Consider the following 55,065-nt stretch of genomic DNA (forward strand, 5'->3'; position numbering starts at 1 on the left):
GTCGGAGTTTATTTGAGGGTCATGCAGAACGGGAGGGGGGGGCCAGGGCCTCTGGAGACCCTGAGGGCTCTGAGTTATCCACTCCAAGCCTTGTCAGTTTCGTGAGCCCCAGAAAGTGGTCATCGACCCCGCCTTTTCCTGCCACCACGCACCCCACCCGACTGACAATGGCACAGGTTGACATGCATGGAGGACCTACTGTGCACAGGCACCTGGAATGGCTTACACCGAGTCTCCCAGGAGCCCTAGGAGAAGAAGCTGCTTCTGTCCCCATTTTATAGACAAGGAAAGTGAGACACAGAGGAGCGAAGTCTCTGCCACAGCCAGAAGTCTGGGCCCAGCCCCTCAGGTTTACCCGTGGCCCTGGGTTGCTCTGAGCTCAGCACACACAGATTTCAAATGCTCACAGCCCGGAAGACGTTGCAGAGTCTGAGACTTGCACTGTCAGCAGCACGGGGGTTTACAGAACCCAGGTTCAAATCCTGCCTCTGACGCTCAGTACTGGCCATGGGACTCCTGGTGAGTCACTGCCCCTCTCTGGACCTCGGTTTCCTCATCTGTAAAATGGATGGAGACATTTAGAGAACCACGGCATAAGCCCAACCCTCCCTCCTGCCTATAACATCTGGATAACTACATTTCCCAGCCTCCCCTGCCGCGAGATGTGGCCATGTGACTGTTCTCGCCAGTGAGGTATAAACAGGAGGGCCCCCAGGCTTCCTGGGGAGATTTCCAGAAGATATCGAGCCTGCCCTGGCCTCTGCCTTTCCCTCTGAGAGGAGATGAAGGCTGGAGCCCTGGCAGCCATTTTGTGCCATGAAGCAACCTTCAGGACAAAAACCAGGGATGCTGTGAATGGAGAAATCAAGTCATACTGCTACTATGGCTGAGCCTAGACTTATCTTTACAGAATCCTCTTCCTGCTGCCTGATCCCAGGTCTCTGTCCCTGGTCCCTGGGTTCACACCAGGGTGGAGTCCTTCCCTGAGCCCCCTGGCCTGTGGCCCAGCATGCTGCGCATCTCATGGGTGATCCCTTCCCAGTGCCCCCTGCCAGCTGACAGTGTCCGGTGCATGCGGGATAAAGGCAGGCTGCCCTCCCAGCCTCCTCCCTTGGCCGTAGGCGCTGTAGCAGCACCCGTGGGTCTGACGGGGTCCCCAGGTTCTGGGAAGGATGAGTAGGGGGTCCGGTGGTGGGTACCCTGCTGGGGCTGAGCCCTGGGGCTGGCCTTGGAGACTTCAGCAGGACGGACAGGATCCTCTTCAAAGTGCGGTGGGGACAGTTCGTGGAGGCCACGGCGGGTGGCCCGGGCAGCTCGGACCAGAGTGTGGGTCAGTGCTGCCACCAGGACCAGAGCACCCACTCCGAGGATGGAGGCGGCGGCCGCACCTGTCTCGATCTCAAAGAGCAGCAGGGCGTAGATGGACAGTGCTGGAAAAACAAACGGCTCTCATTCACTTAGTCCACAAACGTTTGCTCCCCAAACCCTGGGAGAGCTCCCCAAACAGAGGGCAGTCACAGACACCCATACAACATGCTAGGCACACAGCTTCACCCATCTAATCCTCTCACATCGTTGTCACATCCATTTCACTATAAAATGGTAAACTTCCGTGCCTTATCATGTGTACTTGACTACAACTGAAACAACCCAGATCTCAGGCTTTCTGAATCCTGGTGATTAACTTTCAGTGAATCACAGCCCCTCTCTGGCCTCAGGTTGCTGGTCTGAACAAGGCTGTTGCTGACCTGACCTTGAGGACCGACCTGTACTAGTTTTCTGTTGGCTTGTCCAACGCCCAGTTGGCATCATTCTTTTTGATGAGGACCGTCCTGTGCATGGTAGGACACTGAGCAGCTTTCTACCCACGAGGCACAATAGCGTTCCCTCCTGCCCTGTCATGACAATCAAAGATGTCTCCAGACATCGCCAAATGTTCGCTGGGTCAGCAGAATCAGTTCCCATTGAGAACCACTGGTCTAGTGCTTACCCTCACCCTGATTGCTAACGTAGGAGCACTGACCCAACTCTCCGGCATCAGTGTTATGTATGGTACTAGGCTTGGCCAATCAGAGCATTGATTCCTCCGGTTATAGTGATTGGTGCAGGGCTAGCACATGATCCGAGCTCAGCCAATCAGAGCCTGTCCTGGGACTGCTGACTGGGATACGGGTAGGGAGGAATTTTCTTACAGCAGCAGCAGGGGACTTGGTGGTGGAGAAGCCCAGAGTGAATGGAAGACTTCTTGACACTTTGTGGGCTGTTTTTATGCTTTCTTCAGCTGTGCACTTTTGTTAAAAAAAAAAAATTGGGGGTGCCTGGGTGGCGCAGTTGGTTAAGCGTCCGACTTCAGCCAGGTCACGATCTCGCGGTCCGTGAGTTCGAGCCCCACGTCAGGCTCTGGGCTGATGGCTCGGAGCCTGGAGCCTGTTTCCGATTCTGTGTCTCCCTCTCTCTCTGCCCCTCCCCCGTTCATGCTCTGTCTCTCTCTGTCCCAAAAATAAATAAACGTTGAAAAAAAAATTAAAAATAAAAAAAAATTGTTTTTATTTCATTTTTCAGGGGGGGGCAGGGGCAGAGAGAGAGGGAGATCTGAAGCAGGCTCCAGGCTCTGAGCTGTCAGCACAGAGCCCGATGCGGGGCTCGAACTCACGGAGTGTGAGATCGTGACCTGAGCTGAAGTCGGACGCTTAACCGACGGAGCCACCCAGGCGCCCCTACACTTTTGCTTTTAAGATGCCACACTGCATCATGTTTGACATATTAAAATGAGGCCAAGGACCTTTTTTGCTCTAAACATTTTTTAAAGCGTGTGTGTTTTGCTTTGTTTTTTTAATTATTCTTTTGGCTCTGGTCAGCAACGATGGCTAATTGGATGATTGGCTGGACGTGGTCACGAATTCTTGCTGAGTGAGGTCACCTAACCTCAAAAAAGAATCTAAATGGGAGCTGAACAAATTCTTAATTTAACACTTAATGAGGCTGACATGGTTACCTTTTTTTTTTCTCTCTTTGTGAGTTTTCTTGTATATTAGAACGAGCATATCTTATTCTCCAAGTCTCCAACATTTTTTTTTTTTTTGCCAGCCTGTGAAAAGGCTCAAGGTCGTGGGCATGGTGTCAAAAGCACTTACAGACACAGGCATCTTTCTCAGGGGATAGCAGATTAACAGGTGACGCAAGAGGCATTTCTGATTACCGTGTTTGATCACCTGGATCCAGCTGCACCTGAGGCCAACCACCCGTGACCTTCACAGATACACGAGTCACCCCCTCCACTCTCCTTTTTTTTTTTTTTAATTTTTTTTAACGTTTATTTATTTTTGAGACAGAGAGAGACAGAGCATGAACGGGGGAGGGGCAGAGAGAGAGGGAGACACAGAATCGGAAGCAGGCTCCAAGCCATCAGCCCAGAGCCCCATGCGGGGCTCGAACTCACGGACCGTGAGATCGTGACCTGAGCTGAAGTCAGACGCTCAACCGACTGAGCCACCCAGGCGCCCCTCCACTCTCCTTTTTTTATTATTTTTTTATTTTTTTAGATTTTTTTTTTCAACATTTATTTATTTTTGGGACAGAGAGAGACAGAGCATGAACGGGGGATGGGCAGAGAGAGAGGGAGAGACAGAATCGGAAACAGGCTCCAGGCTCTGAGCCATCAGCCCAGAGCCTGACGCGGGGCTCGAACTCACGGACCGCAAGATCGTGACCTGGCTGAAGTCGGTCGCTTAACCGACTGCGCCACCCAGGCGCCCCCACTCTCCTTTTTTTAAAGAAAACTCACATCCGGAGCATTTTATTAAGTCAAGCAACAAAAGTTCTGCAGGGTTCCCTGCAGGTGATATACCCGTATGTACACCTGTATTCCCATAATGAACCCTGGGCTCGCATCTCACAAAGAAATATTTTAAGTATATCTTCTAAACTTCTGTTGCTCTGTCGCAGGAATGAGAGTGAGGCAATCATAGCAAATGCCTTGTTTTTCATTCAGCTGGAAATTATTTTCTTCCAGTAAAACAGGTTGCTTAGCGATCTCATGTGTGATTCAGCACCGAACCTGCAGCCCCATCAACACATTTTCCAAGATTAGAACAAAACAGAAGATGTCAGGAGTCTCTTTAAAGAGACTTGATGATTTGATTCCTTTACCCGCAAGCGTGGGTGAGAGACTGTTGAGCTAAGAAAAATTATTACAAGTCAGGGAAGGAAAGCCAGTGCGGCACATTCTTTCTTTTTGCTCTGCTTCCTGTTTTGGGATTTACAACTGCATTTCTGGTTTATAAAGCAGTTTGTTTGTTTTTTTTACTTAAGGCATTCTTGAGCTGGAGGTTCTGATATTTATGAGCAAATGGATTTTGCTAAGACCAACCTGTGAAACACTATCTCTAGAAAACCACCAAGGACATGATACTTTTGTTCAAACCAGACGTCGAAAAGCTGATGAATCCAAAAGGGTTCTGAAGGCAACTACTGCTCGTGGACCACCCTCCCCCCCACTGGAGTCAGATGCTTTCATGGGCTTTTGCGGGGATTCACCCTGAATGCCCTCAGCGATTCTCTAAGGTGGGGACGGTACACGTCCCCACTTTACCGGTGAGAAAACCGGGACGCAAGGGAGTCTGCCGAAGGTCCCAGAGCAAGAAAGTGTGTCAGACAAAGCCACCCCAGCCTGGGGCTCTACCCCCCACATCCCCTCCCCCGGCACGCACCTGCTAAGTAGACAGAGACCCCGCAGCAGAAGAGGCCAAGGGCCACGTGTCTGAGGAGGCGGCAGTCATAGAGAAACCAGTCAGACCTAGGAGGGTGGGGGGGCAGGAAGAAAAAGGGCTCAGGGGGTGGGGCTGGTGGGGGGAAGCCAGGGAGGAGAAGGAGGGGGAGCTTTGGGGGATCTGAGTTGTGTGTGAGGACCTAACCATCTATCCAGCCATCGGTCTCTCCATCTACCCGCTCATCCATCCTGCTGGGTAAAGGTCCACTACCATTTACCACCCACTAATTTCCATCGGCTGTTCAACCACACAGCCAGCCAGCCATTTAGCAAGGCCCTATTGATCCACCCATCCACTTATTTAAACAGCCACCGTCCGTCCATCCATCTATCTGCCATTCACCACCCAACTACGCACCCGTCTGTCCATCCATCCTTCACCCACCCACCTCCCGCTCACCATCAAATGGATCCGACCACCTATCCACCTGGCCGTTCATCCTTCGCTCACCACTCACCCATCCACCACCCATCTCCTGTGACCCATCCACGCACATCAGTCCATTCACACATCCAGCACTCACGGAGCAGCTATTCTGCGGGGACCCTTGTTAGACACCTGCCTTCCGTTGTTTTACAGACCACAAACTTATTTGGGACACGAAGAGACGGAGCTCAACTTGCCATCAGAGGGGACAGAAACGGGGATTCCCGAGGGCTGAGGCGGACCGAGGACTTAGTTTTGCGCCTGGCACTGGGCTGAGTGCTTCGCCGTGTGCGTTCTTCCTTCCCCACTCCTCGAGGCTTAGGAAAGCCTCTGCCATCACTCACCTCCCACCGACACAGTGGAAGTGGCCTCCTCTCTGCTCTCACCTTTTTTGCACAGTGGCTGGAGGGGGTGATTTCAAACCTAAGTCAGGTCACATGCCCCTCCTTGCTCACAACTCTCTCAGGCAGAGCAAACCCCCAAAGTCTGCACCACAGCACAGAAGCCCAGGATGGTCTATTTCCTCTGATTTCCTTACCCTTATCTCCCTCATCTCTCCCTCCAGCCACACCAATCACCTCAAGCTCATTCCTGCCCCAGGGCCTTTGCACATGCTGCCCCTCCTCCCCCTCATCACAGTCCTCCAGATCCGCTGCCTCTTTTCCTCTTTCAAGTCTCAGCGCAAGCCTCCCCGGATGGTCCCACACTTACCCTTTCCGCTTCCACCACATCACCCCATTTTCTTCCTTTCCCAGCATTCAGCCTCACTTCACATTTCTGATCTGGCTTGTCTCTATGGTCTACCCCACCAGGGCCGGTCTGGGTCCACCTGGTTCCTGCTGTGTCCTCTATTTCCAGTGCTGGGTCAGCCCCCTGCAGGTGCCCAATACATATTGGTCCACTGACTCCCTGAGCTATCGAATGAATAGGTCTACTCCAAATGGTGGACGTTCCCATCTGCTCAAATCCATGGAATCCTGGACCAATGATTCTGGCTCTCCTCCCCGGGGCATCCTGGAGGGAAACACTTGGATGTGGGGCCGCCGAGTCCTTGACTCAAGGAAGGTCCCTCACTCTACATTCACTGCCTGCCCCCCGCGCCCCCCCCCCTCCCCAGGGTTCATGTTCCGGAGCTCAGATGCCCGAGCCAGGGCACAGGCTCTGTCTCTATCAGAATCAAATTCAAATCCAGTCCGCCCACTTCCAAATCAGGCAGCCCAGAGAGCTCAGCCGACCCTGTCCCCCCTGTCGGAGCCGCAGTTACAAAGGGAGGCAGTAACGTTCAGCCGCCGCGGGGCGAAGGGGGTGGGGGGGACTTCACTGAGCTAATCCTTGGAAAGCAAGAAGCACGAAGAGTTTGGGGAGCTAGCTGACCCTGGGCCCTCTATGAGCCTCAGTTTCCACCTCTGTAAAATTAGCACCTGCGGTAAATTTTCAACTACTATAGGATGGAGGGAGGGAGAGGTGATAGAAGTTGGGGATGGAGACAGAGGGGAGGAAGGCAGGGAGGGATGGAAGAAAGGAGAAGGGGAGAGGGGATAAGGGAAGATCCACTCCCCCCCCCAATCCCCCCCCCCCGCGCAACCTGAGGCCCAGAGAGGGGCGGCGGCTCGCGGGCTCGCCCAGCCCCCAGCCGGGCGTCGGGGTGGAGGGGCTTGTCCTACCTGCCGGGACCCGGCCCCCGCGCCAGTTCCGCGCCCAGGTGGCCGCAGAGCGCGGCGAGCAGAAGGCTGGTGAGGCCCAACACCAGGGCGAGCGCAGCAAGAGCGGCGGCCAGAGGCAGCAGCGCCCCGGCCGCGTCCTCGGGCAGCCCTGGGCCGGCGTCCAGCTCCGGGCCCAGCCCGTCGGCGCGCATTCCCCGCAGCTCCGCGCGGCCCGCCTGCAGCTGGAACAGCAGCTGCGCTCCCAGCGCCGCCAGCACCGCCGCCGGGATGCCCAGCAGGGTCATCGCGGCCAGCACCCGGCCCCCGTAAGACCGGGCCATGGTAGGGGTCCCGCGGGCCTGGGTGGGGGGCGGTCGAGGAATAAAAGAGATTTTTAGCGGCAGAGAAGTTGGGCGGGAGTCCAAGGGCCCCCAGGAGTTCCGAAAGGGGGCGGGACCGCAAGGGGTGTCTGAAAATTGGGGGGCCGTAGGGGGATTGGGACGCCGATCGCAGCGGGGATGAGGAAGCTCCGCGAAAACTTGGGACAAAGTCTTTTCTCCTCCCTCTGGGGACCCTGCGGGCGCCCCCTCCCGGCCTCCAGGTCCTGGCTGGGCGGGGCCGGCGCGGGGCGGGGCCAAGAAGAAACCGAGGTGGCCCCAAGAGCTGCAAAAGCTCGTGGTCGGATCCGGGGAGCCCCACAAGTCCCTAAATTCATTAAAGCGACCCCCCACTCCGCCCACTGTCTTAAGCACCTGTTTCACTGTTAAAAAAAAAAAAAAGGAAGCTTGAACAAATTTTTAAATCATTCACTTTTTAAAATTCTTTTCTAACGTTTATTCATTTTTGAGAGACAGAGGGTGAGTGGAGGAGGGGCAGAGAGAGAGGGAGACATAGGATCCGAAGCAGGCTCCCTGCTCTGAGCTGTCAGCACAGGGCCCGGCGAGGGGGGGGGGGGCTCAAACCCACCAACCCTGAGATCATGACCTGAGCCACCCAGGCGCCCCTTAAATAATTCACCTTGATATTTGGTCTCTTACCTGCAGTTGGCTGTGATTTCCCCTCTGTTCAACCTTTTTTCAAGGCTTTGCAGAAATGTTGCCTCCTGGGCGAGGCACTTCTGCACCCCCCTTGAGTGGGCACCCCTGTATCTTGCTACAAGTCTTTGGTTATTACTTATTTTTCAGTTTTAGAAATTGAGGTGAAGTTTACATGACATAAACGATGCTGAAGCGAACAATTCAGAGGCATTTAGTACATACACAATGTTGTGCACCCATCATGTCTGTCTAGTGCCGGAATATTTTCATCATCCCTAAGGGAGACCCCTCATTCCCCACCCCCCTCCTCCAGCCCCTGGCACTGATTTGCTTTCTGTATCTGGGTTTGCCTGTTCTGGACATTTTCTATAAATGGAGCCCGACAGTATGTGACTTTTTTGTGTCCGGTTCCTTTCACTGAGCATGTTTTGGATGTTCATCTATGTTGAGAGCACGTATCAGTGTTTCATTCCTTTTTACGGCTGAATAGCATTCCACGGGGTGGACGGACCACATTTCGTTTATTCATTTCTACGTTGTGAACATGCACATTCAGCCATTTGTCTGAGTCTGTTTTCATTTCTCTTGGGCGCGTACCTACTAGTGGAATTGCTGGTAAATGTGGTAAGTATATAGTTAACTTATCGAGGAACCCCCAGACTGCTCTCCACAGCGACTGCACCATTTTCCCTTCCCACCAGCCGCGCGCCAGGGTTCCAATTTCTTCATTTCCCTGCCAACGCGGGCTATTTTCTGGTTTTTGATTATAGCCATCCTACTGGGCGTGAGATGGTATCTCCTGGTGCTCTTGATTTGCGTTTCCCTAATGGCTAATGATGTGGAGCATCTTTTCATGCGCTTGGTTGGTTATTTGTGTATCTTCTTGGGAGAAGAAACTGCCTGTTCATGCCCTTTGCTTATTTTTGAATGGGTGGCCTGTCTTCTTGTCCCCCCCCCCCCCCCCCCCCCCGCAGCACTTTGAATCTTCTGAAGCCCTGCTGTTTCCTGGAGGTCTGAGCGCCCCTTCCTGTCCCCCCTCCCCCCCCGCGCTGGGCGTGGGTCCGCTGTTTCAGGGACAGCTGGATGTCTGCCTCAAGTGTCCACTGCTGTGTCCCTGTAGGGTCTGGGAGGGCACTCTTTGGGAAGTTCAGGAGTGTGCTCTGCGCAGGGGCCTCAGAACAGCCCCCCGTCCCCGCCCTCCGCCCCGCCCTCCCCCTCGGGGTCGTTCCCTCTCCTGGGGCCGCGTTTGCCCCGAGCCGCCGGGTCCACGCGGTACTTGCAGCGGCGCAGCGGCTCGGTGAGGCTCCGGGGCGCGGGGTCGTCCAGGTCCTCCGGCTGCAGGAAGTTGCGGTCCAGCACCTCCGCCGCCTCCTGCCAGTTGGCGAAGCAGGCGGGTCCCAGGCGCCGGATCTCGTCAGTTGCGTCGCGGGTGAGCACGTCCCCTCCAGGCTTGAGCACCACGACAGCCGGCAGGCGCTCCACGGAGAACTGGCGCCCGAGATCCCTGCGGGGCGGGCGGGTCAGTCCGGTTGGAAGCCCGTACCCGCCCCTGAGCTGGGGAGCCACACAGCCCTCCTCCCGGTACTTACTGAGCACCTGCTGTGTGCACTACCCCGTGCCAGGCGCTGGGGGAGCCCAGAGACGGGGCCAGGCCAGGCCTCAGTGGCCTCTGCACTGGGTGTCCAATACCTCAGACATGCTACCGCCTCAGGGCCTTTGCACTGGCCATGCCCTCTGCCTGGAGCACTCTCCCCGGACTTCTGTGGGTTAAGACCCTGTATGCTGGGTAGCCAACCTCAAATCTCAATGCCTCGCTCTCCCCTCTGCTGCGCTGTGCCTTTTAGCATCCAACGCACTGCACCGTTTATTTGTTTTTCCTCTTTTTTTTTTTTTTTATTTATTTATTTTGAGAGTGTGAAGGAGAGTGCTAGCAGGATAGGGACAGAGAGAGATAAAAAATCTCAAGCAGGATCCACACTTGTCAGTGCAGAGCCCGATGCGGGCACGAACTCAGGAACTGTAAGATCATGACCTGAGCCGAAGTCAGATGCTTAACCTACTGAGCCCCCTAGACCCCCCTATTTTTCCCCTTTATCATTTTTTTAAATTTTTTTTCAACGTTTATTCATTTTTGGGACAGAGAGAGACAGAGCATGAACGGGGGAGGGGCAGAGAGAGAGGGAGACACAGAATCGGAAACAGGCTCCAGGCTCTGAGCCATCAGCCCAGAGCCCGACGCGGGGCTCGAACTCACTGACCGCGAGATCGTGACCTGAGCTGAAGTCGGACGCTTAACCGACTGCGCCACCCAGGCGCCCCTCCCCTTTATCATTTTTGCCCACCATAGAATGTAGCTTCACTAGGGCACAGATTTCTGTCGCCATTCACCTGGGTCCCCAGTGCCTGAAACAGTATAGGGCACAGAATTGAGGCTCAGAAACTGTGTGGGATGAATGAATGAATCAATACTGATAAATGTCATAAAGAAATACCAAGCTGGGTAAGGGATTGGTGGTCAGAGAGGGCCTCTCCAAGGAGGTGATCTTTGAGCTCAAAGCTTCAGGATGAGGAGGGCACTGGGCAGCCAGGGTCCCAGGCAGAGGACACAGCCGTGCAAAGGCCCTGAGACGAGAGGGAGATTAGAGTGCAACCTTGATCAGAGGCCCTGCAGGCTCATAGTAAGGAGTTTCCATTTTGTCCCCAGTATGAGGGGAAGCCAGTGAGGAGCCATCCACGATCCCAGGAGACCCCAGACCAAACCTCCCATCTGGACCAGAATCACGCACAGACATTCTGAAGTACAGGGGGAGACCAGACTGAGCCCCTCATCCACAGTTGTTAATTTCCATCCACTGGGTTTTTGGGTGGCCCTTTTCTGGGCCTCTGCACAGAGAATGCATGGCACTTGTAAAGTCACACAGGACTTTACAGACTTAGCAAAAAGAGCAGGTCAGTGTTTGGCGATGATGCCCTCACAGCTGGCATTTCTGCCCTGGGAAGGGAAATGTTACCAGTTTGCCAGAAAGATCCCCCTCGGCTGCAGAGTGGCCAGGGGGAGTGAGCAAGTGTCCAAATCTGATAATGTTGGATGGACAACGAAGGTCTCCGGAAACTTCCAACTTGTGGAACAAAATTAATGAAATCTGTAAAGTGTCACAAAGTCTGAGATGCCCGCTCAAATGGCTCAGTGCATGCTCCAACGTGTGCCGAGAAAGAAAATCTGGCAAAATGTTAACAATTGTATTGTTAATTGTTTCGTTGTATGCTTCTCCCAACTTAAAAAAAAATTTTTTTAATGTTTTATTTTATATTTGAGAGAGAGAGAGTGAGAGAGACAGAGCATGAGCAGAGAGATGGAGACAGAATCCGAAGCAGGCTCCGGGCTCTGAGCTGTCAGCACAGAGCCTGATGTGGGGCTCGAACCCACGAGCAGTGAGATCATGACCTGAGCTGAACTCGGATGCTCAGCTGACTGAGGTGCCACACAGGTACCTCAAAAAGAAGGAAAGTTTTACCGCAGAAAAGGGGAAGATTCTTTTTTTTTTAACGTGTATTTATTTTTGAGAGAGAGAGAGAGAGAGAGAGAGCGGGAGTGAAGGAGGGGCAGAGAGAGAGGGAGACAGAAGATCCGAAGCAGGCTTTGCTTTTAATTCAGCCTCGATGCGAGGCTCGAACTCATGAACCATGAGAACGTGACCTGAGCTGAAGTTGGACATTGAACCAACTGAGCCACCCAGGCATCCCTGGGGAAGGTTCAAAAGTAGGAGCAAACTGCAATACCATTTATTGGGCAGCTCGGTGCAAAGCTCAAATCCATGCACCTCTCTCTCAGCTCCGATGCCCTCCCTGGCTCCCAGCTACTCTGAAGACCACACTCATACTTGTAAAGATGCGTTTGTGGCGCCGCCTGAGACCTGCAGACCTCTCACGCCTGTTACTCCTTACAGGTCCCCGAATTGGCTGTTCTTTGCCTGATGGCCTCCCAGCCTTTGCCCTCTGCCTGGAAGCCCTTCCCTCGCTTCACTCTTTCCCCTCCTATCCTCCCTTGGCCTTGGGGTCTCTCTAAAGGCACTGCCTCAGGGAAACATCCCCTGACCCCAAACCTCAGCAAGGTCTGCCCGTTATGTTCCCACGTGGTATCCTCCCTTTGTCCTCGGGAACACAACTGCAGTTTGTTATTATGTGTTTGAGTCTTTGTGTCATGTCTGTCTCCCCAGGTTGTAAGCTCCTTGGGAGCTAAATGGAAATGGGCATATGCACCCCTCCCCCCTGTGCACCCCCTAGGCTGGGTACAGAGTGCCACACAGGCCGTGCTCATCAATTCCAGATGGAAGGGAGGCAAGAATGAACGAATACTTCACTTTCAGCAGAAATAGCTCCTCCTCCAGGAAGCCCTCCCTGGCCTCTTCTCCCATCTCACCTCCTCAGGTCATCCTCGAAGGGCAGGAAGAGCCACTTTTTCGGCATGTCCCTGAGGAACAGATCCTGCTCCTCCTCTGTGGGGTCCTGGGACACGTACACCAGGGCCAGCTGGGCTGCCCGCAGCACGTAGAACTCATCTGTGAGCCGCACGAAGAAGTCCCTGAGGATGGGTGCGAAGGCCTGGCACTGTGGGCATGACCCAGCGCCAAAGAACAGCAGCACCAGGCGGTTCTCCAGCCTGTGGCTGAGCTCAGCCTCCGTGTCCAGCTCGTCCTGGTCGCTGTTGTTGCGAATCAGGACACGGCCAGAGAACAGGGAGGCCATGGCAGCCCCGGCCGGGAGCTGGGGACAGGGTGGAGGCACTGTGTGTGGCCCTGGGCCTGCTGGCTGGCTTCTGGTCCAGGATTAGGTATCTTTAAGGAGGCCAGTTCAAGACCTCACTAATCTGCCTACACCGTGACCTGATTCTGTGCTGCCTCCAAGGGCAGAGACAGGCCCCTGGGGGCTCCTTCTCTGGAGACAGCTAGAAACCCAATCTATTAAGGCACAGGATTGCAAAGGAAAACGGTCATACTGACATACGGGTGTGAAAATATTTTACTACGTTGTGACATAAAAATATATGTGCTTCTTCGTGAACTGAATGCATTCAGTAATCCAGATTCATGATGGCTCTACAAAGTATTGTGATTTCTTTTTTTTTTTGTTAGTGTTTTATTTTTTATTTTTGAGAGAGAGAGAGACAGACAGACAGAGCATGAGTGGGGGAGGGACAGACAGAGAGGGAACAAACTCACGGACTGCAAGATCATGACCTGAGCTGAAGTCGACAGAGCCACCCAGGTGCCCCCAAATATTGTGAGTTCTTTTTTTTTTTTTTAATTTTTTAAAATGTTTATTTATTTTTGAGAGAGAGACAGAATGTGAGTGGGTTAGGGGCAGAGAGAGAGGGAGACACAGAATCCGAAGCAGGCTCCAGGCTCTGAGCTGTCAGCACAGAACCCGATATGGGGCTCGAACTCATGAGCTGCGAGATCATGACCTGAGCTGAAGTCTTACGCTCAACCGACTGAGCCACCCAGGCGCCCCTTGTGATTTCTAAATCAAAATGAGCATTAGTGATATTTTGAGGTGTCTGCCTGCAACGGCCAGGCTGTGATATGAAATTACCTTTGATTTCCGCGGGAGACAAAGTCACAGGGCTGGCTGATACCTGCTTTGACAGGACATAAAAAAACACAGGCTAAATTCCAGGTAGAAGTGTTAAGATGGGGACGCCTGGGTGGCTCAGTCCATTAAGCGTCTGACTCTTGATTTCGGCTCAGGTCGTGATCTCACGGTTGGTGAGATAGAGCCTCACGATGAGGCTCTTCACTGACAGTGCAGAGTCAGCTTGGGATTTTCTCTCCCTCTCTCTCTCTCTCTCTCCACCTCCCCCACTCGTGCTTTCTCTCTCTCTCAAAGTACATAAACTTAAAAATAAATAAATAAAATATTTTTTAAGTGTAAAAATTAATAATGGGAAACCACACTAAAATGGAAGCGTGAGGCCAGAAGGGGGAGCTCACACCCTACCACTCCATATCAGTTACAGGAAGCAGTGTCAATTTCAGAACATCCAACAGGGGAATCCACAGGAAAGAATGATCAATTACAGTTCTCAACAGGAAAAGAGGGACATGCCGTCTCCTACAATAAGTCAACTACGCCTGACACTCAGCCAATTAACCATCATCACCCTGAACTCCTGCTTCTCTTTGATGGACTTTCCTTCAAAACAGCCCCTCCCAACTTCCTCCTTCTCTATAAAATAATGTTCATCTCCTTTGTTGGAATAGCCTACGGTTTTTGCCATAGTTTGCTTCTCCCGAATCACAATTCCCTGTTATAGCAAATAAACCCATTTTTTTTTGCTAGTAAACTGACTTTACTTATTTATTTTACTTATTTTTTTAAATTTTTTAACCTTTCTTTATTTTTGAGACAGAGAGACAGAGCATGAGTGGGGGAGGGGCAGAGAGCGAGGGAGACACAGAATCCGAAGCAGGCTCCAGGCGCCGAGCTGTCAGCACAGAGCCCGACGCGGGGCTCGAACTCACAAACTCTGAGATCATGACCTGAGCCGAAGTTGGGCACTTAACCGACGGAGCCACCCAGGCGCCCCTGTTTATTTGTTTTAATGTTTATTCATTTTTGAGAGAGACTGAGACAAGAGTGTGAGTAGGGGGAGGGGCAGAGAGACAGAGAGAGAGGGAGACACAGAATCTGAAGCAGGCTCCAGGCTTTGAGCTGTCAGCACAGAGCGAGACGCAGGGCTCAAACTCACGGACCATGAGATCCTGCCCTGAGCCGAAGTTGGACGCTTAACAGAGTGAGCCACGCAGGCACCCCACTAACTTTATCTTCAAAGTTAAGAGAAGGTACTGAAAATAAACATGTTTGGGTTTTTTTCTCCACCTTCCTGAATTCAGTCTGGACAGCCCACCTTAAGATCCCTTGGTAAGGTTGAAGACCATGGCCACAGTATTTTGCAGCCCCTTCTCATTAGGAGGAGATGGAAACTAGTTCCCCTCTCCTTGAATCTGGACTGGCTTCGTGACTTGCTTTGACCAACAGAATGCGGCAGAAGGTGTGAGTTTGGAAGATAAGTCTTATCCTTACTTCCCACTTTGATTCTCTTGGAATGCTGCCTCCTGATGCCCCATGTAAGGAAGCTGATCTAGCCCAGGAGCTGACAAAGCTTTTCTATAAAGGACCAGGTGGTAAATGTTTTTGGCTTTGTGTGCCATAGCCACAGTTCCAATAGGACAGAAGCCGAAGTTTGAATTTCATAGGATTTTCACGTGTCAGGAAATATTAGTCTTTTGATATTCTTCAACCATTCCAAAGTGTAAAAACCATTCTCAGCCTCTGGTGAACCAGATGTGGTCTGCGAGCTGTGGTTTGCAGACCCCTGTTCTAGCCTATTGGATAAGAGGTCACATGGCGGTATTGACCTTAAAATGAAAACAATTATTGTACCAACAAAATGGGCTTGTTCAGGAATAGCAGAGAACTGCAATTCGGAACAAGCAAGCTACGCAAAAACCACAAGCATGTCCGGCAAAGGAGAGGACTGCGATTTTTTGGAGAAAGAGGAAGGTGGGAGGGGTTGTTTTGAAGGGAAGTCCATTGGAGTTCAGGGTGATGATGGTGTCTCATTGGCTGAGGCAACTGAGTTCAGCAGGGGGACTGCCCAGCCAGACAGATACAGTTGATCCCTGTTGTATGAATCCACTCCATTTCGGGGTGATCTGTTACACAGCAATAGCTAACTGGGACGCCAGGTCTAGAAGGTTTTTCCAGGTTTAGAAAAACAGAGACTCTGAAAGAAACTTCGGATTGGCTTTAAACAATAAGAAAGGAAGTCACAACATCTCCATTCCCAAGACGTAATTCATGTTGTCAAGGTTTTGTGAATGACCTCAGTCCCGATATGTCCTTGTTACATTCTGTTTTTTTTTTTCAACGTTTTTTATTTATTTTTGGGACAGAGAGAGACAGACCATGAACGGGGGAGGGGCAGAGAGAGAGAGGGAGACACAGAGTTGGAAACAGGCTCCAGGCTCTGAGCCATCAGCCCAGAGCCCGACGCGGGGCTCGAACTCACGGGCCGCGAGATCGTGACCTGGCTGAAGTCGGACGCTTAACCGACTGCGCCACCCAGGCGCCCCATGTTACATTCTGTTCAGAAATGGTTTCCCCAGATTTTCCTCACTCTCCCCAAACCCCAGGAAGTCCTGTCGTGTCACGAGTGCAAAAGATGCACCAAGAGTAAAATCTCAAGGACAGAGGACTCTTCTATAATGTTTGTGAGGTGCCAGGCTTCTGTTCTCAGAACAGAAAAGAAATAAACATTAAAAAAAAATAAACAAATAAAAATGTCTCCAGGCATTGCCAGGTGTCCCCAGGGGCAGTTGAGAACTACTGCGTATTTATTTATTTATTTATTGACAGACAGTATGAGCAGGGGAGGGGCAGAGAGAGAGGGAGACACAGAATCAGAAGCGGGCTCCAGGCTCCGAGCTATGTCAGCACAGAGCCCCATGTGGGGCTTGAACTCACCAACTGCGAAATCATGACCTGAGCCGGAGTCGGACGCTTAACCGACGGAGCCACCCAGGTGCCCCGAGAACTACTGCTCTCACCCTTTATTCTGTTGTAGTGGGTTGAGTGGTGGCCCCCAGAGAGATCTGTCCGAGTCCTAACCCCGGAACCTGTGAGTGACCGTGACCTTATTTGGAGAAAGGGTCTTCGCGGATGTAATTAAGAATCTCAAGATGAGATCATCTTGGATTATGGAGGTAGGTCTTACATCCAATGGCAAGTGTCTTTGTAAGAGACAGAAGAGGAGACACACGGGGAGAAGCCATGTGAAGACAGAGGCAGAGTGACGTGGCCACAGCCGAGGAATGCGTGGATCCTTCCCTAGAATTTCCAGAGGGAGTGTGGCTGTTGACGTTTTGATTTCGGACTTCTGGCCTCCAGAACTGTGAGAGAATAAATTCCTGTTGTTTTAAGCCACCTGGTTTAACACTTTGTGATACTTTGTTATGGCAGCCGCAAGAAACTACTACCCCTACTTGTGGTGGGCACATGAATTTGGCGGAGAGAAATTGTTCACTCCCACGCGGTGCTCATGGTCTGTTTATAATGAAACCCCCAAGCTATGATCTTTCAGTATTTTACTTGCAATGGATGCTTCATTTCTCTCCTTCTGGAAAGTTCTAAGAACTCCCTTCGCTGTGGCCTGCACCCCAGGGAGGGAGATGCACGGTTGGCTGTGCCCCTACACCCAGCATGTGCCTGGCCCATTCATTCCGCAGATGCGAAACCCCTAGTCAGCCGTGGCGCAGGGGTGATCAAGAAATATTTGATGCACGGCGTTCCAGGAGGCGGGCATTATCACCCAAGGGCAACCCAGGTACAGAGGGGAGAGGTGACCAGTCCAAGGCCACCAGCTGGAGAGGGGTAGAACCTGAGTCTGTCCCCGTCTCCAGGCCTCAGTTTCCATTTCTGTGAAATGGAGGTAAGACAGGGCTTCATCTGGAAAACCAGGCGACAGTTGTATTTCAGAACTGGGAGTTTTTGGTACCTTAAGAAGATAATTGAGGGTGAAAACTGCTGTATCTTACGTGATGCCCCTGGGGCTCTCGGGACAGCCCTTAAGCAAAGGGATACATAAGGGATAAACAGGGATACAAAGGAATAATTGACCACTGAAAGCAGTGACAGCAGACTGGGTCAGCACAGGGGGAGGTGGTCCCTCTGTAACCGGAAACTGGGTTCTCCTCCTGGTGGGTGTCCAGCTGAAAGACAACCAAGCCAAGAGTGGGAAAAGGAAGGGTTTTATTTGCAACAAGTAGGGAGACCACTGAGGATATTTCTCCCAAAGCACTGTCCCCGCCCTCCCCCAGACAACAAAATTGGGGAAGTCTGAAACTAAGGGTACATGCATATTCATGAAGGGGCTTGGCAAAGGAGAGCGCTGTAGAGAAGTGGGGCAAAAGTCATCGATGTTCGAGTGTTCCAGGGGTTTAAACCCTGCAAAGATTCAAGAGTGTGGTGGGTCCATCTTTCCCTCTGAAACAGCAGCGGGAGTTTTTTTTTACCACCAATGTATTGTCTCTGATGTGGTGAGGTTCTCCCCTGGCCTGGTAGTGGCTGTTTTTAATTCCTTTTGTTCCTTTAAAATCGTTAACTATGGAGGTCTTGTGATTTTAACAGATCCCAGGACGTTCTGCAAGAACTGTGGTTGGGCATTTCACAAAGTGGCTGGGGACCTAAAATGACTTCTCTTATGTTAAGAAAGTTACGGCTTGTCGTTCTTTTTCTTAATGTTTTTATGTATTTTTGAGACAGAGAGAGACAGAGCATGAGCAGGGGAGAGGCAGAGAGAGAGGGAGACACAGAATCTGAAGTAGGCTCCAGGCTCCAAGCTGTCAGCACAGAGCGTATGCGGGGCTTGAACTCACAGACTGTGAGATCATGACCTGAGCCAAAGTCGGACGCTCATCCGACTGAGCCACCCAGGCATCCCAAAGCCTTGTCTTTCTTTTTTCGGGAACCTCTCGCCCTATTTGCCTACACCTACATCTGGAGTTCTGGTAGTTCTGGCCTAAAGAACCAAGTTGGGTTTCCAGAGCCTTTTGGATTTGGGGATTTCAGCCTGAGGACCCATAAGAGTATCTCCAGGAGCTGTGGGCACACTTGGGAGAGATTGCTTGTCTGGGGCACTATTTAGTCAGGTCTCAGTAAACTCTGTAAGATGGAGAAGAGGAGGAACGGGGAGAGGAAGAAAGAGGAAGAGGAGGGGGAGGAGGAGGGAGGCCAGGAGGGCAGGGGAGGAGGTAAGAGGAGGGGCAGGGAGGAGAGGGATAGAACAGGAGAGAAAGGGAAGGAAGTGGGGCGGGGGAGGAGCAAAGAAGGGGGAGAGTGGAGGAAAGGGGGAGGGGAGGAAGAAACCTGAAGAGAGAGATGAAGAGGAGGTGAGAGGGAGGAAGTGGGGAAAAATGAAGGAATCTGGGTGGAAGGAAGGAGGGGGAGGAGAAGTTTGAGGAAGAAGAAAAGGGGAGGAAGAGGGAGAGGAGGAAGCGCAAGCCTCCAGCCCACGTTTGTGAATGAACGACTCCCAACTCTAGCTAGTGTGACAGCTCCAGTCCTCAGTTTCTTGGCCTGTAAAATGGGGTGATCACAATAGTGCTACCTGGCAGATAAGAGTGCAGCTGTAGTTACCGGTCACTGCTGACTGCTGATCCCTGCCCAAGGAAGTAGCAGACCAGTGGCTGGCTCTGGGCCTGTCCTCCTGATCTGCCTCCTTGCCCCCCATTCCACCCACCCTGGGCAGCCGCAGGCACCAATGGTAGCACGTGGGAGGGGTGGGAGCCTGCCCAGCCCTGTCCTCCAAATGGCGCTGGAAGCCGGCCCTGGCCGCCTCCCAAGGAGAGCGCTGGGAAGGTCGGCCAAAGCAAGGCAGAAAACAAGCAGGGGTGGGGTGGGCAGGGGGGCAGAGGAGGGGGAGCTTGGAGGGAGGGATCCAAGGCAGTGGCCTACATGGGCATAGCGCAGGCAGAGCAGGGCCCAGGAGTCTGCAGAAACAGAGGGTCTGCAGGACCCACCTTCTCGGGCTAGGTTTGGAGTTCTCTGTCTTGGCCTCATCGTCCCCGCCTGAGCTTCTGGGAACCCACGGGGAACCGGCCAAGACTGAGGGTCTGTGAGCCGCTCCAGGTCAGCCAGGGACCAGGGTGGTGGGCAGTCAGGCGGGCGCTAGCCTGTGACTGATCGGGAGGAGGGCTTTTGGGTCTCTGGGTGGGCATTTAGGACCTTGGGTACGGGAGGGTGTGGGGACCCTGGTGTGCGGATTTTGCCCTCCCGGGGCTCTTGGGGTGTTAAAGAGATTTAACTGATGAGATTTTGCGATATAGGTTTGGGATTAGTTGGGTCCTTGAAATGGATCATTAAGACAGATGGGGTTTAGAACCTTCTGAGGGTCCTAGGCTGTGAGTTTAGGACTCTTCGGGTCCCCGGAATGTGTATTTAAGACCCAAGAGGCTATGGTGCTTGGATATAGGACAAACTGGGGCAAGAATCCGGTACACACAGGCCCTGAGTGTGAACTGGGATTTTCTGGTGCCCAGGGGGAGGAATCCGTGTGCCATCTAAAGCTCAACCCGAAGCCACGCCCCTAGGCTGCGGGAGCACGTGCTTTCTAAACGCCGCGCGGGGGCGGGCGGAGGGAGGGCCGTTTGGTTGTCTTGAAGACAGCTGCGGCCGTCTCTGGGCCGTTCTAGCCCCGGGGTCTCGTTGGCCGTCGTCTCTCTGGCCCGGGGCCTCTCTCTATGGTCGTGGCCTCCGGAAAGAGGCGGGCCTTGGCTAAGCGGCTGAGGAGCTCCGGCGCTTGACAAGTCGGAAGAGGGCCTTGGGGCGGGCCTGGGCTGGCAGGTGGGGAGGGGCCTAGGGCGCTAGGTGGGCCAGTGTGGGGCCCGGAGGGTGACGATTGGGGTAAAGCTCGAGGGAGGAGCCAGTGGCCAGGGGTGGAACCTGTGCCTGGGATAGGGGGTGGGCGAAGCCCGGGGCTAGGGGAGGGGCCTAGCGTGGAATGGGCGTGGTATGCATTTGTGGGCGGGACCAGATAGTTAATTGGGGGCGGGGCCAATGGGTGGCGGAGGAAGGGTAGAAGCGGGACTTCGGAGGAAAGCTCAGGACCTGTTGGCTGGACAGGCTTGGGAACGGGGAAGATCCTGTAACTGAAGACAACGGCTAGGTCAAGGCATGGGGAAGGGCTGGTCAAGTTACGGGGAAGGGACTGGGTCCGTGGTAGGGAAGAGGTGGAGCCCATGCTTGGAGCCAGGTCGTGAGGTTGGAGCTTGGGTTCAGAGTCCAGCCTCTAGGTCAAGACGTGGGGCAGGGCTTGATAGTGACTGACGGAGGGGAAGAGCTGCGTCTGAGGGCGTGGTCTGTAATAATGATTGGCAAAGAAGCCTGAGGAGGGTTAGGAACCAGGAGGCCTGTATCCAACATGGGATGGGGGCGGGGCCCTGACCCAGGGGCGGAGCCTGTCCGGAACACGGCCAATTCTAGGCAGGAGGGCGGGGCCCAACCCGAAGGCGGTGGCCTGGGCTCCCCGAAGAGGCGGAGCCGGGGTCGGGGGGCGGAGCCCCGTTGGCTGTGGGGCGGGGCCCCAGCGGCCCGCGGCCTCAGCGCTCTCCGCCTCCCCAGGATGCGGGCTCCGGGTGCAGGTTCGGCTTCCGTGGTCTCGCTGGTGCTGCTGTGGCTGCTGGGGCTGCCGTGGACCTGGAGCGCAGCGGCGGCGCTCGGCGTGTACGTGGGCGGCGGCGGCTGGCGTTTCCTGCGTATCGTCTGCAAGACCGCGAGGCGGGACCTCTTGTGAGTGCATTCGGGGCCTGGTCCCCCGCCGGCTGCGCGTCCCGGGGGTGGTCAGAGGTGGAGGTTGCAGCGGCGGCGTGGGGGGTTCCTGAGGGCTTGGGGAGAGGGGTTTTGGATACTGGGGGCGAGGCTTAGGTGAGGGCGGGGTTAGGGGCGGGGCCGGGACCTGAAAGAGTGCCGGGTAGGGGGTCACTGAGGGGAGCTGCAGGGGACAGTTTGAGGGTCTCTGGAGGGAGATGAGTAGGTTTCAGGCTTCTAGGGGCTGCTTTGGAGACTTCAGGAGACTGGAAGGTAACTTGGAGATCTTTGGGGGAGCTGGTTGGGGTTCCAGAGAGCTGAGGCTGATTGGGAGGCCCTGGGTATTTGGGGGTCTCTGTGGGGACTTGGTGACTGTGACAGGCCTCTCGGGGCTCTTCAGGGATTCTGGTAGGTCCCTGGGGTCCCACAGTGGTGACCCAGTGGTCTCTGGGGGCTGCCAAGACACTTTGGGTTTACTTATGGCTTTCTCGGGTGTGATGGATGAAGGGGCCTTTTGGGGTACCTGTAAGGGACTTTTAGGGTTCCTGAAGGGTGTGTGTCTCCACGGGACAATTTACCGGTTTCTCGGTGGCAGGAGCGCTCTTTGAGAGTTTGGAGTCTGTGCAGGATTTTGGGGGGTTCAGGGTTTGTGGAGAGGTTGCTGTGTATTCCAAGACTTGTTTGGGGAATCCCTGGAGACTGTGATCTCACGCGAGGGGATTTTGGTGTCATAGGCAGGTATCCCTGGAAGAAGGTCTCTGGGGTGTCTCTGAGGGGCTTGCTTGAAGAAGCTGCTGGGGGGACGTCTTCCTGGGTGGGGGGGAATAGGTGTCGTGGGGGATTCCCATCCGAGCAAATCTTGGTAACAGTCCCCACATGGGAATGCCTGAGCACCTGCTGTGGCTGCGAGGCTGATCCTTTCAGGGAGGTGGGGGGACTGACCCATTAAGGGTGAAGAAACAGGCTCTGTGAGCAGCAGGGATGGTGTGCAGCTGGGGCAAGTTCCACTGCCAGTTGACTGGTTCTGAACCTTCCAGCACCCGTCCTTTCCTCTCCATGCGCTGGCCCCTGCCTCTGCCTTGGTCTTTCTGACTTGCACATCTGAGCATGCACTCTGTTCACCTACCCTCCACGACCCCCATCCTCTGCAGGAAAAAGACTCCACCTCCAGCTGGACACTGTGACCTATCCTGGGATCTGCCCACTCGCCACTCCCCACCTCTATCGTGTCATCTGGCCCTCATATCAACTTGCCTTGTCAGGCTCAGGGTGTTTCCTCTGCCTGGCACACGCTGGACCTCCTCTTGCCTGGTGATGCCTTATGATGTTGCCTCCCTCGGGACCCTTTGCAGAATTTTCCTACTCAACACCTTCCCATGGTTCCTTGTTGCCCTTAGAATCGACACCACTTGAGGTTCCTGACTGTGTCCACAACCTCTTCTCTTTTCCTTTGTCACTCTTCCAGCTACACTGGCCTTGCTGTTCCTAAACATGCTCGGCCCCAGGGCCTTTGTACTTGCTGCTCCCTCTGCCTGGATCACTCTTCCTTGCTATTCGTTGTCATCATGCCATAGCTTAAATGTCATCTTAGCCCTCTCCTGACCCTGTGTCTCTGTACACTCTCCAACCTTGTTGCTCCTTGGCAGGATGGCCAATATTTGCTGAGTGCCCGCTCCATGCCAGGCACTATGCTAAACATGACTTCTTGAAGCCCTCCCAACAACCCTATGGTGTGGGTACTCTCTTGTCCCCACCTTACGGACGAGCAAACTGAGGCACAGCAAGGTTTGGTCGCTCGCCCAGGTCGGGGGGAGTAGTGGGGACAGGATTTGAACCCAGACAGCGTGGCTCTAAAGCTTGACTTGTAACCGCTAGCGACATTCATCGTTTGTAATGATCTTGTGTGTCTGGTTTGTTGCCTTTTAATTCTTGAGTCTCTTTCCCCCCACTAGACGGCGGGCCCTGTGGGGACACAATGGAGGCTGTGTTGGTCTTAGTGTCACTGTGGCCCTGGCCTCCACATGGGGTGGCACATCGCAGGAGCACAAGATATGTTTGCTGGCCGGCACGCCTTTCTCTACCCCCTTGGGCTCGCACAGGCCCCAGCTCTGCCTCATTGAGCCAGAGTGTCTGTGCCTGGCTGTCCCCCCTGGGGATGGGGCAGGAGCTGGGTCTACTCGGAGGCAGCCTCCGAGATGGCCCAACGTCCTGGTCTTCACATTCTCCTATGATCCCCCCTGCTTTGAGAGTGGGCTGGATCTAGAGACTTGCTTCTAATGAACAGAATACAGCAAAAGAAATGGGCTGTTACATCCGAGGTTTGTAATAGGCACGACTGTGGTGCTCTCTCAGATCATTCCCGCTGGAAAAAGCTGGCTGCTGTTATGCAAGGCAGTCCTGGGGAGAGGCCCACGTGAGTGAACTTGGAAGTAGACTCTCTCCCAGTGAAACCTTGAGATGACCTCAGCGCCAGCCAATACCTTGATTGCGGCCTCATAAGACACTCGAACCACACCGCTAAGCTATTCCTGGCTTCCTGACCTTCAGAAAATGTGTGATAATCAATGTTTCCAGCTGGTAATTTTGGAGGCAATTTGTCACACAGCAGTAGCTAACTAACACAGCTTGTATGGCCCTTTCCATGGACCAGGCCTTGTGTTCTCACAGTCCTATAAAGAAGGAAGGGCGCCTGGGTGGCTCAGAAGGTTGAGTTTCCGACTCTTGGTTTCTGCCCAGGTCATGATCTCGCAGTTCGTGGGATCGAGCCCCACGTCGGGCTCTGTATTGACAACTTAGAGCCTGCTTGGTATTCTCTCTCTCCACCCCCGCTTCTGCCCCTCCTACCTTCGCACTCTCTCTTTCTCTCTCTCAAAAACAGATAATTAACTTAAAAAAGGGGGCGCCTGGGTGGCTCAGTCAGTTAAGTGTCCAACTCTTTTTTTTTTTTTTAATTTATTGATTGATTTTGAGAGGGACAGAGATAGCATGAGTCGGGGAGGGGCAGAGAGAGAGAGAGGAGAGACAGAGAATCCCCAGCAGGTTTCGCACCGTCAGCATGGAGCCCAGGGTGGTGCCCAAACCCACGAAACGGTGAGATCATGACCTGAACCCAAACCAAGAGCCAGATGTTCAACTGACTGACCACCCAGGTACCCCCTAAATGTCCGACTCTTGATCTCCGCTCAGGTCATGATCTCATGGTTCATGGGTTTGAGCCCCATGTCCGGGCTGTGTGCTGACAGTGCGGACCCTGCTGGGGAGTCTGTGTCTCTCTGCCCCTCTCCTGCTCACGTTCTCTCACTGTCTCAAAATAAAGAAATACAACCTTAAAAAAAAAAAAAAAGGAATGCCTACTAACCCCATGTACAGGCACGGAGAGACGAGGTCCCTTACCCGGGAATGCACAGGCAAGGAGGGCAGGGCACTGGAGTTCATGTTCTTAGCCCCTGTGCTCTGGTGGGGGAGCTGCCTTTAGACCCAGGGTTCAGAAAATCTGTAAGCACCCGACTCCAGTTCTCCCACCTCGTTCTGTATCCTGTGTTCGCGGCGTGAAATCTGATCACATTTATTCTTGTTGGTTTCTTTCTGCCCGGGTGTCCTGGAGCTCAGGGTGAAAACATGAGGGGGCAGAAGGAACAGAAGGATGAGAAGAAGTCTCATTCAGGAAGGGCCCAGAGGCTCACAGTGGCTTCTTTGTCCCCAGGGTGGGGGTGGCTTGGGCTGCTGCCAGGCCGGGGCAGCCCAGGCAGCCCAGGCATGTGGCTGGAGTCTCCTGTCTGCCCACGTGGGTGTACTCCGGAAAGGATGGGGGCGAGGGCAGGACGGGACAGGCGGTGAGAGCTGGGCCCATCCCGAATGCTCACGTAACCTGATCGTGACCGGCTATAGCCTCAATTCCTGTTTCTTGCAATATCAACGGTGGACGGGGTGGGGTGGGGGGGGCCCTCCTTGCAGGGGCTGCTTCCTGTGGTTCCCAGCCTTGCTGAAGGTCCTTTCCCCATGGCTATAAAAATAATACCAGCTTCTGGGGTTCTTGGGGTGCTCTGTCAAGTTCACTCACGGGAAGCTCTTAGAGGAGAGCTGGGTACCCGGTCGGTACTCAGATGCGTTGGTGCTGGTTGCTGTTGGCTGGTGGGGGGAGGGGGGGCTTGGTGGCTGTGTAAGCGGATGGTCGGGAGCTTGATGGCCAGAGCCAGGGTGGACCTCAGCTCTGCCCCTTGCTGGCCCATGGAAAGTTGCCCTCTGAGTCCCAGTTCCTTTATCTGTAAAAATAGTCCTTATGTAATGTCTCTCCCTCAAGAAGCATGACTTGAACACCTCTTGTGTGCAGCATGGGCATATGTGGCGAATGCTTTATTAATGCTTTGTTAGGCCTCAGGAGGAGCAGAGGGACCCTGGTGGGGGTCCTGGTTCTGGGCTTCTGCCCTGACTTGCTGTGTGACCTCGGGCATGTTAATGCACCTCTCTGAGCACCCGCCTCATCCCGTCATCTGTCACATGGGAACTTTAGGACTCTGCTTCAGAGGGTGGCCATAAAGTTCGCACAGCGCCCGGCACATAGTAGGTGCTCAATAAATGCCGAGGCTGCTCACCTCAGCTAGTCTACTTATTACCGAACGGGTGGGATATCAGGATCTGACCAGGGAGGGCGTCTTCTGTCTCTTTCCCAAGATATAGTTACAGAATCTGCACAGACCTTCCTGCCGTCCGTGCCCACAGGTGGCCGCACATTCTCCGTCATATTTCTTTTTTTTTTTTTTAAATTTTTTTTTCAACGTTTATTTATTTTTGGGACAGAGAGAGACAGAGCATGAACGGGGGAGGGGGAGAGAGAGAGAGGGAGACACAGAATCGGAAACAGGCTCCAGGCTCTGAGCCATCAGCCCAGAGCCTGACGCGGGGCTCGAACTCCCGGACCGCGAGATCGTGACCTGGCTGAAGTCGGACGCTTAACCGACTGCGCCACCCAGGCGCCCCATCTCCGTCATATTACTTAACTGGCACTTTCTTTCCGTTTTTACTTGTCATTTTTACTTTTATGAAAGTCATGCAAGCTTCCAGATGAAAGATTCTCAGCCCTCTACCTCATAAAGCCACTGCAAACATTGAATCAACAAATACTGAGCTATCATTCCTAGAGGAAATACTGGGTTAGGTTTCTACAAACCTCCTGTCACGACATTTTTATCAACCAATCAATACATGATCTTGTTTTATGTTTATTCTATTTAAAGACACCTCATTTTATAGAAGTTCTTTTTATTTATTTATTTTTTATTTTTTTAATATAATTTATTGGCTTCCATACAACACCCAGTGGTGATCCCAGTGAGTGCTCTCCTCAATGCCCATCTCTTTTTGTTTGCTTTGAAGTAAGCTCTGGGCCCAACATGGGGCTTGAACTCATGATCCTGAGATCAAGAGTCACATGTGCTACTGACTGAGCCAGTCAGGCACCCCTATATTCCTTTTTCAAAAATATATATTCTCAGGGCGCCCAGGTGGCTCAGTCGGTTGAGTGGCCGACTTCGGCTCAGGTCATGATCTCACAGTTTGTGGGTTCGAGCCCCGCGTCAGGCTCTGTGCTGACAGCTCCGAGCCTGGAACCTGCTTCAGATTCTGTGTGTCTGTCTCTCTCTGCCCCTCCCCCACTCATGCTCTACATCTCTCTCTCAAAAATAAATAAAACATTAAAAAAATACATATATATATACATATATACGTATATATGTATATATGTATATATATGTACATATATATACATATACGTATATGTGTATATATATGTACATATGTATACATATACACGTATATGTGTGTATATATATGTATATATATATATACATATATATATATACATATATATACATATATATATATATATACATATATATACATATATATATATTCTTGGGTCTCTTCGGTGGCTCAGTTGGTTAAGCGACCGACTTCAACTCAGGTCCCTATCTCGTGGTTCATGTGTTTGAGCCCCACATCGGGCTCTGTGCTGACAGCTTGGAGTCTGCAGCCTGCTTCAGATTCTGTGTTTCCCTCTCTCTCTGCCCCTCCGCCACTCGTACTCTGTCTCTGTCTCTCTCTCAAAAATAAACATTAAAGGGGCGCCTGGGTGGCGCAGTCGGTTGAGCGTCCGACTTCAGCCAGGTCACGATCTCGCAGTCCGGGAGTACGAGCCCCGCGTCAGGCTCTGGGCTGATGGCTCAGAGCCTGGAGCCTGTTTCCGATTCTGTGTCTCCCTCTCTCTCTGCCCCTCCCCCGTTCATGCTCTGTCTCTCTCTGTCCCAAAAATAAATAAACGTTGAAAAAAAAATTTTTTTAATTAAAAAAAAATAAAAAATAAAAAAATAAACATTAAAAAGATGTGTGTGTGTGTGTGTGTGTGTGTGTGTGTGTGTGTGTGTGTATATATATATATATATATATATATATATATATATATATTCATTCCTGATTCATTACCAGTGAACTGTTGGCCAACAGCATTATAACTCATGCCCGAGCAAAACTTATCTAAGTAAGGCACATCTCAGCCTTCTTGCACTTAGGAACACTAGATAGCACTTTAGCGTTATTCCTGGGAGCCATTTTAAGCTTCAGAATCACCAAAGAAAGGACAAAAATGCAAAAAAAAAAAAAAAATGTGGCACTAAATAGACTTCCAAAAGGATGCTTATTTACAATATGAGCTGAAACAAAAAGGCAGAGTGCTGTCTTGTTGAACTAACCTGGGAATGTGCACATTGGCAGCACATTTTGTTTTTTTTTTTGCCACTCTGTGTGTGTCCTCAAATGGTTGTGAAAGGAATATGAATATTGATTTTTGGGGATACAAATAAATTTTAGTGAGCAGGCAAATTTGCAGTTAAGAAATCTGTGAGTAATGAGGATTGACTCATAATTTGGCCAGGTAAGTAATCAATATTTACATTGTTTTGATGGTAACAGTGTTCTTAGTTGAGCCACTAGTATACTATGATCATTTTTTATTTCTTAACAACCTTTATGTGTTTTGGGGGAGGTTATTACTTGCCTTTGTATTTGTTAGTTTTCTGTGCATTCATCTATACTTCAAGACCAAATGACAGTTGTGTCTGTCTTCTCTCATGACTTTTATAGCGTAAGATGGGCTTTCAGTTTCCCCTTTTTTGGAGAAGTCTCTCTTCTAGCCTCCAATTTGTCCAGGCTGGGCTACTCACTCTTTGCACCTGGTGAATAGCCGTCATTCCAATCTTGATTCTAGCCACCTTCCTAAGGATTGGCATTACGTCTGTCTTGGGTTAGATGCACTGTTTCCTGGGTCCCTGGTGGTTTTCTTCTTTGGTTTACTCCTTTGATTTGTTGGAGCACCTTCTTGTTAGCTTTGGGAGACATGTGGTTGAGAAGTTAATTTTTTGAGACCCTTTATGTATGAAGACATTTTTATTTCCACCCTCACATTTGATTGATGGTCTCGGTTTAAACTTCTAGGTTGGAAATAATTTTCCTTCAGTATTGAAGGCATTTCTTCTCACATAATTATTGTTGAGAAGTCTGAAACCCTCCTAATTCCTGATCTTTTATAGGGATCTGTTTTTCTTTCTGGAAGTTTGTGGGATCTTTTCAAGATGGTGAGCTATTTCCATCCATTGTATGGTCTGTTGTTTAGCTTCATGGCAAGGAAGTTTTCTTAAATGGTACTGATGATTTACTCACCTTTATTTCTTTTGTTCTTCTTGGAACACCTGTTATTTAGTACCTGGAACAGCATTTGGCTTGATAATTATTTGTTGAATAAATATTATGTTGGATATTCTGGGCTGGTTCTCTAATATTCTTTTCTTTCTTTCTTTTTTTTTTTTTTTTTTAATTTGCCATCTCCATCTTTTTATCCTACTTTCTATGATAGTTCTTCAAATACACCTTCTAATCTTTCTGTTAATATTTGACTTATGCCTGCAAGTTTAAAATTTTTTATTATGATCATTATTTGTTTAAATTCATAGACTTTATTTTTAATTTTTTATAGGCTTCATTTTTTTATTATCAGTTTTAAGTTTACAGAAAAATTGATCACAGAGTACGTAGAGTTCCCATATATCCCCTTCCCATTCCCCACAGTTTCCCTATTATTAAGATCTTGTGTGGGGCGCCTGGGTGGCTCAGTCGGTTAAGCGGCCGACTTCGGCTCAGGTCATGATCTCGAGGTCCCGTGAGTTCGAGCCCCGCATCGGGCTCTGTGCTGACAGCTCAGAGCCTGGAGCCTGTTTTAGATTCTGTGTCTCCCTCTCTCTGACCCTCCCCCGTTCATGCTCTGTCTCTCTCTGTCTCAAAAATAAATAAACGTTAAGAAAAAAAAAAGATCTCATGTTAGTGTAGTATACCTGTTACAATTGATGAACCAATATTGATACATTTTTATTTTTACTTATTTATTTTTTAAAATTTAAATCCAAGTTAGTTAATATACAGTGTAATAATGGTTTCAGGAATAGAATTCAGTGATTCATCACTTACATATAACACCCAGTGTACATGTTATCAAGTGTCCTCCTTAATGCCCCTCGTCCATTTAGCCAATCCCCTCACCCACCACCCCACCAACAACCCTCAGTTTGTTCTCTTATTGTTTGTCTCCCTCTCTGTTTTTGTATTATTTTTGCTTCCATTTTCTTTTTTTTTTTTAATTTTTTTTTCAGCGTTTTTATTTATTTTTGGGACAGAGAGAGACAGAGCATGAACGGGGGAGAGGCAGAGAGAGAGGGAGACACAGAATCGGAAACAGGCTCCAGGCTCCGAGCCATCAGCCCAGAGCCCGACGCGGGGCTCGAACTCCCGGACCGCGAGATCGTGACCTGGCTGAAGTCGGACGCTTAACGGACTGCGCCACCCAGGCGCCCTGCTTCCATTTTCTGATGTTCATCTGTTTTGTATCTTAAATTCCACATATGAGTGAAATCATATGATATTTGTCTTTCTCTGGCTGACTTATTTCGCTTAGCATAATACACTCTAGTTCCATCCACGTTATTGCAAATGGCAAGATTTCATTCTTTTTGATCACCAAGTAATATTCCATATATGTGTATGTATATATATATTTACATATATATATATATATATATATATATATACATATACATATATATGTATACACACACACACACACACACACACCATCTTCTTTATCTATTCATCAGTTGATGGACATTTGGGCTCTTTCCATGATTTGGCTATTGTGAATAGTGCTGCTATAAACATTGGGGTGCATGTGCCCCTTTGAATCTGCACTCCTGTATCCTTTGGATAAATATCTAGTAGTGCAATTGCTGGGTCATAGAATAGTTCTATTTGTAATTTTTTGAGGAACCTCCATACTGTTTTCCAGAGTGGCTGCACCAGTTTGCATTCCTCTTCCTCTGCGTCCTCACCAACACCTGTTGTTGCCTGAGTTGTTAATGTGAGCCATTCTGACAGGTGTGAGGTGGTATCTCATTGTGGTTTTGATTTGTATTTCCCTGATGATGGGTGATGTTGAACATTTTTTCATGTGTCTGTTAGCCATCTGATGTCTTCTTTGGAAAAGTGTCTATTCATGTCTTTTGCCCATTTCTTCACTGGGTGATTTGCTTTTTGGGTGTTGAGTTTGATAAATTCTTTGTAGATTTTGGACACTAACCCTTTATCTGATAATGTCATTTGCAAATATCTTCTCCCATTCCGTCTGTTGCCTTTTAGTTTTGCTGATTGTTTCCTTCGCTGTGCAGAAGCCTTTTATTTTGGTCCCAGTAGTGCATTTTTGTTTTTGTTTCCCTTGCCTCTGGAGACATGTCAAGTAAGAAGTTGCTGCGGCCGAGGTCAAAGAGGTTTTTGCCTGCTTTCGCCTCTAGGATTTTGGTAGTTTCCTATCTTATGTTTAGTCTTTCATCCATTTTGAGTTTATTTTTGTGTCTGGTGTAAGAAAGTGGTCTAGGTTCATTGTTCTGCACGTTGCTGTCTTTTTCCCCAACACCATTTGCTGAAGAGACTGTCTTTTTTCCATTGGATATTCTTTCCTGCTTCGTCAAAGATTAGTTGGCTATACGTTTGCGGGTCCATTTCTGGGTTCTCTATTCTGTTCCATTGATCTAGGTGTCTGTGTTTGTGCCAGGACCATACTGTCTTGATGATTACAGCTTTGTAGTATAGCTTGAAGTCTGGGATTGTGATGCCTCCTGCTTTGGTTTTCTTTTTCAGGATTGTTTTGGCTATTCAGAGTCTTTCTGGCTCCATACAAATTTTAGGGTTGTTTACTCTAGCTCTGTGAAGAATGTTGGTGTTATTGTGATAGGGTTTGCATTGCATGTGCTTTGGATTGTATTGACATTTTAACAATATTTGTTCTTACGATCCACGAGCATGGAATGTTTTTCGGTGAATTCTTCAGTTTCTTTCGAAAGGTTTCTATAGTTTTCAGTGTATTCTCAAGAAGATACTAGCCAACCGGATCCAAAAATACATTGAAAGAATTATTCACCATGATCAAGTGGGATTTATTCCTGGGCTGCAAGGGTGGTTCAATATCTGCAAATCAATCAATGTGATACATCACATTAGTAAGAGAAGATAAGAACCATCTGATCCTCTCTATAGATGCAGAGAAAGCATTTGACAAAATACAGCATCCTTTCTTGATAAAACACCCTCAAGAAAGTAGGGATAGAAGGATCATACCTCAAGATTATTAAAGGCCATATATGAAAGACTCACAGCTAATATGCTCCATGGCAAAAAAACTGAGAGCTTTCTGCCTAAGGTCAGGAACACGACAAGGGGGTCCTCTCTCCCCAGTGTTATTCAACATAGTGTTGGAAGCCCTAGCTTCAGCAGTCAGACAACACAAAGAAATAAAATGTATCCAAATCAGCAAGGAGTACTCTATGGGGAAAACCCAAAGACTCCACCAAAACACTGCTAGAACTGACACATGAATTTGCAAAGTCGCAGGATATAAATCAGTGCACAGAAATCCGTTGCATTTCTAGACACCCATAATGAAGCAGCAGAAAGAGAAATCAAGGAACTGGTCCCCTTTACAATTGCACCAAAACCCATAAAACACCTAGGAATAAACCTGAGCAAAGAGATGAAAAATGTATACTCTGAAAACTATAGAAACCTTTTGATAACGTTTTTATTAACTAAAGCTATTTTTTTCCCTTAGGGTTTACTCTGTGTGCTCTGCATTCTGTGGTGCCCTCACACTGTAATTTTCCAGGATTTTTTTTCATTCCCTAAAGCCTTTTTTTTTAAATAATTTTTTTAACGTTTATTTATTATTGAGAGACAGAGAGACACAGAGCGTGAACAGGGGACGGGTAGAGAGAGGGGAGACACAGAATCGGAAATAGGCTCCAGGCTCTGAGCTGTCAGCACAGAGCCCAACGCGGGGCTCGAACTCACGGACCGCGAGATCATGACCTGAGCCGAAGTCGGACACTTAACCGACTGAGCCACCCAGGCGCCCCTGAAAGCTTTTTAAGTAGCATCTCATTCTTGTTTCGTGCATGCATGTTTTCTTACATCTCCGAGAATATCATTGACTTTATTAGTTTTGTTTTCTCTTTGCACAATCTCTATTTCCTCAAAACTTTTCTTTTTTACTTATTTTATTTTTTTGAAATCTTTTTAACATTTATTTATTTATTTTCGAGAGAGAGAGAGACGGAGCACAAGCAGGGGAGGGGCAGAGAGAGGAGGGAGGCACAGAATCCGAAGCCGGCTCCAGGCTCTGAGCTGTCAGCACGGAGCCCGACGTGGGGCTCGAACCCATGAACCATGAGATCGTGGCCTGAGCCAAAGTCAATCGCTCAACCAACTGAGCCACTCAGGCGCCCCTTTGTTTCCTTTAGTTTCCGTCATCCCTAGTAGAGGAAATCCCCAGGGGTCCGATAATCCTTGGTTGTAAATCTGGTTAGAAGCTCTCGGCATGGGCATATGGGGGGGGGTGTCTTTTCAACTGCGAGCTTCATGATGGGGTCACCTGGCCAAGGGTGCTTTGCGGGAAACCATGCAGAGGAGACGAAGGTTGGGGGCTCATCATGGAATACGGTACAGACACTCCCTGGCTTCCAGTGGTTTGACTTACAATTTTTTGACTTAACGATGATGCAAACGTGATGTGCATTCGGTAGAAGCTGTACTTTGAATGTGGAATTTGGATCTTTTTCCCAGACTCCTGACAGGCAGTATGAGACTCTGTCCGGATCCTGGCCACCAGCAGTGAGCCGCCGCTCCCAGTCAGCCGCACGATCACAAGGGTAAACGACCCGTACAGGCGTTCTGTACCCATTCAGCCCTTCTGTTTTTCGCTTTCAGTACGGTATTCAGTTAATTATGTGAGATATTCAACACTTTATTAAATAGGCTTTGTAGGGGCTCCTGGGTGGCTCAGTTGGGTAAGCGTCCAACTTCGGCTCAGGTCACGATCTCGCGGTTCGTGAGTTTGAGCCCCGTGTCGGGCTCTGTGCTGACAGCTCGGAGCCCGGAGCCTGCTTCGGATTCTGTGCCTCCCTCTCTCCCTCAGCCCCTCCCTCCCTCTGTGTGTCTCTCTCCTTCAAAAATAACATCAGAAAAAAATTTTTTTTGAGAAAATAGGCTTTGTGTTCGATTATTTTGCCCAACTGTGAGCTAATGTGTTTTGAGCACGTTTAAGGTAGGCCAGGCTCAGCTATAATGTTTGTTAGGTTAGATGTATTAAATGCATTTTTGACTTACGGTATTTTCAACTTACGTTGCGTTTTTTGGGGTGTAACCCCACTGTAAGTCCAGGAAGATCTGTCTTATTGACTACAGTCCCCCTGTGGTACATTACATCCCTGTGACTGATTTTATGTAGGGCTTGCTTCCCAGACAGATTTCTACCCATTTCGTGCTGGAGTCCAGGATTCGGCTTTCTCCCACCTCCAAGGACCCCCGCCTTTCCCATTTTCCTAGTCTTTGTGTTCACACTTTTAAAAAATCCCTTGACTGGGGCACCCGGTTGGCTCAGTCGGTTAGGCATCTGACTTTGGCTCAGGTCATGATCTCACGGTTTGAGTTTGAGCCCCGCTTCCCTCTCCCTCTCTCTCCCCCTGTCTCCCCCTCTCTCTACCCCTCATGGGACTCTCCCTCTCTCTCTGTCTGTCCCTCGCTCCCTTGTGCCCTCTCTCTCTCTCAAAAAATTAATGAAAAGAAAAAAATCCCTTTACTGGCTATTTTGGGGGGAAACAGGGAAATTCAGTGATCAGTCAGTGTCTGGGTGTTTGATTTGCCTGCCGCCTTTGCTTGAAATCACCCATGACTTTTCTCACCTTGTGGCTCCTTCCTCATCCACATGCGTCGGGGCCCCACAGCCTTCCGTTGTAAGGATCAGCCGTTGGGCATCGAACCCCTCCTAGACTACAGGTCGTTTGGGCTCTTTTCCGTCTTCTGCTCACTGGAAGCTACAAACGAATAACAGTATCATTTCCCCCAGGTGACTTTAACCTGCCACGATCAATCCTCTAATTAGTGGAACGATCCAGAACCATGGAGAAAGTCCTGTTGCCGTGCAATCTCCTCCCACTCTCTGCTTTGCTCACTCGTCTCTAGCCTGCTGGCCTTGTCCTTCCCACCTCCAGGCCTTTGCACTCACGGTACCCTCCACCTGGGACGCTTTCCCCCTACCGGCCGCGCTTTACCCACTGCTGGCTCCTTCCCGTTCTTTATTTTTATCATTTTTTAATGGTTTAAAGTTTATTTATTTATTTTGAAAGAGAGAGCACACAGGGGAAGGGCAGAGAGAGAGAGAATCCCAAGCAATCTTCGCGACGTCAGCGCAGAGCCTGACACGGGGCTAGAACCCACGAACCGTGAGATCATGACCTGAGCCAAAACCAAGAGCCCAACTGAGTGAGTCATCCAGGCGCCCCTCCTTCCCAACATGTAGCGCAAATGTCGCTTCCTCAAAGTGGTCTCCCCCCACCTCCCCTGCCCTTCCTGTGGATAAAGCTTTTGATCACATCATCCTGTTTCCTTTTTAGGAAACTTAGCATAAAACTATCATTGGATTGGGGCACCTGGGAGGCTCAGTTGGTTGAGTGTCCACTCTTGATTTCCACTCCGGTCATAATCTCACGGTTCGCGAGTTTGAGCCCCGCGTCGGGCTCTGGGCTGACAGCGCGAAGTCGGCTTGGGATCCTCTCTCTCTGCCCCTCCCCCCTGCTCTCTCTCAAAAATAAATAATAAAACAGTAAAAACAAACTATCATCGGTTTTCTTCGCTTTTTCCTCAGTTATGAGTTCCCTTCCCCTCCTTAGATTGTAAACCCCATTTGGACAGGGATCACGCCCACTTTAGTCACCTGGGTGTCCCTGTCCCTGTCGTGATGTCCAGCACGTGGTGGTGCTCCGTGGAGGGATGGTGCATGAGTGGATCGGCCCCTCCAGGGAGCTAAACTCTCGAAGGAGGTTTTTGGCTGCGAGTAGCGTGAATCTCAACTAGGAGTGGCATTGGCAGTAAAGAACAGTTACAACCACATGTAACATGGAGTTTTGACATGAGATGGCTTCAGGTTGGTCAGTTCCCAGTGCAGCATGTTGTCATTGACCCAGGTTCCTTCGGTCTTTATGCTGTGCCATCGTTGCTGCAAAGGCTTGGCATCTCCAGCCGGGTACCCTCATACCCTCATGCTGCCTGCTGTGGTTCCAGCCATCACATGCCAGTGACAGCTTCTCTGGGTAGAGGAAAGGGAACATGGGACTGCCATGTCCCATGGTGCAGGGATTGTGGGAAAGGGGCTGATGTGTTGCAGGGAGGTGTATGGGCTGGGCAATGTTGGAGTTCAAGGAGCCAAGGGGGTCAGCAGACAGAGCCAGATTTCCAGGGCTTTGAACACTGAGCGGAGGAGTATCCTGCGCAAAGACCCTGCAAAGACCCTTTTTCCACATGTGGTCACGTTCGCAAGTTCTGGGGGCCAGGAATTGGGTCTGTCTTTTGAGGGCCACCATTCACCCCATTATGCAGGGAGTGGGGCCTGGCCCAGAGCAGACCCAGGAAACCACGAAGAGCTGACTAGGGCACGGGTCCCGTTGTGTGCTGGGGGGGGCCAGGCCGGGCTGGTGAGATGGTCAGATTCTGGCCACTGTCATTTGTTCCATCCATCCCCAAGGACCTCCTGGGAGCCACACCCCATCTGGGCTTGGGGGGACGCCACGTTGACTGTGACCTGCTGTGAATTGCCAGGTACTTCTCCCGTCCTCTGGAGCCCACAGCCTAGCGAGGGAAAAGAGTAACCGAGAAGGAAATGATGAAACACCAGACAGTGACCAGAAGGATCAACATGTAGGGGCGAGGCGGGGATAGCGAGGGACTCCTTGAACCAGGGTGGTTAGGGCACCCTGCACAAGCGGGCAGATGAGAGGGGCCACCCTTGCCATGACCTGGGGAAAGGAAGAGCACTCAGGTAGAAGAATACTTACAAAGCCCAGAGGCGGGATCTCTCTGGGCAGAGTAACAATGGATCCCTTCTGGTTCAGCCTTCTTCTTGGTTGGGCACTTAACACACTTCACACCCAATAGGCTGAGAATTGCCGCTCTGAGCCCCACTTCCTGCTTGTAAACAAGGCAGTGGCAGGACTGGCACTTTGTTGAGCTGGATGGAGAACACCTTGGAGGTTGTTGGGTTCAGTCTCCTGATATTCCAAGTAAGGAAACTGAGGCCTGCAGTCCGCCCAGGCCCCACTGGTAGGCGGTGGAACAGGATTTGAACTAAGGCCATGAACTCCAGGCCGCTTTCTGGGCTGCGCTTCTGAGGGCTCCGGGTACCGCACGACTTGTGACCAGGTCACTCCAGTCTCTGCCTCTGTCTCCCCATGTCTCCTCCCCTGTGTTTGTGTGTTCTCTCTCTTTTTTTTTTTTTTTTAACGTTTTTATTTATTTTTGGGACAGAGAGAGACAGAGCATGAACGGGGGAGGGGCAGAGAGAGAGGGAGACACAGAATCGGAAACAGGCTCCAGCCTCTGAGCCATCAGCCCAGAGCCCGATGCGGGGCTCGAACTCACGGACCGCGAGATCGTGACCTGGCTGAAGTCGGACGCTTAACCGACTGCGCCACCCAGGCGCCCCGTGTGTTCTCTCTTAAAAAGACACCTGGGGGCGCCTGGGTGGCTCAGTCGGTTGAGCGTCCGGCTTCAGCTCAGGTCACGATCTCGGGCTCTGTGCTGATAGCTCAGAGCCTAGAGCCTGCGTGGGATCCTGTTTCTCCCTCTCCCTCGCTCTCTGCCCCTCCCCCACTCACGCTCTGTCTCTGCCTCTCTCAAAAAGTAAATGAACATTTAAAAAAAAAATTGTTTTTAGGCATTAAAAAAAAAAGACACCTGTCATTGGATTTAGGTCCCACTGGGGAGCCAGGATGACCTCATCTCATACTTCCCTTAATTACATCTGCAGACACCCTACTTCCAAAGAAGGTCACGGTCTGAGGTTTCCGGTGGACACGAATTTGGGGGGATGCTCTTCAAACAAGTACAGTTGTGCGCAGGCAAAAGAGGCGGGGCTGCATTTGAGTCCGCCCACAGGATATACCAGCATCGTCCTTACGTTCCAGGTCCTGTGCTTCGTCCCGGAACCGTATGCCTGGACACAACAGACAGACAAACTGGGTGCTCACTCTCGTAGAAACTAACAAAAAGTTCAGGAAATCGGTAAAGGAAGATGACGGGTTTAGAGTGTGATGACCGGCTCCGAAGGAGTGAAACAGGGCCTGGGAGTGTATCAGTTACCCGTCAGTTCCATGGCTGTGTAACAAATTACCCCAGAACCTAGAGGCTTAAGTCAATGATCAGTCTCCTTTCCTGTGACTTCTGTGGGTCAGGAATTCAGATGTCGCCAAGATGTCACCATCTTATCTGCTCTGCTGTGTCTGGAGCCTCAGGTGGAAGATTCAGGATCCGGGGCCAGAATTACCCAAAGCTCTGTTCACTCAGACATGTTGTTAGAACCCCTATACGTGGCCTCTCCATGTGGTCTTGGCTTCCTATCCTTGCAACTCAGCGCTGGGTTCCGAGGTCCAGTGTCCAGAAAGAGTGTGAGAACATCTGCGTGCCTGGAGCAGAGGTGCTGTCTCTGAGCCCCAGTCTCGGAAATCACACAGCATGACTATCGCCCCATTCTCTTCATTAGAAGCGAGTCCCTGAGCCTGCCCACTCCTGAGGGGTGGGGAAAAGAGGACCTGACCTGCCTTTTGAAGGGACGACTGTCAAAGAATTTGCAAGCGTGTTTTCAAACAGCCATATAGTGATCCACGCTGGGCAGGGCTGGGGAGACCTCTCCAGGCAGGGGACATTGGAGCTGAGAGGTAAAGGATGTGTAGGAACCCTGATGGGGGGGGGGGCCCTCTGGGGCAGAACGTTTCAACAGTGGGAACCGCACGGGCAAAGGTCCTGGAGAACGTTCCCATCTCCCCACAAGATGACTCCTGCCCCTTTGCCATCAGTATCCCTGGCCACCCCAGCCCCCGTCCCCTCCCTCCACCGATCGGACTTCTCACACCTGATCCCGATCAGCTTCGCCTGTGCAAAGTAGGTGCTCAGGTCTGGGGCCCTGAAGAAATCTGGGCCTCTGCACTGGTCGCCAGGGAGGGGCGGGATGCTGGGCTCCAGGGTCAGGGGCTTGAAAGCAGTCCTTCAACCTCTGTTTACTGAGCACCTACTATGTGCCAGGCTCCTGATCAGAGGCAGGTGTCGCTTCCCCTGGTTACCTCCCCTGGTGACATGGTGGCCATCCTCCTGGAGTGCCGGCCTGAGTTCGCGGGGCTGTGGCTGGGCCTGGCCAAGGCGGGCGTGGAAGCCACATTGCTCGATGTTAACCTGCGGCGGGAACAGGGGCTTCGATGAGCAGGGCTCTCCGATTAGGGGTGTTCATCTACATGGAGGCCGTCGTCACCCTGAGAGTAACAGGGCAGGCACCCAGAGGGAACCGGTTGGGGAGCAGCCTCCTCACAGCTGTCCCTATGCCTGCGCCTCTTCTCAGTGTGGCCTTGCCCTGAGACCGTGCTCACGTGTGGCGGCCTCTCCTCTCACCGAAGATCTTGCCAGGCTCAGGCTGGCTGCTCTCGTGGGCTGTGGGGTTCAGGCCCGGCCCGGGAGCTCCAGACGCCTCTCTCTCCCTCCAAGACTGTCCTGTGGGATTGCTTGTGGCAGGCTCACTGCGCTCCAGGAGAGTGGGGCGGGGCCTTGATCTGTCTCCGCTGCCGTCTCTCCAGGCCCTAGGGCAAAACAGACCGAAGTTCCTGTCACCTAGAGCAGAAAGAGATAGCCCAGGGGCAAGATGGTAGGTCTGGCATTTGACAATGTAAGTGCTGTGTTGATAAGCGCAACAAAGCAGGGACCAGAGAGGGGGAGACGGGGTGGGGGGGGTGGTCAGTAACAGACGGGTGTCATTTGAGCCACGACCTAAGGGAAGTGGGGGAGGAGCCGCGTGGATGTTGGCAGAAGAGTGGTCCAGGCAGGGGGCATAGCCCATGCAAAGGCCCTGGGGTGGGAGCATGCCAGGTGGTGTCTTCCGGGAAACAGCAAGAAGGGCCCTGTGGCTGGAGTGAGTGAGCAAGGGGTAGGAAAAGGAGAAGGAGCGGAAGGAAGATGGAGGGGGAGAAAGGTTAGGTCTGGGTTACCGCTGGGTCTGTCTCGCCCATCGTGGACCTGGCACCCAGTAGGTGCTCATCATTTGGGAGGTGAGTGGAAGAATCTGCCTCTGTGTTGGCCGCTACCTCGAGTTCCAGGTTGGGAGCCACGAACACAGTCCGGCCTCTTTGTGTATGGACCTAGTACGTACCGGGCATGCGGCCGGTGCAGATGTGACTTCCCTGGGGGAGCTCACGACCCAGGGGTGGGGGGAACAGACCCATGACCGAGTGGCTCCGCACAGGGGCTTTGGTGGGGGAGCACAGAGGATGGGGAGGTTTCCCAAGGTGAACAAGAGAGCATTCCCTGAGCCCAGCCGGTGTCTGCCCCAGCCTGGCCCCGTTTGGGGGACTGTACGCTTTGATGGGGGAGCAGTGGGCGCAGGGCAGGGGCCGAGCCCCGGAAGGCTTCCTGGAGGAGATGACGGGGACCCCAGGCTCGGGTGGGTGGAGCATGAGGAGTCCAGGCTGCAGGTGCTCGTGGGGACTGCGGGAGGCTCTGGACGTCCCAGAAGAGAGAAACAAGGACGATCTGTGGTACTTGCGCGTTGCTTGGTCAACAGCCCTCCTCACGCTCTCAGTCCCCCGAGAGACCCAGCAACCAAAGCGTCCTTATCGAAGCCTCGCCGTCCTCGGAGGTGCAGGGATCTTCCCCTCTGCTTTCTCCAGATGGAGATGCTGAGGCTTGGAGAGGTCTCCTGGAGGCCGGGCGGGGCACCCAGTGACGCCGTCTCCTCCCTTCCCCCTCCCAGCGGCCTCTCTGTGCTGATCCGCGTGCGCCTGGAGCTGCGGCGGCACCAGCGTGCCCGCCACACCATCCCACGGATCTTCCAGGTGGTGGCACAGAGGCAGCCTGACCGCCTGGCGCTGGTGGACGCGGGCAGCGGCGTGTGCTGGACCTTTGCGCAGCTGGACGCCTACTCCAATGCCGTGGCCAACCTCTTCTGCCGGCTGGGCTTCACTCCAGGTGACGTGGTGGCCATCCTCCTGGAGGGCCGGCCCGAGTTCGTGGGGCTGTGGCTGGGCCTGGCCAAGGCGGGCGTGGAAGCCGCGCTGCTCAATGTGAACCTGCGGCGGGAGCCCCTGGCCTTCTGCCTGGGCACCTCGGGTGCCAAGGCGCTCATCTTCGGAGGGGAGCTGGCAGCAGGTGAGGCCGGGCGCAGCTGGCATCCTGAGGGGGGTGGTGCCTGGGGCCTTCCGGGGGGTGGGGCGGCGAGATGGCGTGGTACATCCCAGGCCGCCCTTGACCGTGACGTCTGTTCTGGGCTACAGCGGTGGCCGAGGTGAGCGGACAGCTGGGGAAGAGTCTGCTCAAGTTCTGCTCTGGAGAACTGGGGCCTGAGGGCATCCTGCCGGACGCCCGACTCCTGGACCCGTTGCTGAAGGAGGCCTCCACCGCCCCCCTGGCACAGCCCCCTGACAAGGGAATGGATGGTGAGGCTGGCACGGGACACCCGCCTTCCTTCGGCTGCCAGTGCCCCCCGCCCCCCACCCCCTCATCCTCGGACCCCAACACATGCGTCTCCTGCAGATCGACTCTTCTACATCTACACGTCGGGGACCACGGGGCTGCCCAAGGCCGCCATTGTAGTGCACAGCAGGTGAGGGGGGCCCGTGGGCATCACCCCAGCTTTGGAGAGTGACTCCCGCTCGCCTCTACGGCCGACCCCTTCCCTCCGCTCTTGTTGGGATCTTGGGGACATTTCTGTCTTCACCCCGCGGAAGACCCACGGCCCATCTCAGGACAGTGCCGCTCCGTCCGCGGGAGGGTCTCAAATCCTAAACCAGACCGCCCCCCCCCGCCCCCCCCTCCCGTGCCGGACTTCCCTGTACCTGGCTTGGCCCTCAGAGTAAAATCCACGCCCGCGTTGCGCACCCCCTGCCAATTCTCATTTTCCTCCTCTCCACCCCTCGCTCCAGCCCTCTCAGCTCCTTACGCTTCCTCAACTCGGCCAGGGCCCTTCTGCCCTCCGGGCCTTTGCACAGGCTGCGCTCTCCACCAGGGCGCTCTTTAGCTCAGCCCCCATAGCCCTTTCTCACCAGATCTCAGCTCGTGTGTCACCTCCCCACACCTCTCTGGCTGTCAGCCCCTCTCCGTGTCCCTGCTCTCTGCTGTGTCTCTGCTGCAGGTTCGGCTCCCGCCCGCCCCCCGCTGTGAGCTGGGCTGGCTCTGCCTGGGTCCCTGCTGTGTCCCCTCCCCCGCCACAGATTCCCCCCACTCCCATACCTTGGAGGACATAAGCCCCAGCCCCTGCACTCCCGCCCCCACCCCCCGCAGGTACTACCGCATCGCAGCCTTCGGCCACTACGCCTACAGCATGCAGGTGGCAGACGTGCTCTATGACTGCCTGCCCCTGTACCACACGGCAGGTACTGTGGGCAGGCCGGGCGGGGGTGGGGCAGGGACTGGGGATCCCTCACCGAGCCCGCCCTCTGCAGGCAACATCATGGGCGTGGGACAGTGTCTCCTCTACGGGCTGACGGTGGTCCTCCGCAAGAAGTTCTCAGCCAGCCGCTTCTGGGATGACTGCGTCAAGTACAACTGCACGGTCAGGCCCCGCCCCTCCCGCGCGCTGCCCCGCCCTCCACCTGCAGGCCCTCCGCTGTGGGGCAGCCACTCCCCCGACCCCCTGTTCTCCAGGGCCCCGGAGGGGGACCGGAAGGTGGCCCGTGCTTCTTGAGCACGTGCTCCGTGTCAGCCCCAGGCTAACCTTACTTCCCATGCAAACTCCATGGACTCTTAGGACTGCTTGAGAGTGGGCAGAGGCATCGCAGAGGCCATTGTGCAGGTGGGGAAATTGAGGCCTGTAACGCATCTGGAATTGGGGCCAGGCTGCCTGAGTTGTCTAACGCGCTGCCCTGGGCCCCAGCAGCCTTCCCTGCTGGTGGCTGCAGGAAATGAGGCCTGTGGGTGCAGTCACCGCCCTGCGCTGGTTAAGGCCACAAGGTGTGAGGCTCAGGTGGGGTGAGGACATCCACAGTCCTGTAGAAAATGGGGGGGGGGCGCTAGGACCCGGTCCTTCCTCTCTTCTCCCCTCCACGTTGAGAGGAAACCAGGCTGCGGATTTCAGGGTCCCGATGAAAATAGAAATACAGGTGCAATCACCTGCCTCCAGGAAGAAGGGGTGAGGGGAGGAGAGAATGGGATGTGTCCGGGGACTGGCAAGTTGGCAGGTGCCCACCTCACCTTGGATGGGTGGGGCCCAGAGAGGTTAGGCCAGCTGCCCAGGTCACACAGCTAGGCAGGGTGGGGGGCTCTGGGTTGGCATCTTGGGGGTCTTTGGGGGGCAGTGACTGATTTGCTCTCCTTTTGAGGATTTTCCGTTTTTCCTTGCGGGCAGCCCTTGAGGAACGTTGTTAAACCAAGTCTTGAAGTGCCAGCGGGTCTGTTTGATCCACTTGATTATTGAGAGTTGTGAATACAGATCACCCCCCACCGCTTTCTGAAAGTTCGAGTGACAGTGCTTTGCTTTGGGGAAAGACCTACATCAGTACCTGATTTCACTAAGGAGGATTTTCTCTTTTGCACCTGTCACTGGCCCCAGGGGCCTTCAAACACCCCATCCTGCCCCCTCTAGCCCCACCCACATCCCTCCTTCCGCATCCTTGTGAAACAACCCCCAGAGAGCAGTGTGTTTCCTACATCGATGTTTCTGGAAAACCTCTGAAAGATGAGGACTGTTTTGCTTTTGAGGCAAAATTCGTATGAAATAAACCTTTTTTTTTATTTTTTATTTTTTAACGTTTATTCATTTTTGAGACAGGGAGAGACAGAGCATGAACAGGGGAGGGTCAGAGAAAGAGGGAGACACAGAATTTGAAACAGGCTCCAGGCTCTGAGCTGTCAGCACAGAGCCCGACGCGGGGCTCGAACTCACAGACCGCGAGATCATGGCCTGAGCCGAAGTCGGACGTCCAACCGACTGAGCCACCCAGGCGCCCCGAAATAAACCATTTTTAAAGCGGACAGTTAGTGACCCTTAGTGCATTCACCATGTTGTGTAACCATCACCTCTAATTCCAGAACATTTCCATCACACCTGAAGGAAAACCCGGTATCAGCAGTCAATCCCCAGCCTGGTCCCCCCCGCCCCGTGCCTGGGGTAGCCACTAATTTGCTCTCTATCTTTATGGATTTGCCTGTCCTAGACCTTTCTTGTAAGTGGGATCAGATACTGTGTGGTTTTTTGTGTCTAGTGAGGGCTGTTTCTAGAACAAAAGACGTGAAAGCAGGGTCTTGAAGAGCTGTTTGCACACAAAGGTTCACAGCAGCGCTATTTACAACGGCTGAAACATGGAAGCCAACGGGGCTGCCGGAGGGGGAGGGGGTGGGGACCCAGCGTCCAGTGGGGACAGAGTCTCGGTTCTCCAAGACGAAAGGAGTTCCGGTGGATGGTGATGGCTGGCTCCCAGTGTGAATGTACTTAATACTACCGAGCTGTGCACTTAAAAGTGCTTCAGATGGTCAATTTTAGGTATATGTGAATGCAACAAGAAAAGAAAAAAAAAAAACCCGTAAGCTCAGCACCTCCATCACAGCCAAAAAGTGACAGTGACCCCCGCAGTGTCATCAGGAATCCAGGCACCGGCTCAATCCCCAGGGACTCGCCTTGTCAAAAAGGTGGTCTTTCTTTCCCCTGTTTCTAGAATGCGGACAAAATCCGTTTTTAGAGGAGACCCACACATTTCCACGTCGATGTGTCTCATGGGAATCCGTTCATCTGTAGGAACCTCTTGTTTCTCTTTTTTTCCCCATCTTGTATTTACTGAAGAAAGGAAGTTGCTTGTCCTGTAGTATTTTCCCGATCTGGAGACCGTGTCTCTTAACGTGTTCCTCTGTCCCTGGCATTTCCTGTCCATTGGGAGTTGTTGGGTCTAGCACAGTGTTTCTCCACCATGATGCTTGGGATATTTGGGGCTGGATCAGTCTCTGCTCTGGGGGCCATCCTGTGCACTGCAGGATATTGACAGGCATTCCTGACCTGACATCACTAGAGGCCAAGAGCATCCCACGCATCCCCCCCCCCACCCCGAGTCGTGACCGTTCAAAATGCATCCAGATGTTGCCAGGTGTTCTGGGGGGACAGAATTGCCTGTGGTTGAGAACCCCTGGTCTAGATATTTGATCAGCTTCAAGTTCAACTTTTTTGGCAAGTATTCCTCGTCGGTGGTGCTGTGCCCTCCCACTGGGAGGCCCGTGGTGTCAGGTGGTCCCCCTCTTTGTCCTTGACATGCTGTGCTGCATCGGGCATCATTCACCGTCTCTGGACCCTTGGTAGTCTGTTTCTAAGAAGGGGAATTTCTGTGTCTAAAAGAAGGTACGTGCTAAATACTGAGGGGCTCTTTAAGGAATAGAGGACGGAATCCTCAGAGGTCAAGGACTCAGAGGTTTAACAAGGACATTGACAAAACCACTGCATGCATTTGGGTTCGGAAATCCCATCCCTTGGCTGTTGGACAGGGAAACTGCTTGGCTGCTGTTGACTTGCAGCGGTGGCCCCAGGACCAAACAACAGTCCATGCGTCCTCAGGGGAGGCAGCGGGCTGTTATTTAGAGCCCCACTTCCGGGGCTCCTGGGTGGCTCAGTTGGTTAAGCATTCGATTTCGGCTCGGGTCATGATCTCCCTGTTCGTGGGTTCGAGCCCCACGTCGGGCTCTGCACTGACAGCTCGGAGCCTGGAGCCTGCTTCGGATTCTGTGTCTCCCTCTGTCTCTGCCCCTCCCCTGCTCACGCTCTGTCTCTGTCTCTCTCTCTCAAAAATAAACAAACATTAGAACCCCACTTTCTTCGCTGTGTAGCAGCAGACGGGCAGGGGACAGGTGACTCCACCCCTCCTCATCCCTGGGGGGGCTGAATGTGTGGTGCCTGTGTCTCTCCCTGCCCACTGGGGTGAGTGCATCTAGTATACAAGGTCACCCTGATGCGGGGGAGTTGTAGCAGGGTCCCTGGTCGATGATCTGCTCCCAGCCTCTATCTAGGTGCCACCGTGCAGGCTGGAGGTGTTGGCATAGGCCATCTGATGACTGCCTCTCTGAGCTGACCTGAGTTGTCTTCCCTTCAGCCCTGGGTCTGTCCCGGGGTCCAGGCAGAGGTAAAGATCAGCTGTTTGCTTTCAGCGTGACACAGACTCAGGGCCATGGTTGGTGGGGGGGGGGGGGTGGTGTCATGGTCTCCCTCCACTGCCTCAATCGTGGCTGGGTTGTCCCTCCCCTGGCCTGAAGAGGACAGCTGAGAGCTGGCCAGAGCATGGCTGCGACTGCCTGGTGATGGTTTGGAGGGCGGTACTTGGGCAGTTGACGGGAGCCAAAACCCTAACCTAAGCCCTGGCTTCTTGAAGAAGGGGATTTATGAGCTCATGGGCCTGAGAAGGCTACATGGGGACAGCTTCAGGCACGGCCTGATCCAGGAGGTGCTCTGTCTCTGTCCATTTCTGGTTTTTCTCCTTCCTAGGTGTGCAGCTTCCTTCTCAGCCCTGTTTCTTCTGGCAGGGTTTCAGCAGCTCAGGTAGCGACAGTCTGGGGCTGATTCTCATTGGCCTAATTCTGGTCATGTGCTCACCCTTGAACCAATTACTAGCTGGGGACGGACTGGGCTGGTTGGCCCCGCTGTGTCTTAGGTTGGCGTGGGCTGGGCCCCCGGCAAAAGCACTGACCTGAGCCTAGGGACCGCGGGAGAGAACTCCCCACCTTCAGGCCCTGACCTTGCCCCATCCTGGGCTTGCCTCGTGTCCCGCAGCTGATGATCTTGGACGGGCCATTTCCCTCTGTGAATCTCATGCCTTCCTGTCCCGCGTGGCGTGTTGGGAGAATTAAACGGATGAGCTCTGTGTTTGGCGGTAGAATACTCAGCACATGTGTTTATTCATCAGGGATTCAACAAGCACTGTGCAGGGAATGCCTCTCCGCGGCAGTGATATTTGGCCCAAACCCTGGGGACCCAGATGCATCCCTGGGGAAGGATTTTCGCTCCAGGCAGCGGGCACAGCATGTGCAAAGGCCCTGAGGAGGAGCCCTGTGTGGCACAGGGTGTTGGTGGGAAAGGGAAGGAGGGGAGGCAGTGGGGGCCGGGGGGGGGGGCGAAGGGAATTGACCACTGGCAGAAATTTGGACTTTATCCTGTTGGTGAGGGGACGCTGTGAACACTTTGGAGCTGTAATGATCAACTTGGCGCTTCATCCTGAGCGTGCAACTGTTTCGTTCACACTCAGGCCGCGATGCCCAGATTCAAATCAAGCACTCACTTACCAGCTTTGGTCTGGTTACTTACTGTCTGTGACCCCTAGTAAAATTGGGTAATCCTTAGGAAGGCAAACCTCAGATAAGGACTTGAAGGCACCTGGGGTATCTGGGAGATGACTCACCCCCCCCCCCCCCCCCGGGGTGGACCCTTGAGACGGGGAGGGAAGGAGCCCTGCGGAGGGGGGGCGGGGCGCTGAGGTTCGGGTCAGAGAGGCAGCGTGGGGATGGACGGAGCGCGGAGGGGCACGGGAGACGCTGACCGCGTCCTCTCGGCCCCTGCCCCTGGCGTGGATTCGGGCGAGGGGCAGGCGTAAACGGCCTGGGCTGTTTTGTTACCATCGTCCTTTAAGAGCGCTTTGTTCCTAGCGCCCAGGTTGGAGGGGCGGCTCGGGGGCTGGGGCCCGGCGTGGCCGCCCAACCCTCGCTTCCCCCCCTCTCCCGCCCCCAGGTGGTCCAGTACATCGGGGAGATCTGCCGCTACCTGCTGAAGCAGCCGGTGCGCGAGGCCGAGGGGCGGCACCGCGTGCGCCTGGCCGTGGGCAACGGGCTGCGGCCCGCCATCTGGGAGGAGTTCACCGAGCGCTTCGGCGTGCGCCAGATCGGCGAGTTCTATGGAGCCACCGAGTGTAACTGCAGCATCGCCAACGTGGACGGGAAGGTGGGCGGCAGTGGGGCGGCGCGGGGCAGGCTCCGACCTTCCGGGATCGCTGCTACCTCTGCCTCCCCGGCCCCGCGTTCTCCCAGAGCAGCCTGATCTGCTGGGAGGGCCCGGCCAGGCGGCACAGGGCAGGGGAGGGGCGGGGGGGGGGGGCGCCTGGGACTGCCAGGGCGCGCGGGGTGGGGGTGGGGGTCCCTCTTCCGGCATGCACAGTTAGTGGCTTGACGGTGCTCCTGAATTCAAGTCCTCGGTGAGGCCATGTGTGCCTTGGGCAAGGGGCTCAGCCTTTTCTATTTGCACCTGTGGAGATGGCCAGGGGAGAGCGGGACTCTGGGGGATCCAGGGGCCAGGGTTGGGGTGCCCATCCCCTCCTACTGGGTAAGTCACGCAGACTCCTTGGGCCTTGGCTTCCTCCTCTGTACATGGGGACGACAGCCCATTGGTCCTGTTCTAATCACCCAACGTAATCACGAGCTCAGCGCGGCACCCCCAGGTTGCAAGCTCTCTGGTTGCTTTTATGATTCGCAGTTAATGTTTCCGTCCTGCCTTAGCAGGACCCTGCTGCCTTATCGAACTCCTCCCGTCCTAAGCCAGGCACCGCTAATGAGAATAACAATAAAGCAAACACCGGAGGGGCAGTGATTTGTTTCCTGTCTGTGTTTTGGGTCCTCAGGACCTGAGAACAAGGCACTGCCCCCACCGTGCATTAACACCAGTTGCTGTCGTAACAGACCTACCCAACAGCACACAGCAGCACAGACCCATTAGACAGGGATTTGTGCTCACTGGACTGAGCCAGGCAAGGTGGCATGCAGCGGGGAGCGGGCAGAAGCTCTGCCAGTGTCCCCACGTGGCTCCGGGGTTACCCCAGGCATTCACTTCCTGCCAGCATAGAGGGTTTTGGGGACCAGGAAGTGGTGACCAGTCAGCAGGTTTCCTCACGAGATGATGGCCAAAGGAGGCCGGGGAGATGGGAGGAGGGGCATGAGTCCTGGGAAGGCGGCCCGGCCCTTAATACCCCTTTTTTCGTATCGCCCAAGGCCACAGAGTTCAGGGACACGGGGTGCTAATTCCAGGCCCTGGGGCAGGAGAGGCAAGGTGTCAGTGGGGAGGACACCATGCCCCACGGGGCTCCTCAGCGACGTGGCTCGCCCCCTCCCAGGTCGGCTCCTGTGGCTTTAACAGCCGTATCTTGCCCCATGTGTACCCCATCCGGCTGGTGAAGGTCAACGAGGACACCATGGAACTACTGCGGGATGCCCAGGGCCTCTGCATCCCGTGTCAGGCCGGTGAGCCAGGCCCTGCCCAGTCCCCTGGGGAACCGGGGCCCCCGCCCCCGGCCCACCCAGCGCAGCCTGAGGGTGGCCTCCTCTCCAGGGGAGCCTGGCCTCCTCGTGGGCCAGATCAACCAGCAGGACCCGCTGCGTCGCTTCGATGGCTACATTAGCGAGAGCGCCACCAGCAAGAAGATCGCCCACAGTGTCTTCCGCAAGGGCGACAGCGCCTACCTCTCAGGTGCGAAGATCCTGGGGGCTGGCTGTGGGGATGGCGGGCCACCAACTTACCTCTCCTCCTCCCCTCTGCCAGGCGACGTGCTGGTGATGGATGAGCTGGGCTACATGTACTTCCGGGACCGTGGCGGGGACACCTTCCGCTGGCGTGGGGAGAATGTCTCCACCACTGAGGTGGAGGGCGTGCTCAGCCGCCTGCTGGGCCAGACAGATGTGGCTGTGTACGGGGTGGCTGTGCCAGGCAAGCTGGGTTTGTGGGGGTGGTCCTAGGGTATGGCAGCCCCAGAGGAGCCCAACCTGCATGAGCTTGGAGGTACAGGTGCTCTTGGGCAGTGCTCAGCTCGGATAACTGCACATAGCAACCTGCGTCGGGGCACTGGAGCTGGAGTTACCCCTCCTGGATGATAACCCCTCGGTTTCCTTATCCAGTACATGGGATCGTGAAAGCGACTGTCTCAGAGTTGCAGCGAGTACAGCCAAAGCTCAATAAGAATAATGATTGCTGCTTCAGCAAGCGTTATCTCAGATGGAAGGGACTAGAGATCAGAGACCAGGGGCCTCTGTCTGAGGGTGTATTCAGTCCTGCGGCGGCACAAAAGGTGGGGTGTTCTCAGTGAAACCTCTATCTCCAGGAGTAGAGGGCAAAGCAGGCATGGCGGCCATCGCGGACCCCCACGGCCAGCTGAGCCCCAATGTGCTGTACCAAGAGCTGCAGAAGGTGCTGGCGCCCTATGCCCGGCCCATCTTCCTACGCCTCCTGCCCCAAGTGGACACTACAGGTGCGGCCTCTCGCCTCTCCGTCTGTCCGTCCATCTGTCTTTTGGTTCAACAACCATTTGCTTATTTGTCCTGGTTCAGATCCTTGTGCCAAGTCTGACACAATGGTTCGTGGCCAGCAGGCACGGTGGGCTCACGCAGGGCCTTTCTCTTGTGTTATTAGCATCGTTATTTATTTCCATTCCTCGATCCTACCCCCACTAGGCATTCTGCAGTGTTTGGGGCATTTCTTCCATTTCCTGCATTTTTTCTGGTGGACTAGGAACTTTGAGCAAATCATCTTGTTATCTAGGAGATTTCCTGCTTCTGTAAATTGCCTGTTTGTATCTTTTGCCCATCTTTGTATAGCCTTGCTGTCTTTTTCTTTTTGATTTGTGAGAGTTTCTCCTAATCGTCCAGATGTTAATTCCGTAGCAGTTTCGGACATCAGAAGTCTTCTATTTTGGGAGTCGAACCGTTAACCTTGTTTATGGGGCTTTTGTTGAAAAGAAGCCCTTAATTTTGATACAAACTTACCCCCCCTTTTTTTAATGTTATGGTTTATGCTTTTGAAGTTTTATTTAGAACAAGACACCTCAACTCTAAAGCATACAGGTATCCCTCGTCCATTTTTTCCTACTAGCCCGAACCCTTAGCTTTATCTTTTTTTAAAAAAAAAAAAACATTTTTTTTAATGTTTGTTCATTTTTGAGAGACAGAGCATGAGCAGGGAAGGGGCAGAGAGAGGGAGACAGACACAGAATCTGAAGCAGGCTCCAGGCTCCGAGCCATCAGCACAGAGCCCGACGCGGGGCTCGAACTCACGAACTGTGAGATCATGACTTGAGCCGAAGTCAGATGCTCAATTGCCTGAGCCACCCAGGCGCCCTGATGTTTATTTACTTTTGAGAGAGAGAGAGAGAGAGAGAGAGACACAGAGAGGGCAAGGAAGGGGCACAAGGAGAGGGGGACAGAGGATCTAAAGAGCACTCTGTGCTGACAGTAGAGAGGCCGATAGAGGGCTTGAACCCATGAACCTCAAGAGCATGAGCTGAGCCAAAGTCAGATGCTTAACCAACTGAGCCACCCAGGTGCTCCTAGGCTTATCTTTCGTGAAACCTTCCTTTACTTGTTCACTGTAGGGAGTGCAAACTTTTCCTTAAAGGACCAGATAGTAAATATTTTTAGTTTTGGGGCCATGCAGTCTCTGTCCCATACACCTCTGGCTCTGTGGTGTAAAAGCTGTACTAGACAATGTGTAGATGGGTAGGCATAGCTTCATGCCAATAAAACTATTTACAAAACAGATGATGGGCCAAATTTGGCCCTCGGCTACAGGCTGCTTGCCCCCTGACCTACCGTGTGACAGACTCAGCCCTGCTTTGGTCTCGGGGCTGTCCGTGTGACCAGGCAGGGAGTACACAGAGTATGCGGCTGTGATGGGGGTAGTCAGGGAGGCCTCCCTGGAGGAGGGGGCATGAAGTCAGGATCTGAAGGGCGAAGGAGAATCAGGCAGACAAAATGAGGAAGACTGTTTCCAGCCGAGGGGATGGCCTATGCAGAAGCCTGGAGGTGTAGGAGAGGTTGGTGAGTTGGGGGTCCCTGGAACCCCCTTGCTGAGTATCCCCATCCTCACCCCTACAGGCACCTTCAAGATCCAGAAGACGCGGCTGCAGCATGAGGGCTTTGACCCACGCCAGACCTCGGACCGGCTCTTCTTCCTGGACCTGAAGCAGGGCCACTACCTGCCCCTCGACCAGAGTGTCTACACTCGCATCTGCTCGGGTGCCTTTGCCCTCTGACGCTCCTCCTCCGCCCACTAGAGACTCCCCGCCCGGCCCTGCCAGTGAGGCTGGGGGACTGGCCCAGCCATGCCAGGTGGGGCCACCCTGGTGTTCAGCAGCCAGAGGAGCCCAGGAAGAGCCCACGGCTCTGCTACCCTCTCTCTCCTCTCTCCTCCTCGGGGCTGTCTCCTGCCTGAGTTCCCGTGCCTGTGGCTCTGTGCGTCTCTCTCCTCCCTGCTTCTCAGCCTCCCCGCTGTCCTGTATGCCCACACCTCTTCCCTCTTTCTTTTCCCCTGCTCTCTCCTGAGATCTGCGGGCATGCAGGGCCCAGCTGTCCTCCCTGCTGGGTCATGGACCCAGAGTGGAGCTTCTCAGCCTCCCGAGTCTCAGCTGTGCCTTAAGGAGCGACAGTCCGCGCCTCCCCAGGCTGCTGGGCCCCAGGGCGTCACAGGCCAGTCTGAGCTCCAGACAGACCCTCTATCACCCTTCCTGAGCAGAGGATCCACGTGGTTTGCCCCGCCCACCTGGGGGTCAGGGGGGGTCATTGTCAAGGGACCTCCAGGCCAGCTAGAAATCTCTCCCAGGCTGGGCCAGTTGCCTTTTGCACTTAACCGTCTTTGGTGGGCCTCCCTCCTGTCCCCTGTCTGCCCTTCCTGATGCCCGGAAGCTTCCAGAATTGACTGTGAGCCCTTAGACATTGCCCCTGCCCAGATGTCTCCTTTTAGGTGCCTCCACGGAGCTCTTGCTAGAGGAGCCTTGAAGACTGCGCTGGGTGGCTGTTCGGCTCACCATCCAGACACTCACCCTGGCAGAGGACTCTAGGGGGTCCCCATCTGACGCCGCTGCTGGTGGGACCCACAGGAGTGGCAGCGGTGGTGTAGGGGGAGGTCTCCCGCCTGGGGGTGGTGTCTGAGATGGACTTCGGGGCCTTGGAAGTTCCAGCCCATTGAATATCCCCACTGGCTTTGTTGGTGACAGTTCAGACCTCGTGTTGGTGGTCGGCCTCATTGGTGGCTCATCCCGGACTCATCCCGGACTCCTGGCCACTCAGACTGTCCGTCCCGCCCCCCAATTCTGCAGTAGCATCCAGCCCCTCAAACGCTGGGGCCAGTGCTGTTGCGCATGGGCCTTTCCAAGCACCAAGGTTTTGTTTCCTAGTTGAATTGAAGAAATAAACTTGCAGAGTGTCCAGTGCCTGAATCCCAGTTATTTACTGTCTGTCCCCATGTGGCACAGAACGCTTTCGGAGTTTCAGAAGGCAGGACTTTCGCTGGGGAGCTCATGTTCACCAGGCAAGAGCCAGACACACGGCTTTTTCTTGCTGTCCCCTGTTGCCCGTAAGCCCATCGGCACGGCCTCTGGGGCCTCGGGTTAGCGTTCTCACTGCCTCCCTGCAGCCTCTGGGGCCTCACGAAGCCCTGCGCCGGCCCCGGTCCCAGAGGAGGTGCCTGTAGGTTCTGGCGGGTGCCCAGCGTGGCCGTAGCTCTGAGTGAGAGCTGCACAGGTGGCCGTTGGAGCTGGCGTTCTAATCCAGGACGTCCAGCGCCAGGGTCTATCCACCTAGCCCCAACTTCTGCTGTTCCTCCAGTATTCTAACATCTGTCTCAGCTCGTCTCCGCTTCAGGGGACAGAGGAGGAAAGGTTTGTGGTGACTGGGCATTTGCTGGGTGGGTGCACTGAGCGGCGGCCCTGGGGATGGATCAGGCCCTGGTTGGCTCAAGAATGAATGAACCATCGATGGGTGGGGCTGTCCTTGGATGCCCACAGCCGGCCAGGAGAAGAAGGCAGGGGAAGGGTCCTGCCTCTGGGGGTGCAGCGCCCCTGCTGTGCTGACCAAGCAACTGCATCCCGTGTAACGTGCCACGAGACCTCAACCGCCGTGGTCCCCATTGCACAGACGAGGAAACTGAGGTACAAGCAGGGGAATGGAGTCAATGCCAGCAGCTCCCGGTGCGAAAGCGGGCCAGCAGGACCTCTCTTGGTCCAAAGCTTGTGAGTCCCAGGAGGGTAAGACGCTCCCTCCGAGCTGACAAGAAAATAATCCTGCGTCAGGCTCCGTGTCTGTCTTTTTAAATTAATAATACGCTTTATTTATTGGGGCAACGTCAGGTTTATTAAAAAAAAAAAAAAAGTGGAAAGTACAGAGTTCCTATATACTCTTCGTCACCCCGCCCCCTGTCTCTCTTACCATTAACATCTTGCATCACCGCCCTGCATTTGTTAGGGTTGATGGGCCCCGTGTCCGTGCGTTCTTCTCTCAAGCCTACGGTTTATGGTAGCGGTCACTCCGTGTTGTGCATTCTGTGGGTTTCAGCAAATGCGTGCACCCGTTGTGATAGTATCCTAGTTTCTCTGCCCCAGCCGTCCCCGGGGCTCCCTCCCTCCGCCCCTCCTATCCCAACCCCTGGCAACCGCCGATCTTTTCCCCCCGTCTCCATAGTCTTGCTTTCTTCCAGGTCACGCGCTTGGAATCACGCAATGTATATAGCCTTTCCAGACCAGCTTCTTTCTCTTAGCCGGATGAAGCTCCACTCAGGCGCCCTCCACGACGTTTCATGGCTTGAGAGCTTTGTATGGTTTATGCCAGATGAGACGAGTCGGTCTGGGACGCCCTCTCCCCACCCCCGCCCTGCCCCAGGAACCGGGGTTAAGTCTGGGAGGAAGAGCTGGGATCAGGAGGCGATCTGTGGCCTCAAGCCTCCCCTTCACGGAGGGGCCCCGGCAGGATGTGTACGGAGGGGATGGCCGTCCCTGTGACGTGGGAAGAGACTCGTCCTGGTCTGGCATCGGCACGTGGGGTCGAGCAGTGGTGTGTGAGGGACAAGGAGGGAGAAGCCGTGCCGGAGAGGGCGTGTGAAGGAGGGGGAGTTGAGGACACGAGAGCCTTCCAAGGAGAGGTAGCTGTGGGCTGGGACCTTGTCTCCTACCCTCCGAGGGTCTCCCTCGCTTTGGGAAAGAGTCCAGGCTCCCTGGCCGGAGCTTGCCATCCTATAGGCTCTTTTCTTTCCACCGCGAGTGGTCATTCCCACCTTGTCTCCCTTCAGTGCCTTTGCACCTGCTGTCTCTTGTGCCTGAACCATTGTTCGTCCGCTGCATGCCTGGCCAACTCCTACTGTTTTGTTTTGTTTAAATGTTTGTGTATCTTGAGAGAGAGCGCTTGTGTGAGAGCAGGGGAGGGGCAGAGACAGAGGGAGAGAATCCC

The 55,065-nt window shown here is 53.3% G+C and overlaps 3 protein-coding genes across 6 annotated transcripts in view; 1 reads left to right on the forward strand and 2 right to left on the reverse strand.

Annotated features, from left to right (window-relative positions):
* TMEM221 (transmembrane protein 221) overlaps positions 1-7,438 on the reverse strand; it is a 7,446-nt gene extending 8 nt beyond the window's left edge. The window contains exons 1-3 of the mRNA XM_003982041.5: positions 6,860-7,438; positions 4,710-4,795; positions 1-1,430 (exon numbers count right to left, since the gene is read on the reverse strand). The exon at positions 1-1,430 is cut by the window's left edge and continues 8 nt beyond it. Coding sequence (XP_003982090.1) covers positions 961-1,430; positions 4,710-4,795; positions 6,860-7,179 — 876 coding nt within the window. The 5' untranslated portion in view covers positions 7,180-7,438 and the 3' untranslated portion in view covers positions 1-960. The remainder of the gene's footprint in view (positions 1,431-4,709; positions 4,796-6,859) is intronic.
* Positions 7,439-8,836: 1,398 nt separating this feature from the next.
* Positions 8,837-12,800, reverse strand: NXNL1 (nucleoredoxin like 1). The gene is made up of 2 exons (XM_011280048.4): positions 12,296-12,800; positions 8,837-9,379 (listed from the first exon to the last, which is right to left on the reverse strand). Exons 1-2 carry the CDS (start codon positions 12,619-12,621, stop codon positions 9,049-9,051), a joined length of 657 nt encoding a protein of 218 aa, XP_011278350.3. The 5' UTR covers positions 12,622-12,800; the 3' UTR covers positions 8,837-9,048.
* Positions 12,801-19,360: 6,560 nt separating this feature from the next.
* On the forward strand, positions 19,361-53,057 carry SLC27A1 (solute carrier family 27 member 1). Of its 4 annotated transcripts, none has more exons than XM_011290625.3 (13): positions 19,363-19,563; positions 21,055-21,222; positions 40,667-41,061; positions 41,187-41,348; positions 41,446-41,515; positions 42,193-42,284; positions 42,354-42,463; positions 47,603-47,812; positions 48,975-49,101; positions 49,190-49,327; positions 49,400-49,564; positions 49,956-50,102; positions 51,724-53,057. In XM_011290625.3, the coding sequence occupies exons 2-13, from the start codon at positions 21,056-21,058 to the stop codon at positions 51,879-51,881; spliced, it is 1,941 nt and encodes a 646-aa protein (XP_011288927.1). In that variant the 5' UTR covers positions 19,363-19,563; position 21,055; the 3' UTR covers positions 51,882-53,057. The 4 variants fall into 4 exon arrangements, with proteins under 4 accessions (XP_023102876.1, XP_023102882.1, XP_011288927.1 ...); XM_045048038.1 differs by lacking the exon at positions 19,363-19,563 and adding an exon at positions 20,581-20,605; XM_023247108.2 differs by lacking the exon at positions 49,956-50,102 and having other exon boundaries at positions 19,361-19,563.
* Positions 53,058-55,065: the final 2,008 nt, after the last annotated feature.

The sequence above is a fragment of the Felis catus genome, chromosome A2 (genome assembly GCF_018350175.1).
Source record: "Felis catus isolate Fca126 chromosome A2, F.catus_Fca126_mat1.0, whole genome shotgun sequence".
NCBI classification, from domain to species: domain Eukaryota; kingdom Metazoa; phylum Chordata; class Mammalia; order Carnivora; family Felidae; genus Felis; species Felis catus.

Bases quoted from the DNA above. Each gene is read 5' to 3' on its own strand.
- NXNL1 (XM_011280048.4), bottom strand. From the start codon at position 12,621: ATGGCCTCCCTGTTCTCTGGCCGTGTCCTGATTCGCAACAACAGCGAC. The intron at 9,380-12,295 runs GTGAGATGGGAG...CCCGCCCCGCAG, and splicing joins TTCGAGGATGACCTGAGGAG to GGATCTCGGGCGCCAGTTCT.
- SLC27A1 (XM_011290625.3), top strand. From the start codon at position 21,056: ATGCGGGCTCCGGGTGCAGGTTCGGCTTCCGTGGTCTCGCTGGTGCTG. The intron at 41,349-41,445 runs GTGAGGCTGGCA...CGTCTCCTGCAG, and splicing joins CCCTGACAAGGGAATGGATG to ATCGACTCTTCTACATCTAC. The intron at 47,813-48,974 runs GTGGGCGGCAGT...GCCCCCTCCCAG, and splicing joins TCGCCAACGTGGACGGGAAG to GTCGGCTCCTGTGGCTTTAA.